The sequence below is a fragment of the Cucumis melo genome, chromosome 5 (assembly GCF_025177605.1).
Source record: "Cucumis melo cultivar AY chromosome 5, USDA_Cmelo_AY_1.0, whole genome shotgun sequence".
NCBI classification, from domain to species: domain Eukaryota; kingdom Viridiplantae; phylum Streptophyta; class Magnoliopsida; order Cucurbitales; family Cucurbitaceae; genus Cucumis; species Cucumis melo.
The window spans coordinates 3934113-4006201 of record NC_066861.1 but is presented as its reverse complement, the minus strand read 5'-3'; the positions used below and the strand labels follow the sequence as shown (position 1 = coordinate 4006201).

The 72089-nt window shown below is 33.1% G+C and overlaps 2 protein-coding genes and 5 non-coding genes across 9 annotated transcripts; 6 read left to right on the top strand and 1 right to left on the bottom strand.

The window, feature by feature from the left end:
* Positions 1-17206: 17206 nt before the first annotated feature.
* LOC103491259 (uncharacterized) lies at positions 17207-19471 on the bottom strand. 2 transcript variants are annotated; one of them, XM_051085239.1, is made up of 4 exons: positions 19307-19468; positions 18459-18860; positions 18139-18331; positions 17207-17894 (listed from the first exon to the last, which is right to left on the bottom strand). In XM_051085239.1, the coding sequence occupies exons 2-4, from the start codon at positions 18858-18860 to the stop codon at positions 17401-17403; spliced, it is 1089 nt and encodes a 362-aa protein (XP_050941196.1). In that variant the 5' UTR covers positions 19307-19468; the 3' UTR covers positions 17207-17400. The 2 variants fall into 2 exon arrangements, with proteins under 2 accessions (XP_050941196.1, XP_008449355.1); XM_008451133.3 differs by having other exon boundaries at positions 18459-19471.
* Positions 19472-38389: 18918 nt separating this feature from the next.
* TRNAI-AAU (transfer RNA isoleucine (anticodon AAU)) lies at positions 38390-38463 on the top strand. Its single transcript has one exon. It is a non-coding gene; the product is annotated as a tRNA-Ile (tRNA).
* A 398-nt stretch (positions 38464-38861) lies between these two features.
* TRNAI-AAU (transfer RNA isoleucine (anticodon AAU)) lies at positions 38862-38935 on the top strand. The gene has a single exon. It is a non-coding gene; the product is annotated as a tRNA-Ile (tRNA).
* A 545-nt stretch (positions 38936-39480) lies between these two features.
* Positions 39481-39554, top strand: TRNAI-AAU (transfer RNA isoleucine (anticodon AAU)). The gene has a single exon. It is a non-coding gene; the product is annotated as a tRNA-Ile (tRNA).
* A 627-nt stretch (positions 39555-40181) lies between these two features.
* On the top strand, positions 40182-40255 carry TRNAI-AAU (transfer RNA isoleucine (anticodon AAU)). Its single transcript has one exon. It is a non-coding gene; the product is annotated as a tRNA-Ile (tRNA).
* A 1608-nt stretch (positions 40256-41863) lies between these two features.
* Positions 41864-41937, top strand: TRNAI-AAU (transfer RNA isoleucine (anticodon AAU)). Its single transcript has one exon. It is a non-coding gene; the product is annotated as a tRNA-Ile (tRNA).
* Positions 41938-48506: 6569 nt separating this feature from the next.
* On the top strand, positions 48507-50644 carry LOC103491260 (histone H2A variant 1). Of its 2 annotated transcripts, none has more exons than XM_008451134.3 (3): positions 48507-48703; positions 48898-49019; positions 50097-50644. In XM_008451134.3, the coding sequence occupies exons 2-3, from the start codon at positions 48906-48908 to the stop codon at positions 50391-50393; spliced, it is 411 nt and encodes a 136-aa protein (XP_008449356.1). In that variant the 5' UTR covers positions 48507-48703; positions 48898-48905; the 3' UTR covers positions 50394-50644. The 2 variants fall into 2 exon arrangements, with proteins under 2 accessions (XP_008449356.1, XP_008449358.1); XM_008451136.3 differs by having other exon boundaries at positions 48542-48791.
* Positions 50645-72089: the final 21445 nt, after the last annotated feature.

The following is a 72089-nucleotide window of genomic DNA, read 5'->3' as shown; positions in this document are numbered from 1 at the left end:
GACCTATTCCCCATTTCTAACTCACCACCCGACTATACACCTTGTCCTCTATACATATCTGAGCTCACTCAATCTAATCCTATCTCTACACTCCTGGATCTTACATCTGCCCCTTGTGAGGAACCTGAATCTACACCTGTCCGACGATCCACTCGAGTAAGAGAAACTCCTCCTCATCTTAAAGATTACCCATTATTTTCTACTATCATATCTTTGATTGAATCTTCCTTGTATAAGGAAGCCAATACTAACCCCTTGTAGCAACATGCAATGGATGAAGAACTTCAAGCTTTAGAAAAGACTCATACATGGGATTATGTTGATTTACCTTTAGAAAAAAACCTATCGACTGCAAGTGGATTTTTAAAATCAAAACGCACTTTGATGGCTTTATTGAATGATACAAAGCACGTCTTGTGGCCAAATGTTATTCTTAGGAATATGGAATTGATTATGAAGAAACATTTGCTCCAATAGTTCGAATGACGTCTGTTAGCAGTCTTTTAGCCATCGCAACTACAAAACAATAGCCTATCCTTCAAATGGATGTAAAAAATGTGTTACTCAATGGAACCCTATCTGAAGAAGTTTATATGAAACCACCATCTGGTACTACTCCACCACCTCTGAAAGTATGCCTTCTTCATCGTGCTCTTTATGGTCTCAAACAAGATCCTCAAACTTGGTTTGCGACTTTCAGTTACAACCCAACTTGGGTTCACCTCTTACTCTCACGATTCAGCCTTATTTACCCGTCAGACATCTAGTGGTATTGTTCTCCTTCTTTTATATGTTGATGACATGATTATTACAGATGATGACCCTCAAGCCATATCAGATTTGCAATGTTACCTGGGTAAGCACTTTGAAGGATCTAGGCACCCTCAACTATTTTCTTTGTCTTAAGATCTCATCCTCATCTAATGACTACTACTTATCCCAAACAAAAAATATCTCTAACCACCTCAATCGATCTGGTATTACTGACTCTACCACATTCTCAACACCCCTAGATCCAAAAGTGCAACTCACTTTTTTTGATGGTGTTCCTCTTGATGATCCCACTTTATATTGGCAACTTGTTGGCAGCCTGATTTACTTAACTATGACCTGCTCAGATATTCCATATGCAGTTCATATTGTTAGTCAATTCATGGCTGCACCTCGTACTATTCACTTCACTGTTGTCCTTCGTATTCTTCGCTATGTTAAAGGCACTCTGGGTCATATGGTCTATAGTTCTCCTCACAGTCCTCTCTTGTTCTCTTTGAATTCTCTGATGCTGATTGGACGGGTGACCCTACTGATAGAAGGTCCACTACTAGTTATTGCTTCTATTTAGGTGATGCTCTTATCTCATGGCGCAACAAGAAACAATCTGTTGTTTTCCGTTACAACACAGAGTCTGAATATCGTGCTCTGGATGATGCCACTTCAAAATTATTATGGCTTCGTTGGCTTCTTATTGATATGACGACCCCACAAAGGTCACCCACTATTCTTCACTGTGATAACCGTAGTGCTATTCGGATTGCATACAATGATGTTTTTCATGAACGAACAAAACACATTGAGAATGATTGTCATTTTGTTCACCATCATCTTCATAGTAACACTCTCCATCTCAAATCTATCTCCACCACTAACCAACCTGCACATATCTTCACCAAAGCTCTCCATGCTCCTCGTTTCACTCAGTTACTTCATAAACTTAAGGTGGTCTCAAACTCAAGGTGGTCTCTACTCTACCAACTTGAGTTTAAGGGAGGGTATTACTGTAATTAAAGTAAATAATATCTTTGATATTATTCTTGTATTTATGCAATATTATTCTTTCCTAAAATAGCTTTTCCTTTGTTACAATTATCTTGTACCATTGGCAATTATCAATAAGAAATACCAATATTCATTGAAACTTCAAGTTTGTGGCTAAAATCGAATACTTGGGTCACATTCTGCAAAATTGAAAACAATGGCCTCTTAGTCCGTCCCTCATACCATAAAAGAGCTAACCCAAATGACCTCAAGCTACCCGGGAAATGGTGAGAGGATGGTGATTGCTATCACCCCAGGCAACACTCATCTACCACCTAACAAACAAACACAACCTGTTCAAACACAAAATGTAACGACTATACATTTACTTAAGCATAACAGCCTTAGAGGCTAACAACAAAACATATATAATCTCCAATTTAACAATTGACATCTTTCACACATCTAGTACATAGCCAAACAACCAAAAATAGGGAGGTTCTTCCTACCTTTTCGATACATATGTACATAAACATTACAAAAGTCAAGACAGACAAGACAAAGCTATATAATGGGAATGTAAAAAGCTCAATGAGTGATGAGATTTTTAGAAAAACACTTTAATAGTAAACAAGTTTAAAATCAACAACATTGATTTTCAAATGAGATTTCGAGACACATCAAAGCACAAATAATTTCAATAAATATCCTTAGGAAAAGCATGTGTAAAGAAAGTTCATATCAAATCATTCATCATGTAGTAAACAGTCAAGTACCCAAACCAGAAGTCATAAATCACAATCGATATTGACGTAGAATCTTCTCATCGCACCTAGCTAAAAAAAGCTCATATGTGCACATAGAGTATGCCTCCACATAGGGCTCAATAATCATCGCTATTAGACTGATATGGTAACTCTATAGGGGTGAATATGGTTTAGTTAAACTTTTTGAAAAATATAGTTTATCTAACCTAATCGTATAATCTAAAAGTAAATTAACAGAAACCTTAATTAATAGTAAATAGAAAGATTGATAAATGAGCATGCAATAGTAGATTCAATCAATTTCAACAACAGAAACATGTAATTAAAATCAAATGGAATTAGATGAGAAAATGTTTAGAGAAAAAGGACATGGTGATTTTAACAGCGGTTCAATCATACTTCACCTACATCTATTTTTCTAAGCACCTCTTGGGATTTTGAATGAAAAACTTCTTCTCTTTTCACGTATCAGAGATGAACTACTATCTTGCTTTTTTCTTGAATTCAAGAGTAAACTCAATATTTTCCAAGAGTTAGGACTAAACCATCACAATGCTTGAACCTTCAAATAACATACACTAAACTCTCCAAATAGAGTGTAACTAAAAGAAAATCGATATATCCTAATGCTTCTTTAGAATGTTGAGAGAAGAAGCGTCTGACGATGGAGTCTTTACCGACGTTGTAAGACGAGCGTCAGAAGATTTACTATTTTTGAAAACGTTGGGATTGGTATGATTATTACCGACACCATTAGTTAAATATCATGAATACCCACACCAATCCTGATGTGGCGTCGGCATAAAGGAAACATTTAAATAATTATTTTTTATCCCGGCGTCATGCATGTAGACGTCAGGAATAGCCATACCACTCCTAATGTGTACATGCAAGGCGTCGACATAAACAAAATAATTAGTTAATTATTATATTTTACCCGATGCCATGCATGTACACGTCGGGAGTGGTGTGACTATTTCCAACATGTTAATAACGGCTTCAGGAATAGGTGGAAACTCCTGACATTTTGGGGCTACGTTGGGAGCTCTATAAAAAAGCCCTTCCAAATTTGTCATTTATAGATCTGGAAGAGAAAGAAGGGAGATTGAGAGAGACAAACAGACAAACAGACAAACGAAGCTTCCATCCGCCGCCCACCACTGTTCATCCTTACCGTTGCGTCACCTTCTGCTCGTCTTCCTCTATCGTCCATTGTCCTCTGCCGCCACCGCTTTATTCATATAAGAGTTTAGGTTTTTTTTTTTGTTTAAGTTAAAGAAAAAATGTAGAGTTAGGATATATTAGCTTTGGAACTTATGTATGCTTGATTTTTTTATTTAGGGTATGTGTTCGATGTAGTTTTTGTTTAGGTATGTCTGATTTTGTTTGATTCAGAAAAATGTTTTTTTTTCCTCTTTATTTAGGTTTAGGGTTTAGAAATAAGGCAATCCATGAATATTTATTTTCATTCTTTGTTTTTCTTAGTGAAGGTTGTAAGTTTGTATGACTTCCCCTAATTTGCTTCATGTGGTTGAAGAAAGGGAAAATAGTTAGAGGAAGAAGGTATGGAATCAAATGAGATTAACTATGTAAAAGTTTTCTTGGGCTTACAGCACGTATTTTCAAAATTCTTAGTTGTTTTTTTTTTATTGAAGATAGATAAATTTATTCCAAATGATTGATTTTGGCTATGCTGCAGTTACGATAGCCTTTAGTTTAATTTAGCTCCTAAATTCTAATGATTGGTTCTGACTATCTTACAGTTATGGTAGTCTTTAGCTAAACTTAGCTTTTGAACTAAGATGATTTGTTTTGGTTATCCTGCAGTTATGGTAACCTTTAGTTTAAACTTAGCTAGCTTTAGCGAAAATTGCGAGATTAGGTAGTTATAAGGTATAGTTTGCTCTTGGAGTGAGTTTTAGGGGAGAGGAGGGTTAAACGTTTATGTAGAAATAGTAAAAGTTGAGAGGTTTGGTTTTTTTGGGTAGTTAGATCATGGAGTGAGTTTGGGGACAGGGGAGGGGGGGGTTAAACATTATTTTGAAGGTTTCAATGCAGTTGTTATGTTGGATGGCACATCAAAGTGAGTTTATGAGAATTTAGGTATCAGTCTGATTATGAAGTTATTTCGAGGGGGCGTAACGTCACTTTTAAGATTTCAATATAATTGTTACGTTTGATGGCACGCCTAAGTGAGTTTATGTGTATGGAATCGAGATTTGGTGATTCTATTGTTACATTTCTACGTAGAAAGAATAAAAGTTGAGAGATTTGGTTGTTTTGGGTACTTTTATCATTGTGGGTTTAAAGGGAGTGAGCCGGGGGGGGGGGGGGGGGGGGGGAGGGATTAAATGTTACTTTGAAATTTTACATTGTAGTTGTTATGTTGGGTAGCATGCCAAAATGAGTTTATGAGAGGTTGGGAATACTTAAAAGTTGCACTTTGTTCATGGAGTGAGTTTGAGGGGCGTAGGGGGCTTAAACGACACTTTGAAGGTTTAAATGTAATTGTTACGTTCATTGGCACACCGAAGTGAGTTTATGTGTAAGTTGAATCTATTGTTGATTACATTGGAAGTTGAGAGATTGGATACTTAAGGGTTGTAGTTTTCTTATTGTTTGTTCCTAATTTTTGGTTTTTGACATATCCATGCATTTTGGTTTCTTCGGAGTTTGTATAATGTACTTTACTTTAATGTTGGTGTGGACTAGTTCGAAGATGGTGTCTAGGGTGATGAGAGATGATTTTTTCTTCTTTTCTATGTAATTCTTTCAAACAAAACAATATGTATTTGTTCGAATAGTAAAACACTTTCTTTGTTGGAATTATGTTCTAATTTAATAAATGAAAATTTGATATTTGTATTTATTAATTTTGTGTTTGTTCTGTTTGAAAACTTTATTGAATTTAAATCAAATCGGAACATGAAAAGTACTACAGAAAAAAAAATTGAACGTAATATTTGAAAAAAAAAAGTAAAAAGCCATAATCTCTTGACGCCTAATTCATGTCCCTGACGTTTAAAGCATTGCATCAGGAGACCAGTTGCCAACGCGCTCCGGGAATACCATACTCTCGACACCAGATTGAAGCACATCAGGAGCTACCTTTCTCTAACGTGCTTATTCTAGCGTCGGGAGTAAGGTATTCTTGACGCGGTGTTGTGTACACGTCGAGCATTCATCTCTCGACGCAGTTCTTCTAACTCATTGCCCGACGATCTTACATGCGTCGGGAGATCTTTTCCTTATACATTTGGATATAAATGCTCGCTTTTATGTGGGGAGACCTACTATTTTTTGTAGTATGGAGATATAAATGTGAGCTTGCCAACAATTAATCCTCACCATAAAAATTCCCTCACGAACAAGATGAGATTAAGATTAAGATTAAGAGCTTTGAAAGAGAACCACAATGGAAACCTTTTGCAACTTTGAAGATCGAAAAGAAAATAAAATTTTTTGTTGTAATATTCTCGTATGTGAATTAGGGAGAAAATGGAGAGTTTAAATAGAGGTGCATGATGACATCTAAACTTAATTCGAATTGTTAGGTTTAGGGTTTAGGGTTTTTTATGGCAACAGAGCTAGTAATATGCTCATTTCATTCCACTAAAACATCCTTTTATAGCAAAATCCATAATGAAAATTTGCGTACAAGGAAATCGTGCAATTACGTGGTTGCCCCTACAGTATTGTTTCGAACTTTGATCGCATATTACTAGCTCTATTGCCATAAAAAAACCCAGAATTTGAAAATTAAGAACCTAATTAGTGAACAATTAATATAAAATTCTAAGACCCCAATCAAATTGACAACAACCCAAAGGAATGGATTAGAGTTGGATTACCGTTTAATCGAAGATCAAGAGATAAGGAGAACTAGTTCCTCACTTTAAGTCCAACATTCCACAAGCAAGATGATCAAACTTACATGAATGTTGTTGGCTTACAACCTTGAATCAAGAATTTCAAAAGAACGGTGATGAAACTCTATCATCTACTAGAGAATTTTCATTGATAGAAAACCCAAAATCTCAAAAAGCATTAGTTAGCATTTTGTTTCCCTACTTTAAACCCTAAATCTCAAAGAACATCAGTGACTATCTCTCCTCTTCTAATGATCATTGTCCTCTTATTGAGACATTCTTTATTTATATGCCCCCATTGATTCTTAGCTTGACATCAACACTATAAATCTCTATTTGGTACACATGGGTGCCTACACCTTTCGTTTTATTTTTTACAAGGATTCTATTTTATCTTTAGATTGCTCACTTCTTAGCATGTCTTTGAATATGTGGATTTGTCACCATATTTTCCAGAAGTTGAATGGAAAAATGTTTAAAAGTGTAACTTGATTTGGTCTTCTGAAATTTCTTTTCAACTTTCTCTACAAGATGCATTAATTTCTTCATATCCCCACACTACAAGATGAAGAGGTATGCTGACGCAGAGATGCATCGGTAGAAACCGAAGATGCATCGGTAGAAATCGAAAATGCATCGAGAGAGGCTACATCGATGCAGAAATCAACATGAGCAAGGACATCGTGAGAAATGCATAATGGAAGGCAATCTTGACGTGCAAACGAAATGGCGTTGAAAAAGGGTTACTGCCGATGTACTTTTCGCCGACATGGTCAACACATTAGCAATGGTGAACTACTAATGCTTGTTAACGGCGTCGCAAATACCTAATTGCTGGCATGCCATGTACATCAGCTTCATCTAGTACGCGACGTCAGGACTGGCTTCTGATTTAATTTTTTATTAACTAACGTAAAATTAATAAAAAAATTATTAAAAATCCATATTTTATTAATTAATGTAAGATTAATAAAAGATTTATTAAAATTCTAAATTGAATTATAATCAACATAAAATTGAAAAAAAATATTAGAATACCAAATCGAATTTATTATTAATTGAAATATTAAAAAAATACTCGTTCATTGGTAAATCAAGTAATTCAAATATAAATTACATGAATAATACAAAGTAAAAATGAAAACTTAAACATAGCTCTAATCGCTAACGCCAGTTTCTGCACATTGTCTCAACATCACAGTAGCTAGTATGATCATAGAGACATGGACAGAATGTGCAAAGAGGGAAGTTTTACATTATTACGAGTTGCATCGAGAGAAACACAAGGTTGCTTCAAACAGAAATAACTCTTGCTCTGGTGGTTCTAGAAAATTGATTGGGAAGAGAAGAGCAGAAAATGACAAGATCGAGAATCGAATAAGTAAGTCATAAAAAGTTTTCCACTTGTATATTTACCTAATATGCAAGTGAGGAACTTTCAATAGCTTACCTGTTCTGCTCTCGATCTTGTCATTTTCTACTCTTTTCTTCCAAATCGATTTTCTAAACTACTAGAGTTGGGATTCTTTCTATTTCAAGCAAGCTTGTATTTCTCCGAATGTTGCTCACAATAATGTCCAACTACCCTCTTATCATACTAGCTAAAATAATGTACAGCTTCCCTTCCTCTATTTGAGTTCCTCCATTGCATATAATTATAAAATACACAACAAGTTTGATATAAAAAATACATACAATATACATTTAAAAGCATTAATATACATACAATAGAACAACCATCAGAATTTCAAAAGGGTATTGAAATGAGCATACCATATATATTTTAACTCTTTCAAAATCAAACTATAACTACTTGAACTAGTTTTCCTAAGGAAAGAAATGATACATTTCAACCAGAATTCAATTTAAATTTTCCATTGATAGTTTAAACAAGTGCAAGAAGACCACAATTGATGAACTCACAGATTAAAAAAAAAAAGAATTTTGTAATGTATCAAGGATCAATTTCAGATTTAGCAAGTGATGCTAGTTGTAATGTATAAGGTAATGTTGTAATGTACGAAGAAGACCTCTTATTAACAATTACATTCCTCTATCATATTCACAATTACATTCTTCTATCATATAGAAATCAAGTAGCAATATTAATAAGTACAACACAAGCAGAACATAATATAAGATTCAGCAGGCAATGCTAGTATAGAGATTTAGCACATCTTATGCCTTGATTACTCCATTGCGCGAGTATTTCTTTGGAAACCTCGTCCCTGAACACCATTGACTTTGATGCAACCAAATCAAAAGAAACTAAAAGAAAGTCAATGCAAATGGTTTAATATCTTTACAGTAACAACTAAGTTTCAAAAATTACACTTTATAACAAGAAATGGTTTGTAACTTACCAAAAGTGGAAGAACGGCGGCGAGGGAGACGACAACGGCGAGGGCGAGGCAACGACGTGGCAAACACCTTCTTCTTTTATCCTTCTTCTCCTCTCTTTAGTTGTCATCAAAATTTCAGTTCTGTCTTTTAAAGAACTGAAACGAAATATATAAGGGAACTCTCTATACGCTTAGCGATTCATCGGGAATAGTTAGAAACAGTCCCAACGAATCACGTCGGAAGTATGTACACCATTTTCGATACCATGCATGGAGCGTCAGAGATATTGCTCTAACTCATAATTGATGTTCGAGTTTATCTCGATGCCCGACGATGCCCGTGCAAGCCGTTGGGAACAATATTACCTATTTCTGACTCAAGTGGATGGCTTTGGGACTTTTTCTCTAGCACATAATTAATGTTCGAGTTTATCCCGACGCCCCATGCAAGTCGTCGAGAACTATATACTCATTCCCGACGCTATATGCATAGCGTCGAGATCTTGCTCTAATTCATAATTGATGTTCAAGTTTATCCTGACGTCCGTGCAAGTCAGCGAAAACCATCGGGACTGGCTTCTTTGTTCCCAACGTTCTTCATGACACGTCAAAATACATAATATTAAAATAATATTTTCACCCTATCTCGATATACGAAACACGGCATCAGAAATAGTTTTCTATCCCGACGTTCCTTCTTCCAATGTCGTTTTGTACGTCGGAAATCTCCCAATTTCTTGTAGTGCCACATTCTTGCATTTCAACACGTTTAGTCACATCAACGTGAAAGCGTCAGATATTCTCTTCATTCTAATTTCATATCCAATCTTTCCATCAACATCTTTATCTCCTTGAAATAATCATCTATACTCTTACTCCCTTGGCGTAACGCCTGAAGTCTTTATTCACAATTTCTCAAATAATATTTTGGCACAAACCGACTCTTTATAAGCTCTCTCAATTCTAGCCATTCTCCTCTTGACCCTAATGTCGCCTTCTCCTCTTAGAACACACCTCAGCCTACCATGTTTGTGTTTATCCCTTAAAATGTATTATAAGATAGTTACCTTCTTCTTTCCAAAGAGATTTTTACCACAAAATATACGTTTTGCATCATGTTCCCATTGAAAAAGGTCTTCAAGATCAAATGTACCATGAAATTTTGAAAATTTAACTTTAATGTTTCCAAAACCTTGATCGTCATGGTGGTTTTCTCTTCTTCCTTGTTGTATCCCAATGTGAAAAACTCCTTTTCCTCTCGGATTATGTCGCTCCCCTCTCCTAAGTCCATCTTTAACAAGGTCAGAATTAGATTCATTTTGCTTCGAGTCTTATTCCTCTACAACTTGTCTCCTTACTTTAGCTAGAAACAATTATTCTATTCTTTCTAACCTCACATTGATTAAATTCTCCAAGTGTTGCATGACTTTCACATTAAGTTCTTGTATCTATCTCGCTATGAAGCACCTCCATTATTGCCGCCATTGCTACAAAACAAAAACAAGCAAAAGAAATATAAACCTCATAAATCACTTCCTCATGTATTTCCCTCGATAGGTGATGTTCACTCATGTTGATACCTTTTTATTTAAGCCATCTCTCACAGAAGAAAAAAAAAAAAAAAGAAAAAAAAACAAATACTCTAAAATAAGGGGAATGAGCTAGAGTTTTCGCAATCCAAAATCGAAAAGGTAAGTAAAAAACAAAACAAGTAGGAATGACCGTAAAGTGTCAAGGTCAAGCAAAAAAACTAGTTGAATTCAACAAAAAAACCAAAGAAAACAAGAAATAAAAAACCCAATGTTCAAGATTTAACAAACTAGACAAGAAACAACAAAAATTATAATTTCTAGAATTAAAAATTTAATATTCAAAAAATTATGCAAGATGAACACTCGACAAAAATAATGATAAAAAGAATTTAAAAAAATTAAGAATAAAAACTAGCAAAAACCAATTCAATTAAGCAAGCAAACAAATGCACTTTTATAACTGTAAATTTTTCTTAGGAAGTTTCAGCAGCTTAAAACTATGAAAATTCACCGATTGACATGCTTGCTTGTGCTTCCAATTTCTTTCTTCTCAATATCACGTTCCTTCAACGAACAATTTGTCTTTTTCTTCTGTAGTTTCACGATTCCTTCCTGCCTAAAGTTTTCTTTTTTAATTCACGATTTCAACTTCAGGTACCTTAGGGAATCAACTTCTATTTTTTTCCTTCACCACTGATTTTTTTTCCAATAAAAGAAACCAAACAAACTCTGATTATAAACTAGACTCAATCAAGAAGACGATTAAACATAAACTCAATCTAGAGCCTAGACTTTGATGCCAAATGATATGAAAACTCTAGGATTTAAAAATTAAAAACCCAATATCAAATTTTTAAGACCTCAATTAAATTGACAATAACCTAAGAAAATGTTTTAGAGTTGGATTCCTCTTTGATCGAAGACCAAGAAACAAGGAGAACTAATTCCTCATTCCAAATTCGAACACTCCATAAATAAGGGTGATGAAACTTATTTGAATGTTCTTGATATACAACCCAGATTCAAAAATTGCAAAAACATAGTGATCATGAGGCTTAGTCATCTACCATAGACTTTTCAACGATAGAAAACTCTAAAAATATCTCTAGAAACATCAGAGCTAATGGGTTGTAATTGTTTCCCTACTTGATTTCACTTCGTTTTGAAGGTAAAAATTCAATCTTGTTGTGATTAATCTACAGGAAACATGGACGTCTTAGTTCATATCAAGCTAATTCATATACCATCCCGCTGTTGTTAGTCAGATTTTATAGCAGTCACGTGGACTGCCATCAAATAGCTAAAGACATACCAAAGGTTAGCTTGACAGGTTAATTGGAAGAGAATGAAGGCCCGTGGACGGAAGTTTGTGGTTGAATCTTACATTTTTCAGCAAGCTAGGTATTAAACTTTAACTCCAGTCAACTTACTTCAAGCTCTTCCAATTTTGAATCGTATTTGGGAAGATTGCTAAGATCAAGGGGATTTCACACAATTTTGTTGGTTGTAAGATCCTTTTATAACTAAAACCATAGCGAAAATTTTCGAACGAGAAATCATGCAATTACATGTTGTCCCACAATATTATAATTTTGAACCGTGATCACATATCCATTAGCATGTTTTGGGGAGAGTTAATGAGATTATGAAGAACTTAATAGTGTCGAAGCATGGCATAACATCCAAACTGATCGTCAGACAAAAGTTGCGAATCAAGGGGTTGAAATGTATCGCTTCTTTGCTTTGCTATGAGCACCCCGAAACAGTGATCTAAAAGGTTGGTGTGGGCTGAATTTAGACACGTACTTCTGTGCATACAACATCGGATATGACTCATTTTCAAGTCACTTATGACCGCCCGCCCACCCCACCCATTATTCCTTATGATAAAGGTTCCCCCATGGTACACGACATTGATTTACTGTGAAAGAATGGTCGAACAACGCATGGTTAGGTCAACTAATTCTAAGCGCCATAACGTTCACTTTGATGTCTTGGACTCAAAAATTCTCAAATTACAACCATATCGACAATCCTAACTATCACGTTTTGCTCATCTGAAGCTGAATCCTCGTTTTGTTGGCCCTTTTCAAGTGGTGGATCGCATCGACCCTGTCACATACAAGTTAGCTTTGCCAAAAAGATTTCTAATATCCATCCTGTTTTTCATGTTTCTGTGTTGCGTAGAGTTGTTGACAATAATCTGCCCCTTGTCCCACTCCCAACCAAACTTGCTTCTTGCTTGTCCATGCGTGTCACGCCTGTGGTTGTCATTGGGTTGCACAAATTATCTTCAGTCGATGAATTAGAAGTCTTAATTCAATGGGAGAATTGTGCTCCAAGCTGAAACCTGGGAGCTAATTGATGTGATTCAAGAACTCTTTTCTAACTTCTACCTCGAAGACAAGACGACTCTTTAGAGAGCAGGTAACTATAAGCCCCCAATAACGAAGGTCTATACTAGATGGCACTAGAAGGGCTGAAGTTGGTGAAATTACATGATAAAATAAGTAAGCCATAGGAATACTGTTAGTTAGGCTCTTTATGAGTTTGTTATAGTAGTTTGAGTCCTTATATACTAGGGGGAATGGCATCTTTTAGCTTATTTTGTACTCGGGTTCTCTTAAGAGAATTGGGAGAGATTGGGAATGGTCTCAAAGTCTTTCCCCCTTGCTGTTGATAAATAAAACTTAAGTTCAGGCCTATCGGCAAGCATTTCATTTACACAAAGTGTTGATCCTCTTGACCGATTTGTGTGGGCTTGTGTTGTACATAGCAATGTCCCAAGATCCATCAAGCAAACAAAATCGCTGGTCAAGAGAAACCTCTTAAGTCCTCCCAACAAGGTGAAATATAACGCCTACACACAAGATGTGTTGCACTGAAGAAATTGAACATTCATTTAATAGGTAACTTTTGTTATCTACTAAATTACTAAAATTACAACATTAAAACTATAGCACAATACCAAACCTTAGGCACACTTCACAAAGCTCTTGGGTATCTGTATATCATTCTTCAATGTTCAAATAACACATTAGGCACTAGAATAAAGTAATCTCATACTCGTCAATGGCCTTAGAATCACCCAAAATATTGTTGGAAGTCTTACAGGGCATGTGGCTTATAAGATACATGCCACATGGACTACACATGACTTTAAGATAAAATCTCATGTTAATCTGATAAAAGCTCATGAAACTCAAACGAACATGAGTAATCGATAAATAAAAATTGAAATTCAAGTCCAAAACAGTAAACTCGAAGAGACAAGGAACATGGTGAGAATCCCGCATTAAAGAAAATAAATTGAATCCAAAGACATATCGACTACTTCTCCTATTGTCAATTGGGCTTTATGTCTTGACTACTTCTCTGATTGTCAATTAGTCTTAAATGATAAAGCCCATGTCAATCTAATAAATACGTCATACTTTTTTTCGTCCAATGTTAAACTTTAGTGGCACTAACAAAAGTATCGTTTTTGAAGCGTCAAAAGGTATGGAGACCCTAAAAATTGGAAGTTCTCTCCAAATATGTTCTTGCAATCGTGGTCACCAAATCTACAAATTCAATGTAAGCATGCAAAAGGGTGGAGTTAGGTTTCATTAGGGCCACTACTGCCTGTACCATGGGGGAATTTAGAATGTGAATAGCACAAAAATTTTTACTTCCATAGCCAAAAGAAACCAATACCTTTTAGCCTTTGCCTTTGCTCCCTAAAAGGAGAAGAATCCCTATGTCTAAAAAGAATATGCAGCCTGCCTTGCCCTACTCCCAATAAAGCTATTTCTCTAACATTTCAATCACATGCATAATATTAACAAGTTGATTAGACCAACGTGAAAGAGCAAGGGAGAGATGATCAAGTTGGGTCTTTTCATGTAAATTCATCTGCTTTTCTATCTCTACATACAAAATGTATGTCGACATCTAACACTCTACTTGAGATTTTAAATATTAGTCAGTATAAACAATCTACTCAGCCAAACAGATTAACAAAAGCTAAATGGTAATGTATTTTATACTGAAAAAGAAGCAAGAAACTAATAGCTAATATAAAAGAAGAAACCATGGAACTGAAATATGTAAAGACATTTTTTAAAGAGTAGAGTAGAAGGGATAACGTACTACCTTTATAATGTTAGCAAGTAATCTACACTCTGACAAAAAAGTCTCACTTGATTTTGACCATTGTTTTTTTTTATCTTTCCTTTATTTTTTTTATTTTTTTGCCTCTTCTTCCTTTCAAGGCATTCCTGTAATAGAAGTCAAAAGTAACATGAGTACTCCAGATTTATTAAGTTATAAATTTAGTTTACAAAGTTTGAGGTCCCTAAAGTTCAGGGTGTCTTCTAAACTTTTTTTTTTTTTTTTTTTTTTTTTGTCTCAATTAGAACGTTCAACCCAATATTATTCTAAAGTTCTTCTCAGTATTGTGGATTTTTAATTTTAAAAAATCAGAAATTAAGCTTACAATCTCAAAAGCATTTTACAAACAAATATTAAAGTTTCTTGAACTGAATTTATAATAAAACCTTTACCATTCAATTTTGAATAAAAGAAAGGTTTGAGAATATCACTTTACCAAAAGAAAAAGTACTTGGGTAGATTTTGGATGCACCCATCTAAAGAAATTAAAATATTTCGCTAAAGAAGTAAAATCAATTTTTAAAAAACAATTAAAATATTTTGAAAAAAACGCATGCAGACAGGTACGACTTTGAATCAAATTTTGTCAAGGTTCTAGAGATTTTCCTAATGAACTCCTACCCCCAGTTTTGAGTAAATTTTCTATTCTGGTTTTGAATTTCAAAAAATTACGACTTGCCCTTAAAAATTTAAAGATTTGCATTATAGATTTCAAATAAAAACTAACTTTTTGAGTAAATATAAAATCTTTACTCTCTCAATCTTTGTTTGATTATGATTTCTCTCTCAATTCTAATACCACTCCTCTATTATATCGTGAAGGTAAATATGTAAATCCAAATAAAAACTAACTTTTGGAGTAAAAATGTAAATTTTTTAAATAACTTTCATTTCTAGAGGTTGTTGGTTCAATTCCTATCCTGGCCATTGTTGTGCTATTAAAAAAGAAAAAGACCAAACCATTAACCTGCTAAAATAAGTGAGGTCTAATCGGAGAAAATTAATTTTCTAATAAAGAGAAAACATAGGAGTATAATCTGGTGCGAATTTCTAGATAGAACGTGAGGTGATTTCGATTGCACAAAATAGCACAAACGACAATTTCCAAACACAAGCCGGAAATAGAGAGATTCTCAACTAAAAGCAGGAACTCTAAACAAGATTATCGATCTTCTAATTTCTAATTGGATTCTACTTTTTGGGATGGTGGTACTCTTTAATCAAGCAAGATAAATATTTGTTTAATACCTTTGAACACTTAACCCCAGTGATGGATTTTATTTTAAAAGCATAATCTATTGAAACTTGATGAAAAAGAAGGAAACTTTTAATTACATCGGTGGGGAGCCAGAAAAGACCAAACCACTCAAAGCAGGTAGAGAAGATTAAAAAGTAGTGAATGATAATAATAATAACAATAAATATAATGGGGGAGAGCCTTTTAAGAGAAAACATTGTGTTGCTAAAAACAACAAAAGAAAATGGTGGATCAGGCTAGAAGTTCATTTAAGTAAAGAGATTTATTAGGGTATTAGTTGTGGACATCATTGTCAGGACAGGGCCTAATAAATGCAAAACCACCCATTTCCTAGTACTTTTTATTTTTGCCTTTTTAGGCTATGCTACCTAAGTTTTGCAAATGAAAAAGTCTTATTTCCTATAGCCCCCACCACACCCATCTTGTTTGCTTCCAGAAATAAGGTGTAAGATTCTTAAACCATTCGGAGAGAGAAGTATGGAGTTAAAGGTCCACGCAATGTCCCAACAACCTCAGATTGATCATTAAACAGCTCCCCTGAGATAAAAACCATATCTTAACCATACCCCCAAAATCATGAACTTCAAAAACCGCAGAAAGCTAGCTAAATCGAACCAAATTGGTATGTGCCTGGATAAGTTACTGAGCAGGCATCTCTTTTAGGGCTAATAAGCTTAATAATTAATGTTAAAGAACCATAAATACCAAAATATATGAAGGACGATGTATGAAATAGCGAAATCTCATAGTGTAAGGCGCGGTTGAGGTATAAAATTAACATTTTGCTACTCAACTCATTGGGTTAAAAAAAATGGTCACAACTCATATCCCACAACTGCTACTTCCCCTCAATATATTAGCTATTAATGGGCTGCAAGAGCCTAATCTAAATTTTGCTTTAACTAGAATCGGTTAATATTTTAGGATCCAAGAAATTGCTGGAATTTCTCATACGTCCAGTCAGGTAAATAGAGTTCAAAATGAACACGTTTGGGTAAATCAAATATAATATATGTTAATGAACTACTAATAAAATATTATAGACATTGGAGAGGTTCAGGAGAAGTGAGGGGTATGGTCTCATAAAACAGGACCTGGAATCATTCATTATATCACTATCTTCCCGTAGCAGAAGGATGGATAAAGAATATGGATGGATAAAAGAATATGGATGGATATGTCAGAGAGGCCATTTTAGCTTTATCGTAAAAAGGTAAGAAGGAGAATTATTAACTCACCTCACGTTGCTCGAGGCCAACAATACTTTGGTGTAATCTTCTTCTTCAATCATAAAATCAGTTTCTGCCGTCCTCAAAGAACAAAACAAGCATTTCAGTGGTGGAATAACCAAAAGAAGAAGAAGAAAAAAAACATTATTCCCTGAAAAAGAATCATTGACGAAAAACTGCAGTGTGTTGCTTCCCTTACCTTCATTGCTTACCACTACACCTTCAATCAAAGATCTAAACAGAAACCTGATGACCTGCAAGGATTTTCTTAGGGGGAAGTGGAAAGGCTTTTACAAAATTGATAGTTGTCAACTATTTGTCTTTCAAATATTATTGATAAAGAGTAATATCCAAACCCAAACCCTTACACAAAAACCAGAAGGGGATTTGAAGGTTTTTATAACACCATGATATAGGTTGTGTATAACTATTTGTTTTTACTAGTCAAAAACCCAAAAAGGATAAAAAGAAACAAAACCAAAAATTCCATGGCTAGCTAGTCTTCAATAACCGATGCCAAACCAGTAACAATCTTAAGATTTCTAGCCCCAACCGACGAGCTTTTAGGCTTAAGCTCCGGAGGCTTCCATTCTTTTACAACTGCAACAGTCTCAAGCTCTCCCAACCCATTACGATCCACCGATTTCTCAGCACAGTTTTCAATAGCATCCTTTGACTCAGGATCTGGGCCTGAAGTCGACAAGGATGAGGCACGAATATGGGGAGAGAGCCACTTTGCTTTTACATACTCCGCTTTCCTCCATGGAGGAACAGGCATCCCCTTCTTTTTTAAGCTCTGTTTTGCAGCCTCTGATACGATCGATACGATCCTCTGAAGGCGAAAAGGGTTGCCGACAAAAATATAAGGAAGAAGTTGAAGGATCGATTTGTAGCTTTTGGTTGATCGTGCAATTTCGAACTCTGATCGTAAGTCGATGTCTATCAATAAACGTTCTCCTTCAATAATCACGTCAATGTATTCATAATCCCCTGTTGCATCACAAAAATCAATTATATTCTAATCAACTATAATCAGAAAAATTCAGTTGAAATTCAAATTTTAAGAGAACAATCGACGGTCCGGTTCAAATACCCTAGATTTTCTCTGGAATAACCAATTCGTTTAATTTTTGGGTAAACCCTCTTCTCCCGAAAAAGAAGTAACCGCTCAAATTCAAATTCAATACCCAAAATTTTCCGAATAATCAACGAGAAGAGTAGTTAAGTAATATACCGGCCGGATATGTGGGGGATTTTTCCCAGTGAGATTTGCAGATGGAAGCGTCGTAGCCAAGAGCCAACAACCCATTAGTAACAATCTCTCTTGCTAAGTTGTCTTTACGCTTGCAGACTTTGTTCTTCTCGACGATCCTTGCCGTATCCGCTAATAAATTCCTCTCATGAACAGTCGTACAAGGAAGTAAGCTCTGTTCGAATATGAAAACGTTATCAGAAAACATAGAAAACAAGAAACATATACCATTTAGGAAAATATAATGAAATGGAAACTAATCATTTCCAAAAAAAAAATGTGAATAAGGTGATCCGTTATACCTTCAGAAGTTCCCATGCTTCACCGCCGGATGAAAAATTGGAATCGCCAAAAGAACCATGTGAATCCAAATCCTCTTCGGAGCTGTCCGTATTGTTTCCATTGAAGCAGTTGCAGCGACTGCGGCCGCACCTAGACGCGCTGAATTGTTTCTCGTTGTTATCCTCGATGAAATTCTGAACCATATTCGCCAAGCATAGAGAACTAGGCTCTAACTCAGCACCATCGGAGCTGTCCTTGTTAGCGTTCAATTCTTCAAAGTTGGCCTTCTCTGCCGAATTTCTCAGTACGTTCGGGAACTGTCTCTCAAATAATCGCTTTAATTTCGACTTCACAACCGGCTTCACCAGCTCAAACCGAGCTGCTTCTTCGATGGTGTCAAAATCAATTGGCTGGATCTTCATCTGAAATGGCATATTCAGAGAAGCTCACTCGAACGAATTTCAGCACCTCCTCAGACAATCAGATATCAACAACTACAATCTTCATCATTTTATAAAATTGAAGCTCTTATTCTTCAATTCCTTCGGTTAATTCAAGATTAGGAAACGAACAAGTGTGTTCACAAAAACAAGCAAAACAGAGTTATGCTAGTAAGATAGAAAATGTGAATTCCATAACCCACGGTTCGATTACAATTATCATCAATATCTCTGAATCGTATCTCAAAAATTAAATGTACTCAGATGAATTCGAGATAGCTAAAAACCGAGAAACCTAATCCCTAATTATTATAATGTAGTTTTCCCCCTAATTTTCTAGACAGAATATGGAATAACTTCGAAACTCAGCCAAGTAAAGTCGCTTTCGTTTAAGGAAACCAGATACGGTCAGAGTGCTCAGACCGTACCTGGAACGCAACCGATCATAAGAAACTCCATAACTACCATCGAGAAACAAGGTTTCCGGCGAGGTAGGGCGGTCGCCGTGGAGACGTAAAACGTAGAAACGAACTCGGGGTTTCGAGTAACACGCTCTCGGCTTTCTTCAGTTGACGATGTAAGAGAAATGAGAAGTCTCCGAAGACATTTAAAAAGAGAAACGAGGGATGCTGACTAGGATTTATAACCACGTAGGATTTCCGACGTGGCATAAGAACAATATAATCATCTGCAATGACCACGTGTCGAGGAATAGGTGAAATTGCTTCGTGGCCTTCGCGATTTGCTTCCACGTTATGTTTAGATGACGTTAATATTTGGGGGGGAGATAGTGTTATTTGGAAAGTACCCTTAAATGAAGTTGTAAATGACGAGTTTGCCACGGACCCTCATACGCGGAGGCGTTCACAACCGCCACATGATCGTGTGGCGTGAGCGAGGGGCAGCTAAAGGAAACCAACCAACCCACTCCCGTGAAATTCTCGTGTTAATATGAAATCACGAGAATGCCCTCCTTCGTTAAGAGAGTCCATGCACAATTAGGGATCATTTTGTCATTTCGATACAGTGTTAAAGGTTTTGGGTGTCGAAAAACTTTTTTTTTTTTTAAAATAACAACCCATCTCATAATAACAATAAATAAGAGAAATAGTCTTTAATAGATAATATATATATATATATATATATATATAGTAAAAGAATTTGAATGATTAACCGTATTTTTATATTACTTTTCTTTCGATACTTTTTTTCAACTCACTTCGTATTACTTAGTTCTCATATTAAATATCTCATAAAACAAAAAGAATAAGTTGAGATTTACTACATTTTTTTATTTTGAAAAAAGGTCTAGCAAATATTTGTTGAAATAACTAAGATTATGATTTGATATAATTGAAACATTCATTAAGAATTTAACACCAACCCAAATAAATTTGTTTAAAAATGGTTCATTTGGATTCTTTTTAGCTTTTGGAAGGAAGAATTTTCAAGGGCAATTGCTAGTTCATCTTATAGGATGATTGAGTGTAAAAGATAGCACATATGAATTGTTAGTGTTCTATTAGAAGTGTTCATCGTTAAATTTATATTGAGAGTGTTCAGTTTGATCACAAGCCTTTGTTGTACCCCATTTCCAAGATCCTTATAATTGACCAATATGTAGCGAAACCATACTTATTGATAGATGAACTCTTCGAGATCTAAGTACAATTAAGAGAAATAGCACAAAAGCTTTTCTTATAGTACTTTCACAAGATGATGAGACAATTATGAAGATTGCAAACCTGTACATCTTATAATGTTTTCTTCACTTCAAACAAATATACAATGTTTAGGATTGAAAATAAGTTGAGATGATAGAAGACGATGAAACATTTGAATAGTTTTTCATAAGGTAAGTTAGTTAGCAATAGAGCTTTTTAAAAGTGATGCACAATCTAGAGATGTAAACTATAGATTACAAGGTTTTCCACAAGCCTTGTTAATTTGGGGATATAAAATTATACCTAAACTTTCAGATCAAGATATTGGGATTGTAACCAAGACTAGTGAAGACTATCCCAGGATGTTAAGATGAAAACCAACCAAAAGTTTGATTGAAATTACCTTCAAGATCGAATCTTTAAGTTTCATTCAACCAAAAAGCTAGTGATGTATGTTTATCAAATATAGTGATTATACTATTATTTAGTATCTTTTGGATTTTGATATCACAAACTCATTAAATTTTATATATTTTGTTTAGCTCTCTCTCGTCCTTTGAATTAACCATTGGATGCAATTGAGGAAAGATAAGCCTATAAAAGAACAGTAAACTTGAATGATGATGAAGATAACTTCAATGAACAAGCAATGGATAGTTCAAGGAAAGAAGATTTTAATCACATAATGAAGATTAAGCAAGTGAAGGAAGATTTGACTTCTTTGAAGAAGAAAGTATTGAGATTGCTAAACTCCATTATTGATACTATCAATGAACAGAAAGATTGCTTACAAGGAACTTGGATAACAATCTCATGTTTCAATTTATCCAAATAATATTCCAACCAAAAATCTTGAAAACGTTGATGATGAAATGAATGTTCAACACTTGAATGATCGATAAAAAGGTAATTAATTTTATCTTTTATCATATGATTGCTAACTAATTGTTATTCATGTTTTCTGAATAAGAAGAAAAAAGTTAAAAGGTAACGAAAATGAAGGAAAATAACAAGAAAACTTGGATGGATGTTCAATCGACGAAGTACTCGACATTAACATAAGGTGATTGCAGTAATTAGTTTCTGAATTTAATCTAATTGATTACCATGTGATGTACATCTTATTTCCATTTGATTACCAACTACCAAAACGTCATTACGACGCAAAGCAATTGACATTCCTCCCTTCGAGGTGAAAAGGTTTAGAGTCTCCACCAACTGTGTTGAGGAGTGTGATTAGCCACTCAATTTTTTTAAAAAGACAAACAGATAAACTCGTCTTGTTTTACCAAAAATAGGTTCGGGGTTGATGAGTGTAGAAAATTGGTAATAGCACCCTACAACACCAGTTTGATTGTTGACTGTTGTGTTCTAAAACTCATAGATAGTAAATGTTATCCATTGACCGTTATTGATAAAGTGTTATTGATTGTTTTATTAGTTTTGTCTTAATAACGCAAATCTAATAAACTAACGTCCTAAATTATCTTATGAGCCTTGAATAGTATGTAGAGACATACATTGATCAATGTTTAAGATACAACTTAAAGAGTCTATAGTATAACGATAAAGTTGGGTACCTTATCTTGGTAACTTACTTTATATTTGATATAAATGCAACGATCCAATGCATTTTTTTTATGACATATGAGTGGGGGTATCCTATGTAATGTGCTTTTTATAATAAAGGACTAAACCACAAAATAGTAACCACGAGATGTAACCGTTGGGTTTAATGCCCTAAATCTCGTGGACTTGTAGTTTGTAATTGTATATATTATACAAACATTTTATTTATCTAATAAAATAAAATGTTTTATTTTATTTGACATTTAGTTGCATTAACCCAGAAAACTAATAAACTAACATCCAAGGCTATCGTATATAACCTAAACATGTATGTGGAGACATAGAAGTGGATCATGTTTAAGTGATAACCTAAATGGTCTGTAGTAAATGGATAAGGTTGGATACCTTATTCTGGTGACATTACGAATACGACATGTTTTGTAGTTGTTGTCTAAAGTGCTACAAATGATTTGATCCTAATCATTCATGTCGAGACATTAAAACGGGGTTATTTTATACAAAGAGTTTATATAAGACTGGACCATGAAATGAATAGTCTCTCTTATTAACACTGTTACTAGTTGAAACTACATTTCACCAGGATGACTTGACCTAATTAACAATACAAGAAATTGAGGTTCTTCTGACGCATACAAAGGTGTCGAAAGAACAAACATCGGGAAATACGCATTATCCTGACGCCACTTTTCACACGTCAGGCAAATGATCTTTTTCAGACACCATGAAAGAGATGTCGAGAAAGAGGACAATATTTACGACGTCTAAGTGTAGGACGTTGAGAATAATAACTTATCTCGATGTGGCATGCACGTGTCGGGAACTATCAGTCAGAAATTTTCGAACATTAATTATGTTAGACAGATATTCTCGACGTATCCTGCATGACGTTGGGGACTTCGTTGAGAGTAAGGGAAGCTCCCGATGCTATTTTTTGTGCGTTAGGAATGGTTAGGAGTAATGCGAGATTCCAACGCCATTAGTTATTCGTCGAAAACGACGTTAGGAGTAAGGGGATCTCCTGACGTTTTCATGCTGCATCGGGAGTTCCTCTATAAGATAGATGTTTTCACAGAACCGAAGCGAAAGAGAGAAAAGGGAGGAGATGCTGGAGATCAAAGAGAAGAGAAGCATCTAGCCGTCGTTGCCATGAGCCTGCCGTCGTTCCTCTCCCGCCGTCTGCCACCGCACATTCCTAGTTGAAGTAAGTTTAAAATCCTAAATCTTAAAAAATGTTATTTTATGTTAGGTTTATTTAAATAGTTTTTGTTTTTTAAAATTAGTTTTAGGATTTTAATGATGAATTAGTTGTAGGATATTGTTTAGAAATAGATTTTGATTTTTGAAATGGAAATTTTGAATGTGGGTTGAAGGGGGAAGGGGTATTTGAGAAATTGATTTGGAGAATTGAAATTTTGAATGTGTGGATTGAATTGAAGTTTTGAGAGGGGGTTGAATTGCAATTTTGAAGGGGGTGGGTGTTTGAATTGAAAATTTGAAGGATTAAGGTTGAAAATTTGAAGGGGGAGGGGGGGCAATGGCTATTATTGTGTTAAAAATTCTATATTATGTGATAAGATTCGTTTTGGCTATCATGTAGTTAGGTAGCCTTTAGTTCAATTCTAATAGTTTATTTTTTAGTAGTTTTGAATAACTTTATTGTTGATTTTGCATGGCTATCCTGCAGTTATGGTAGCCTTTTTTGTTTTGAATTTGTTTGTATTTCTGAGGGTTTGAAGGGGTGGTAGTAGGATAGCTTGTAAGGTAGCGTCGTTAGAAGGGGTGGGTAGAATGCGAAAATTGAAGTTGTTTTGAATGTTTGTTTTCTATGTCCACAGGCACTATGCCGTCATTCCCACACACTAATTTCCTCGAGACGGACGCTATGTTCCTTAAGTTTTCAAACGATTTAGATAACCTGGCGGGAGGATCGTCGTCGGTGGATGATATTTGGGTGAGTCTAATAATGGTATACATTTTAACTTAGGATTATTTCAAGTTTTTTTTAACATTATATGTTCTTATAATGTATTGAGCAAGGTCGTCTTCTCAGCCATTTGTGACTCTGACTCCTAAAAAACGTGCGCAGTCTCGACTTTTAGAGTTGGAGCGCTACATTGTAACCAATGAGTGGATTCCGATGACGATCACCTCTAGCACGGAGAAGTCTGTTTCCCCACACGTCGTTTGCTTCAGCCAGACGATAGACGTGTGTGTGCAAAAGACATTTCCCGTTTGCTGCCTTAACTGGGCGAACGTAGACAGAGAATACATTGAGGTCGTCAAAGGCGACCTCCAGGTAAGTTCACTACAAATTGATGGTTTCATTTGAAACATATTTAAGTTAACCAATCTATTGTGTTGGTTTTGTAATGTGTAGCGGTTTTTTATGTTTGATTTCAATGATCAAACAATGAATAGGTTCGTTGAGCATCAGATGCTCAGTACCTTTGAAGAGTTTCAAAGCGTCTGTCACAGACACTTCAAAAAGTACAACGACCCCAAGGAGGCTCGTGCCAACCCACTACACCTATTGGTGGGACGTGATGAGGATTGACATTGCCTATGTGACCACTACATGAGTCGTGCATTCCAGGTGAGCAACTGAACCCTTTGTCATGATTAATTATGATTTCAGCTTTTAATATGTATAAAAAATAAACAATATAATTGTTCTTATGCAGGAGCAATCACAGATGAACAAGGCTGCTAGATAGAAGCAGCCTTACAATTATAGCAGCGAATGAAAGTCATTTCTACAACGACAACACGAGCTTGCTGAGGAAAGAGGGGAGTCTATCAATCGTGTGAAGTTGTTTCGGCAAACACACGTTCAAGATGAAACGTTCATCTCCCAAGCTGCGAAAGATGTGCATATAAGTTATCTAACTAACACTCCTGCTTTTATTTGTCCTGTTTAATATATAATATATTTTTTTTACTTACTAAGATTGTTTCTAAATTTGTTACAGCATCAAATGCTAGAACTCCAGTCCCAGCCTACCCCAGAGGGTAGTCAGCCACTCTCTGGAGATGAGATATGCGAGATGGTGTTGGGTAGACGATCGGGCTACTCAAAATGTCTCAGTTGGGGACCCAAGCCGAAGGCTCACAAGACGACAAGTGCGAGCAGTTCCACGACGTCATGTCTGTAGTCTACAATAGAGCTTCAATTATAGGCTAAGCTTGATCAAGCTATGCAAAGGATTGAAAAGTAGATTAGAAATCACGAAACGTTAGTTTCAAAAGTGGAACGAATGCGAAAGCTGATAGAAGACATCACTCGGGCACAGCAAGGACCACCACATGATCCCTAGCTTTGGAGTATGTATATATGTTTCCATTATTCTTAAGTTTTTGAAATGACAGTATACAGTAATGATATGCATATATATGTACTAAACTTAGTTACTTTTGTATCATTGTAGGAATCACGGTGTAGAATGGCGTACGAGGCTCGTTAGGAGACGTAAGGCTTTCTTTGAGTTTTTTTGTATCATAAACGCTGTTACATTTTTTGAATTTTTTTATATTATGAACATAAATATTTTTTGTTGAATTTGTGTTTGTATTTCGTAACTTACTAATTTATTTTTATTTTTCTTTAATTTAATCGAAAACGAATGTGAATATTTTTTGTAAAATAGAGACTCGATTGAAAAACATTACATGAAAATATTTCAAGAAAAAAATAAAAATTACATATTTAAAATATAAAAATTTGTATTAAAAATATTTCTCGACGCAATAAACATCGGAAATATGCTGCGAACGTCACGTCGAAAATAGTTATTCCCGACATATGGACGACGTTGGATATAAACACGTCAGGAAAAGTTATTCTTGATGCATAGATGACGCCAGAACTGTGGACGTCGGAAATTACCTATTGTCGACGCATCGAAGAGGTCAATAAAGAAGATGTCGGGAGAAGGTTATTCCCAACAACATATGAATGTATAATTGTTTTAGATTGTTTTAGATTGTTTCATAATTTATTTTCAATTATATTTGTATGTATAGTGTCCGTATGCACATGCATATATAAAATTTCCAGCTACACCATTACTTTTAAAGAATTTTTTTTAGGGAGATTAAATAGACACAAAGTTGTGAACATGTGTGGATTGGGTTGAGTATGAGGATTAGGTAATGGGTGATGGAAGGTTGGAAAAAGTAGGGTTGAGTTAGGATTAGGGTTTGGGAATGGAGAAGTGATAGTGAAGCGGTTTGAGGGTGTCGTATGCAAAACTGCAAAAGAAGGTAGTTGTGTTGTTAGCTACACACTACACATCATGTCATCAATCTCAAAACTCATCATATCATGTCATCTCAAAACCCCACCTTTCATTTACCAACGCCATCTGTCCTTTCCTTTCATTTTCATCCACCATTATTTCTTCCTTAATAATTTCTCACCACTACACTCCATCAGTTTTTATGATCAACTTCACAATCCTCATCTCCCCCCTTTTTGTTCCTTATATAAATCAAGTTTCAATTTTACCCCTTTACTTCCATTTTTTGTACGGACGATTCAAGTTTTGAAAAACAAACAAACAAATAAATACAAACTTTCTTTCTTTCTTTTTTTCTTTTGAAAAAATAATTCAAAAAACACATCATTTTTTTAATTTCTCTTCTACCTATTTGTTCGTATTACTAAACATTTTTTTAGTTTCTTTTCTAGTTCTAGCTCAATATTATCATTTATGTTTATCATTTGACCTAGAGAACAATATTTGTCCTTCATATGTTTGGTGAAATGAATGACTTTTGGAAATGTTGTTGCCAAACCTTTGTTTCCCTCCTCTTTGTTGGCATGGAAAAGGTCGCCTATGTTGTTCAAGCATATTTTATATATCCTAGGAGGTATTTATGTTTTAAAGGGTGAGGATATAGATAAATGTGGATTTGTTAATAATATTGTTTTTATTAAATATTTATTTTATTTTTAGTTAATAAAACTAATTTTCAAAAATAAGTTCTTTGAGGCACTGAGACATGAGGGGTTGAAACTTTCAATGCATTGAGAGGCGAGGCGTTGAGAGGCAAGACATTAAGATTTTTGTAACGTGTTACGTGTTTTGACCTCATACTGTGTCAACCATTTAAATGTTATGCTTTGAACTTGAATATTGAGACGTTATGTTTTGACATGACCGTTGAGGCGTTTAGATCTCAAATATCAATGACTTTCTAACCATTGAGGCGTTATGAAACTCACCATTATATATAATACACATCCTCATCTCATTTTTAATCATCTGAAATCATATTCTCTTATACAAAACTCTCTTATAAAAACTTCTTCTATTTTAGTTTCCGAGCAAAGTCATTCAAGAGTGTCGATTTTTCGATTGGCTCTGATGCAACTCCGATCGAGTATTTTTGTTGTTTTATTTTAAGAAGAAGTGGCAAATCAAGAACTGTTTACACTTTAAGTAGAGTCGTGAAATGTCTTAAAGAGAGTGCAATCCATGATTTACCCTTCATCTAACAAGTTTCTGTTTTGCAGTTAGGCGTTCAGTCCAGGCGACCATCGTCTAAGCATTTTGTCTAGGCATCCTCCAGCCAAGCATCCTTCGATCCAGTCTATGCGTTTAGTTTAGGTGACCTTAATCTAGGCTATGAACTAACCAGGAGACCAAGTTCCAGGAAATTTCCATTAATTCTAGGTGTCCGAAATTCAAACACCTAATTGCTTCTAGTACTTACACCAACATAACCTGAGGGTTTAGCTTTTCTATTTGAGACACTCAAACCCCTATCGAGACTTATGTACCTCTTTGTGATTGGATGTTGTCTCAAATAACTCAACACTCTTTTAAGTTGGTGTCACCTTTATGATCTTATCCTCGATGGGGCGGACAAAGTCTATCACAACAAGTTCATTGTATTCACTAGTATCCCTTAGTTCAATACTATCTTTTTCTATCCTCGAGCTCAAACCTTTCCACTAAAGTCAGTCATCTAGAAAATTATAATGATCAATATCCCTTTTATGTGGGCTCTAGTTTCAAGAGCTCAATTCGTAGTTAAAATCGATGAAAAAAATAATATTTAAAATTGATACACACAACTTTTCAAGTTTCCTTTCCCAAGAAAAAAAAAACAAAATTGAATGAGATACCAACAAGTTTTCTCTAACAAATTTAACCGAACACCAAAATATAGAAAATCGGTATGCATGATTTAATAAATGCATATGAAAAAAATAAAAGAATTGTTACTATTCCTACTTATGAAATATTAGAAGAAAAACAAATTCATAGTATCCTCAAGTTCTTAACCTTCCTACTATATACAAATAGAGCAAGATTCTAAATAACACTTCCATACTTAATTCAATTAATGAAGTGCCATTATTATATAGGCAAATAATGAACTCAAAGATGACACGTGGGTAGCAATTAAATAGACAAAATAAGTCTTTAACTAATTTCCTTAATAAAGATTTGTTAATTTTCTTAGAACAATAAAGAGATATTAACTTAATGTAAGAATTAAAGAGAAGTTAGAAACCATATAAGAAAATAAATTAGTAGGTTTTGTAGGCATAAGAAAAATAAAATAAGCAAAGTATTTTCATTTCTCTTTTACTTCTTTCACATGAATAAATTTTACTTTGCTTTTGCAATAATATGTTTTTGGTTTGGTTAGTCAAATATAGAATCGAAACCGAATATTAAAAAGAAAAGTTAGTGAGGTAGGATCAATATCAAATCACACGTGTCAATCTCTCCTTTCTCTATTAAAACCAAACTATAAAGAAAACAGTTGGCCCATTAATTTCTTAGAGTAAACAATTTAATTTAAGCAAATGCCTAATCCTTCTTCCATAAATAACATTTGAAGTATTTCATACTTCATCCTTTTTCTTATTTCTTGACAAAATCTAACAAAATTAAAAATAAAAGTAAAAAAAAAAAAAAAAAAAAAAAAAAAAGAAAATTCCCTCTTTTGTTTCTTTCTAAAATGGATTCAACCAATAGGAATCCATATTATTCAAGAAGGAAATAATAGAAATTTGATCGCAAGATAATTGTTTTTCTTTTTTATATGTAAAAAAAAGTTGTTTCTATTTTAATTTTTCTTTTGATAAAAAAATTGAGTTTCACAAGCTTTTTTATTATTATTATTTTTCTAACTAAATATACATTTGAGCTTTCTATGTTGAATATATTTGTATTTTTTTTTAAAAAAAAAAACAGAGTTAAAGGATTAAATGCGGAATTTTGAAATTTCATGACCATATAGTTATTGAGAGCAAACCATTTAATAACTTCAATTTATTATTTAATATTTTTTATTATTTCAAATATTAGGTCATCTATTTTCTTTTTCTTTTTTGTTACCTAAAATGTGTTTATTTTTTACTTTGTCTAAGGTATAGCAAAATTTGAATTACGTCAAATATCTTGCTTTTGGTATAATCCCAAAAGGCTTCATACAAATGGAGATAGTTGTCCTCACTTATATACCCAAGATCATCCCCTTATCTAACCAATGTGGGACTATGGTCGGATTCACAAAAATGACATAGAAATTGGTAAAGATTAATGGTGGAGAATCATAAACGTTGTACTAATTAATGAAGATAAGTCTCTATTAATTATGTATTAGAAAGGGTTAGACTTGAGAAAGTTAATCGGAAAACAAGACACCTACATCTATAATTATCATTATTTTAGTCCAAGGTAAAAAAATTAACTAACTCATTGGTGAAACTATAATCCTAAGAACATGGTTTTACTTGATTCTCACTACCATGTTAGTTTTATTGCTTTATAAAATTAGATTTTATCTTTAATCAATTTCTTATCAAAATTGGGTTCCCTAAATAAAATTGAAAGAATTTTTTAATAGTCAAAAAAGATAATAAAAAATTAATTAGATTTTATCTTCAATCAATTTCTTATCAAACTTAGACTTGTCACACTCTTACCTTATAGCCCCTGTAAAGTAAAGATTATCAACGACACTTACAAAAACTGTCGTAATACCTTCTTTGATGACATTACGTAACCGTTGACAATAAAATTATATTGACATTTTGAATATGTCATGATCACATATACATTGACAAATTGCAAAGAAAATAATTTAGTGACATTCATGTCTTGATAGATTGTTTTATCAAAAAAAACATTGTCATTACATCATGATCATTTCCATCATAACTAATTATATTTTTACCACAAAATCGTTCCACAAACATATAAATAAAAAATTTTATATATAAGAATGAAGCTCATAGTGCTTTTACAAAGAAACAAAATACAAGAAAACTATCGAATGTCCTCAAAAGGAACAAGTACAAGCGAACTAATAACCAAATTAAAAAAAAATAAGAAAGAAAATAAAATAACAAAGTATTTCCATGAGTAGCTACACACTACAACAAGTTTTGTCAATAATCAAGTGTTGATCATTCACTTGGTAGCCTCAACACTTCTGTTGTGCAAGACTTGATAAAAACACAAATAAATCTTTCAACGCATTAAATTAGTCCCTACAATAGAGAGTTCCCGAAAGATAAACTAGGCTCAACATTTAGAAAGAGATCGAAATGATCTAAGTGAAGTTTGAGCACCAAAAACTAACAAAACAACCTTAACCAAATCTTAGTTGTGTTGGTGGTCTAAACCTAGATGGATGGAGATTCTTGGTTGCTTCATATTACGTAACGTTGTTATGACTTTTTTAATTTTGTAAAAGTGAATTGAAAAAATACTAGCCCTAAAGAAGTAGATTTTAATTCGAATAATATGATTGATGATGCAATTACTAAAGCTTTAGGTGTTGATTGTAGTCATACATAAGAGGATTAGTATTTGGGATAACTAGGTTAATGTTATTATCTATATTGACTAAAAAAGAAAAGACTATTACATCTCTTGAAGACAAGTGCAGTCGACTTCAATTCGATGTAGTTGCGTTGAAGAAAGTGGTATCTTCTTTACTAAAGGAGAAGGGAATGTTATTTATTAACTTTTTGTTAGTCATTTAAAGTTATCTTTTCTAAACTCTAGTCGTTAATATGCTCTCGCTTTATCTATATATAAAATTGACACGAACAAAATTCTATTAATGTCACTAATGCTACAACTCCACCAACACGCATTTCAAATCCAATATATTGCCAATTCTTCACTCGTAAATTCATCTTCCACACACTATATTTAATATTTCTATTCATGTTGTATTCTAAGTTATTGTGAATTTGACACTTTGCTTCTTTTATATTGGAAAAGAGTGTTACAATCAATTTTTCCCACAAGTCTATGCTTCTAGATTGGTTTAGCTCTAAAACAGTAATTGTTTAATATAGACGGTCTTTTTAATATTCCTAAAACATTGGCTCATCATATCCCGGTTGGTTCAATTGCATTGTGTGAATGGATTGATACAGTAAAGAAGTTTGATTCATTCTTATGGAGGCCTACTTCTAACATGTTGTCACTAGTGATGCATTATACACCACTACTATTGTCTGGTCAGCTAAAGTCAAGATATTAAGCTTTTCTTTTTTTCAATTTGGTTGAAGTTTCTAACGTGAATAATATTTATATAATTTATTAGTTGATGCATTATTAAATTTAATGATCATGTTGTCTTTGGTTTTTTATTACGTGATTAAAATGGTGACACATGCAAGAGCGGGAGTACTTTGTATTGTGTGATTTTGAAACTATGAAAATTAGAAATTAACTTTTGATCGTATCGGTGAAAAGAGTTATAAACAAGAACAAGAAATAAAATATAAAAATCTATTGAAGGGAACTTCATACCACACTTTTCGTAACATTGAAAGAGTATGCTATGGTACGTTTTATTAATAACATAACCTATGATATATAGCGTTGAGAATAAGCTATCAATATGTTAAAATAGTGTTTTTTAATGCTATAAAAATGTTACAATATATATAGTTTTAATAGCATATGTTTTCTGCTATTGTTAACATTATAATTTGGTAATCACAATATTTCTTTTCAATGTATTGAAAATGCTATAAAAATGTTTTTATAGCAACTACTACATGCTACAAAAAACGCCATGAAAGAGAAATCATATGCGTCATGCGAACAATATGAAATGTTGCCGTAACATGTTGATTTTAGAATTAAAAATGAACTTTTTACAACATTTGTTATAGAGGCAAAAACTGAGTGCATATCTTTCAATAACATCAGTTGTAACAACGTATACGAAAACTCTATCAAATGCCTACGATAACAATTTTTGCCTGCTATCGTATGTGATATTTCTTGTATTGTGCTTGAGGTGTAGCAAGAAAGTATAGAGCTTTATCAAATCAGGTTGATTTGGGATGGAGAGTAGATTTCTTAGGTCTTAGGTTAGCTAACAGGGGAGTACATCTATTTTTCGAAGGAGGTGATTAAGGCTACAGTTAGACTGACTTTCTAACTGATTTTAAACATTTTTTTTTTTTTTGCACTTGAAATACTAATTTAAAAACTAAAAAAGTGAATCCAACCACATTAGGGTGTGACGATTGGTTGATACCAAATGCATTTCATACGAAGCTAGGAATGGAAGTATGAGAGAAAACTTGAGGTGATACTTTGTTTTAAGGGAGGAATTTTAGGTGCAAACAAAATTTCAAATTGGTTAGCTAGAGAAGGAAATTGTCACGAATATGTAAATGTGGACGATTATGTCAATTAGTACTTTTTTTTTAGATATGAAAAACAAAACTATAAAAGATTTATGTCTAAAATGAACAATATCATATTATTGACGAATATAAGTCAAAGTTCTTAAATTGAACAGTGAAAAATATAGAACTATAATAAAGTGACATCTAAGGCACAAAACTACAACGATATATATTTTAACCTTGAATTAGACATTTTGTTTCAAATTACCATTTTCCACAATGTCTACTTTTCACTTCTCTATTAGTTTTGTAATTTTTCCTTTTCTTGAAAAAAAAAGGGAAAAAAAAGCTTAAATTCCCTATTTTCCGTCGAAGGTTAGCTTTTTCCCCACTTTAGGTGTTGTATTTTGACATTGGATTAAAGCAAAGATAAGATAATAACATTGCTTTTCAATTTCAAGGTCCCATATTAATTAGTGATTCCCATTTCCACTTTCCTCTTTCCTCTTTCCTTAAACAAATGAAAAAAAAAAAAAATCTACAAATATATATGATTTAGTCGTTGAATTTCGAGTTTGAATTAGTTTAGTTATATAACAATTTTAATAATGTTTAATAGATGATTTTCTACTCGCAAGTTTTTAATTAAGTCCTATTAAACCTACATTAGTTACTTCTAACTTCAAGTTTCTTCGTTTGTTATCTATATTATTCCAATGATTTAAAAAAAAAAATCAAATCAACTTTTGAAAACTAAAAAAATACATTTTAAAAAAGTTGTTTTTACTTTTAGAATTTAGTAAGAATTCAATTTGTATTTAAAAAATATGAAAAATCATTATAAGAAATTGAGGAGAAATGTGTCTAATTTTAAAAACAAAACAAGATTAGAAAATAAAATGATTATCGTTATGCTTAAAACCAACTTATAAATGAGTTGCTATAAATTGAATTTTATGTCAATTAAGTTCATGATGTTTAAAAGATATCAATTAGGACAAGAGAGTAATACTTAAGTGCAAATCAATTGTTCGTGTCTCATCATGCATAATTTCCAATCACATAGAAGGTATAATAATCAATATTAAAAAGAAGATTTTGTGACAACGTCATGTTTTTGTATTAGACACTTTAGTGAATTATACAAATATGAATGTAATTCTAATTCAAAATCATTTATTTACTTTTTTTTCCTCTTGAAGTTTCATGTCATATTTATTATTTTGAGTTTTTCTGATGTTGATGTATTTCTTCGAATAATTATAGCAGTGAACCAAATCAACCTATTTTTCACTGAATTCAATATATCATGAAAAAACAATTTAATTTTAGTCCATAATCATAGAAGTGTACTTTATATATGAATTAATTATAATTGATTATCCATTTTAGCCATTAAATCAGGAAAAAAAATAATTAATCAAACTAATATAAATTAAATAAGATCAAAATAATAAATATGAAATTTTGAAATTTTGCCCAATTGACTTACCTAAAAAACCGTATTCTACCCCTTAATTATAATTGATTATCCTTTTTAACCATTAAAACCATTTTTATTTAAATACATTTCAAATAATATTTTGAGTGATAAATTAAACATTTGAAGATGTATTCTAAACACATTGTGTAACTCTAAATAAGTTTTTTAAAACTAAAATTGTTCTTTTTGGCTTTACACAAATGCATACGAACTCGAATCGATTCACGGTTATAGATCATGTAGGGAATATAAAAATCAAATAGAATGATAAAGTAATATAATGAGTAGATTTTTTTTTTTTTGCTCAAATTTAGAGATATAAATAAGTATGATGTTTCAAGAAAAAAGTAAGATTGGATTTAATTTCTTATCCCACATGTTTGTACAATTATGATTATACTTTAACCTTTTAAATTAATAATAGAAGTAATAATGGGGTTCTCTATTAATTAACTTTCATGATAAAGATATTGGCTATACTTGTTCATTTAAATAATCAAGTCCTCAATTTTTAGCATTTGTGCTCAATTATATCATATAAAAACAAATCTATGATTAGACTCAAATTTTCATTTACTGCCAAACATATTGTCCATTGGATTATTACATGATGACAGCTCAAATATTCATTTAATTGGGGCCATCAAAACTTGGTCCCAACGTTTACAATCATATATATTACTTTTACATGTAGAGACACTTTAAAATCTATTTTCATCCCTAAACTTTTTAATTTGATCTATTTTTGTGGTTCTTGTTCTTAGAATTCCGTTAATTCTTCAATGGAGTGATGAGGTGATGAGGTGGTACTTATACGTAAATGACTAGGCAGTCAAATAAGATGACGACTCTTGCAAATTTAGGATTTTTTAGCTTTTAATTAGAGGATAGAGGGGTAAATTGAATTTTTATCGAAGAATTCAAAAGTAATTTTGTCTACTTAAATAAATTGTACTTACTTTTTATTTTCATAATTGTTATTTTACCTAGTCGTGGATGTTAACAGAATATGCTCGATCTATTTTATTTTATTCAATGTTCTTCAAATTTGCTTCAAGATTCCAATTTATAAAATAATAATAATAAAGAGTGGGAGAATTAGGGAGGGAAGGTAAGAGGTTTGAGTTTTGAGGGAAAAAAATTAAAGAAAAAACAAAATTAGTTTTTAGGTTTATTTTTTATAAATGTGATGATTATGTTTTTATGTTGGTATAAAAGATTTATAGAATAAACTAGCAAGATTTATTGTTTACTATCAATTTAAGTAATATGATGAATCTATACCCTAATCATTCAAACATAGAGGTTACATCATCATTTCTTTAAAGAATTAACAGAATCCTAATGACAATGAATTAATAGAATCCTAAATTTTTTCTTTTAAAAAGTTTTGAAACTAAAATAAACATTTTTAAAAGTTTAAGGACCAAAATTAGAAACAAGATACAAAGTTCATCGTAGGGGTCACATAAGTCAAGTTGGGCCAAGTTGGAGAGAAAATATGGACCAACCCAAAGTAATCGGGTTAGCAAAAAATGAACCATATCAGTTCAATATGCAAGGTTAACCCAACCCAACCCAAAAAATTCGGGTTGAGTTGGCGGGATGGCCTTTTTTTCTTAATTCATATTGTTTTCGATTTTTTATATTTAAAGCCTTTGTTCCCATCATTTAGCATGGTCAACCAAGATCGTTTACCATGGTTAACACGCTCGTTTAGATTTGAAGCTCTTTTTCCATGGTTTAGAAAAAAACTACACAATTGTGTGGATATGATCTAAACGATTGTCTACCATAGCCAACATGATCGTTTAGCATTATCAACACAATCGTTTCAAATTGAAGCCTTTTTCTCATCTTAAAAAAACTACACGATCGTGTATCATGACCTAAATGATCGTATACCATTCGTTTAGACTGTGGTATACGATTATTATATATATTATATAACCAAGTCGAGTTGAGTTAACTTGGCCCTAAATTGCCCAACCTGGTAACCTTACCATTTTTTCAATTTCCTAACCCAACCCAACCTAAAACAAAATTTAATCCAACTCAACCCTTACGATTTGGATTGGGTAATCCGGGTTGGTCAGGTTACCGATTTTTTGAATACCCTACTTCAATACCAAAATAGGATTTCAACCAAAATATATAGAAATATTTTTTATATTTCTCAACATAAATCTTAATTTATAGCAATAAACCTCATAGTTGTACCAAATTAAAATCTTAAATTAATAGTTGTAACAATTTAAATTGTGAAGTTTTGTAGTTGTCTCTACTTACATCATCTATTACATTCTATTTGGATAAATATTGTGTGAAATTTATAATTATATCACTTTAAGATCTAAACTTTTGTAAGTGAATCAATAGTTTAGACTTTTAGGTAGGTTTTCATTTGAGAAGTTCATGCATCAACTTTAATCATCCATTTTGTAAAATCAAAATTTGATAAAGTAATCAACCCACGTGAGAAAATAGATGTACGAATGATTTTCAAAATTGATTAACTTATGAACCTTCTAAAGATTAATTGACACCCACACAATCTATTAAGTTTCAAACAATAGTTATAAAAACGAATTTTGAAGATGAAGTAAATTGGCACATCCATACAAATTCAGAGTTTAAATTGAAATAATTATTTGTTCAAAGATCTATCTGATACTTTCTTTTATATTTATTAGGTTATAATATTAGTGTGGTTTCAGCAAAAAAAAGTTGTCCTTCAAATAAGGATTATATAACATTAATATCTTGAACATTTTATTTCTTTACCAAAAAAAGATCCATTGAACTTTATTTTTCTACTAATGTCGTGACTATTTACAATTTAAGTCTTGACTTCACACTTTCTCCATGCACAAGTCACATCCATTAATGTTCCATTGTAAAAAAGAAAAGTTGTTGAAACAATCAACACTTCCTTCTCCCTCTATTGTCTCTTTCTGATGCATGTCTACTGTCTATTCGTTAATGGAAACCGACCACAAGCCGTTCGTTCTCGTTCTTTAATCATTTTCCATCGTCGTTAACTTTCGCATGCCGACTGCCGGTCATCGGCGTAAGCCGCTCATTGGTTCTTTTTCTTATTGGTTTTTCGCTCTCTCCATTTATGTCGCCACACCAAGATCCAGCCACCTATTCAAATCCATGGTAACCCATGGCCGAAGAGAATAAGAGATGAAGATGGAGAATTTGTTATGTGCACGTAGATTGAGGAGAACTTTTTTTTCATAACCCTAAATATATGTGTTAGAAAACCTTCAAGTAAAAAGTCTCTATTTTGTCAAGTAAAAAGTCTCTATTTTGTCAATGTACCATGGAACATATATATAGGGGTGTAAATAGGTTGGGTTGGGTTGAGAATATCCCCCAACCCATATTTTCGAGTTGATTTAGGTTGCAACTTGAATAAAACCCGAATTGCATTACCAACCCCAACATAACCCTTAAAATATGGGTTGGGTTGGGTTGGGTTAGGTTTTCATGTTATATATTTTTTTTTAAAACGATGGCTTTCAAATTTAAACAATTGATTAGATCATGTACACGATCTCAGGTCTTAGTTGCACCGAGATGTCCCTGGATGAAAGAGTTCTACCTTTAATTCATTCGATCTCGGCTGTATAATGTCCCGAAATGTCCTTAGATGAAAGAATTCTTCCTTTAGTTATTGGATCTCGAACCTTAGTGACACCGAGATGGTTCGAGATGAAAGAATTCTACCTATATTTTATTCGATCTCGAGCATATATTGTCCTAAGATGTCTTGGGATGAAGACTTTGAAAACTAATGCCCAATGTTTAATAACTAAGGTGTTTTCTCATTAATTTATCTGATGGTAATTAAGAGTATTTATAATACTCTTTTCCAGTGTAGTTTGGAAAATAGAATAATAGAAAAATATAACAAATCATAACTAATTTCAAAACAGTAATTATACATGATAATAGACTGCAACCTTTACTTATTCGATTTGAGCCTTAATTGCACCGAGATGGTTCGGGATGAAAGAATTATGCCTTTAATTCATTTGATCTCTGGTATACAATGTCCCGAGATGCTCTAGGATGAAAGAATTCTTCCTTTAGTTATTAGATCTCAAACCTTAGTGGCCTATTAGCTTTATTGGCATAAAATGGCTCATTAGCTCAGTTGGTTAGAGCGTTGTGCTAATAATGCGAAGATCGCAGGTTTGAAACCTGCATGGGCCAATTTTGTTATTTTTATAGGTTTTTCTAAACTCACAAATGAACCTAACGAAAGGGAATGGTTCGACTTGTTTTCTTTCTTTACGACGGAAACGTCCCTAACCTCCCTTCACATTAGAGGTGTAAACGGATTGGGTCGGGGGCATTCTCAACCCAACCCTTTTGGGTCGGGTTGTTGGGTTTTATTGTTCTTTTCTTAATGATGGCTTTCAAATTTAAACGATCGTGTAGATCCTGATACACAATATTGGGTCTTAGTTGCACCAAGATGCGCCGAGATGAAAACATTCAACCTTTAATTCATTCGATCTCGAGTATACAATGCCCTGAGATGAAAGAATTCTCTCCTTAGTTATTGGATTCTGGGCCTTATTGGCCTATTAGCTTGTTTTGCTCATAATGGCCTATTAGCTCAGTTGGTTAGAGCGTCGTGCTAATAACGCGAAGGTCGCAGGTTCGAGACCTGCATGGGCCAATTTTGTTATTTTAGAGTTTCTTTTAACACAACGATATGTCGTTTTGTTCACTTCTCCCTTCCCACCGACAACTTAACCTAACGAGAAAAAATGGTTCGAGACCTGCATGGGCCAATTTTGTTATTTTTAGAGGTTTTTTTTAAACTCAATGACATGTTGTGCTTCACTTCTCCCTTCCCTCCGACAAATGAACCTAATGAGAGGAAATGGTTCGGCTTGTTTTTTTTCTTTGGAACGGAAACGTCCCTAACCTCCCTTCACATTAGGGGTGTAAAGGATTGAGTCGGGGGCATTCTCATGGGTTGGGTTGTTGGGTTTTATTGTTTTTTTTAATGATGGCTTTCAAATTTAAACGATCATGTAGATCATGATACACAATATTAGGCCTTAGTTGCACCAAGATGCCCCGGGATGAAAAAATTCTACCTTTAATTCATTCGATCTCGAGTATACAATGCCCCAAGATGCCATGAGATGAAAGAACTCTCTCCTTAGTTATTGGATTTTAGGTCTTAGTGGCCTATTAGCTTAATTTGCTCATAATGGCCTATTAGCTCAGTTGGTTAGAGCATTGTGCTAATAACGCGAAGGTCGTAGGTCCGAAACCTGCATGGGCCAATTTTGTTATTTTAGAGTTTCTTTTAACACAACGATATGTCGTTTTGTTCACTTCTCCCTTCCCACCGACAACTTAACCTAACGAGAAGAAATGGTTCGAGACCTGCATAGGCCAATTTTATTATTTTTAGAGGTTTTTTTAAACTCAATGACATGTTGTGCTATTCACTTCTCCCTTCCCTCCAACAAATGAACCTAACGAGAGGAAATGGTTTGGCTTGTTTTCTTTCTTTTGGACGGAAATGTCCCTGACCTCCTTTTAAGGGTGCAAATGGATTGGGTTGGGGGACATTCTCAACCCAACCTATATTTTTGGGTTGGTTGAGTTGGCAACCCGAATAACCCAAATTATATTACCAACCCAACTCAACCCTTAAAATATAGATTGACTTAGGTTGTAGGGTTGTATTGTGTTTATTTTTTAAACGATGGCTTTCAAATCTAAACGATCTTGAAGATCTTGATACACGATATTGGGCCTTAGTTGAATCAAGATGCCCCGGGATGAAAGAATTTTGCCTTTAATTCATTCAATCTCGAGTATACAATGTCCTGAGATGAAAGAATTCTCTCCTTAGTTATTGGATTTTGGGCCTTAGTGGCCTATTAGCTCAATTTGCTTATAATGGCCTATTAGCTCAGTTGGTTAGAGCGTCGTGCTAATAACGCGAAGGTCGCAGGTTCGAGACCTGCATGGGCCAATTTTGTTTTGTTCACTTATCCCTTCCCACCAACAACTTAACCCAACGAGAAGAAATAGTTTGGCTTGTTTTCTTTCTTTTGGATGTCCCTAACTCCCTTCTCAATACATATATGCATTCTTTATTTGATGCATGTGAACTATATATTAGTGTGGTATATACCTTTGTTTATTTGAAAATTATGAAATATGTAATAATACTATGATATATAAATGAAGTCCTATGATATATTGGGATTTATGTATATATTGCGGGATAAAGGATAACTAATAAAGAAAATTGATTAAACAAAATATACTCTTCATTTTGTATATTTGTAATATCTAGCCTTAATTTTGTATATACTCCAAGGTATATTGGCAATATTTCAAGATATATTGAGTCACATATCAAGGGAAAATATCAAGGGAAAATATATTGTTGCCACAATTGTCACCTAAGTTTACAAAATTAGAATATTGAGTATAAATGTCAAATAAACAATGAAATATATCAAGTGTATATATCACATATCTTCGAGTTGGTTGGCTTGGCAACTTGAATAACCCAAATTGTATTACCAACCCAACCCAATCGAGTTGAGTTGGGTTGTCGGGTTGTATTATTTTTTTTAAACGATGGCTTTCAAATTTAAATGATCGAGTAGACCATGATAAACGATCCCGGGCCTTAGTTGCACTGAGATGTCCCAGGATAAAAGGATTCTGCCTTTAGTTTATTTGATCTCGGGTATACAATGTCCTGAGATGTCCCAAGATGAAAGAGCTCTTCCTTTAGTTATTGGATCTCGTGCCTTAGTGGGACCGAGATGGTCCAGGATGAAAAAATTCTACCTATATTTTATTTGATCTTAGGCATACATTGTCTCGAGATGTCCCGGGATGAAACACTTCAATCTTTAGTTATTCGTTCTCAAATCTTAATTGCACCGAAATGGAACGAGATGAAAGAATTATGCCTCTAATTCATTCGATCTCGGGTATACAATGCCCCAAGATGAAAGAATTATTCCTTTAGTTATTGGATTTCGGGCAATAGTGGTCTATTAGCTCAATTGGCTCAAAATGGCCTATTAGCTTAGTTGGTTAGAGCGTCGTGCTAATAATGCGAAGGTTGCAGGTTCGACATGTCATTCTGTTCACTTCTCCCTTCCTATCAACAAATGAACCTAACGAGAAGAAATGGTTTGGCTTGTTTTCTTTCTTTTGGACGAGAACGTCCCTCACCTCCTTTTAAGGGTGTAAACGGGTTGGGTTGGGGGACATTCTCAACCCAACCTATATTTTCGGGTTGGTTGAGTTGGCAACCTGAATAACCTGAATTATATTACCAACTCAACCCAACCCTTAAAATATAGATTGGGTTGGGTTGTAGGGTTGTATTGTGTTTTTTTTTAAACGATGGCTTTCAAATTTAAACGATCCTGTAAATCCTAAATCACGATCTTGGACCTTAGTTGCACCCAGATGCCCCAAGATAAAAGAATTCTGCCTTTAATTCATTCGATCTTGGGTATACAATGCCTTGAGATGTCCTGGGATGAAAGGATTCTTCCTTTAGTTATTGGATCTCTGGCCTTAGTGGCCTATTAGCTCATTAGCTCAAAACGGCCTATTAGCTCAGTTGGTTAGAGCGTCGTGCTAATAACGCGAAGGTCGCAGGTTCGAAACCTGCATGGGCCAATTTTGTTATTTTAAAGTTTTTTCTAAAGTTTTTTTTTTTAAATTGAACAAAATGTCGTTCACTTCTCTATTCCCACCCACACCTTAACCTAAGAGGAAATGGTTTGGCTTGTTTTCTTTCTTTGGATGGAAACGACCCTATATGTTTTCTTTATTTGATGTATGTGAATTACATATTATTGTGGTATATACCTTTGTTTAATTGAAAATTATGAAATGTATAATAATACTATGATATATAAATGGAACTTATGATATATTGAGATTTATGTATATTTTGTAGGATAAAGATAACTAATATCAAGAACATCGAAAAATATATTACTACCACAATTGATATTTAAGTTTAAAAAATCAAAATATCGAATATAAATGCCAGATAAACAATGAAATATATCAAATGCATATATCACATAATATTAAAAATCAAATATGGATAACAAAGAGACGCTTAAAAATCGTGAAATGTAAAATAAAATAATGTTTTCTCTCTTCAAATTAAAAAATAAAATACAACAAATACATTTTCTCGTTCCAAATTGGAAAAAAAAAATACATTAATACATTTTCTCTCTCCAATTTAAAATAAAAAAACTTATATTAAATACATTTTCTCCCTCCATAATAAATACACATTAAGTACATAAATGTGAAAAAGAATATTAAGAAAAACAAGTATAAAAAATTTTTAGAAAAAAAGTCGTCCAAAGTTAACACTAAAATCTTTCTTTGAAAAACATTCAAACTCAAACACATTTATGAATATGTGGTTCAAAGATAACTTTTTTATGTAAAAATCTCAAAAAAAAAAAAAAGTAAATATATTTTGAAATTTTAGGAAGAGGGGAGGGGGGATGTTAATAAAATAAAAAAAAAAAAATTTTTTTGCAAAAAATTAACAAATTTAAATTCAATATTTTCTAGAAGTATTCCAACTAAAATTGAAAAAAAAAATTGTAACTTTAATCTATTAATTATTATATTTTTAAGGAATTATATAAAACAAAAAAATTATATAAAACAACGTTTAAAGGCAAATAAAAATAATTAAACTTGATTTCTAACTCTAAATATATTGTTTATTTTATTATTTTTGACAATTTTAATACTTTTTTAATTTCCATAAAACTATATATTTAGATTGGTTAGGAATTTAGGATGTATACTATACATAGACCTAGAAAACAAATGTAATAATGAATTATTTGTTAACAAAATAAATTTGGACCCACAACCAAAAGTGCACTTCATAGTTGATAGTGAGCCTAAAGAAAACTTATGGCTTTATCTTTTGGTTTTGGTAATCTCATTGGCCATTTGCCCCCACCACCATACATAACACTTCAGTTCATAGTACCTAATAATAAAGATTTTATTTTAGATTCTTTTCTTATATGCCCCTATACCATCTTTCTTTTATTGTCAATTTTACCCCTTACTTTTACACCATATTTACTCTTTGTCTCCTCACAAATCTAAAATGAAAACCATTGTAAATACCATCCTAATGTTCAAATATTAGAAAAATTTACCTTGGTCCATCTTAATTTGGTTGTGGTTTTCAAATCATCAAACACTTTACCTATTACCAAATTAATTTAAGATCAAAATTTTATAGTATTAGGGGCAATCTATCGTATTTTTGTTTCTAAACAACAAACACATGTTTTCTAGTGATTTGGAAATCACAACCTGATTTTATTTATGGTCAATATTATTTGGAAAAGTTACAAATATAACAAGTAGATATAAAGTATTAGTAAATATTTTATAATAGTGCAGAAGAAGTTTGTAGATATAACGAACTTAAGATTTAACTCTTGTAGTTTATAGACTACATATATTGTTAATAAGAGTTTATTTTACCTTTTTAGCCTCGAATTTACATGGTTTATGATATAAATGTTTAAAATTATTTTATTATATCTATCTTATCGGCGGGTTCAATTTTTATTTATTTATTTATTTTTGTTCAACTCAAAATCAGTTGAAAACTCTTTCGATTTTATATAATTTTAACTCGAAACCGCCTAATAGGTCAATTTCAATCCAAATTGACGAAGCAATCCAAGCCGACAAAGGGTTTTTCAATCAGTTTGATCGATTTTTTCTCGCATTTATGAAAAAATCGGTCACTTATAGATTTTGCTATATTTGTGATTCATTAAAAATGTTGTTATATGTATACTTAAAGCATTTACCCTACCTATTATCCATTTAAATATTGTATTTCACTAATATACTTAATTACCTATTTAAATATGTCTTCCTCTAATAAAGAAAAAGACGCTATTAAGACATGAAAATGATAAAATGAATTAATGGATTAAGTTGTTATATTGTATTGTCAAATATGCGTATTGTTTATAATGTACGTTAGGTATCGTAATTTTTTCTCTTTTCTCTATTGTCCTTTGTATTATTCTCGAGACAACAATACAATTCTCTCCCTTTCCTTCTCAATCTTGATAAAAGCCAAAATAAAAGTTTAGTAAATAAGATAGTTCAAAACAAAATTTATAAAAAAGAAAATCGATTGAGTGCTTTTGCTTCAAAGATTAAAGTAGATCTTAATTCTTTGTTACAAAGTATTGAGGTTTAGTATTAGGGAGAAGATTGTCTTCATTGATTATGAAATTAAAACCTTCATCATTATGTATTTCAAACTTCAAAAAGGCAAGACTTTAAAAAGAAAAGAAAATAGAAAAGGTTAACCAACCTTGCAAGTCACAAAAGCATTTCAATTTTATTGACTCTTTAAATATATATATATATATATATATATATATATATATTTATATATATATATATATATCTTAAACACATATGATATACTCAAATCAAGATATTGATTGATTTTGACTTAATAAAGAATATGGTATCAAATATGGAACCTACCTAATCAAAATATGAAGATAAAATAAGGAAATATCATTTTTTTTCTCCCTATATTTTCCCAAAAGTAAAATTTGCAACCAATTAAAAAAAAGGATAATAAATTCATAAATTTTATAAAATATATATAATTCATCGGTTAATATATCTATCTTCTTTTAAAGTCAAAAAACTCAACCGTTTTACGTTTTTATTATACTTTGAAGAAAAAATATAGTTGTTCAATTACATTCTTCTAGATTTCTATAGAACTCTCAAGAACCTATGTTTGATCTATAAGGTTGTCTTTACTTCTTTTTTTTTTTTTCTTTCTTTTCTTTTGCTTTTCTCTTCATCTTAGTCTCAAGTAATTGCTTTGTTCCCAAGTCTATTTGCTTCTAGTCCATATAGGTATGAGTGAAAAGAGAAATCTCCTTTCTATAATCTCCATTCTCTTTTCCTTTTTTCTTTATGCTTTTTTTTTTTTATGTTTCTACCACTTCTTTTTTACTGCCTATAGCTAATAGTTGGAAGAAAGCACTAAGCATTTGCACCCAATTATACCAACAAACATCCCCATTTTTCTTTACTCCTCACTACTCTTCATTATGAAGAAACATCTTTGAAATTTCATTTTTTCCCCCTTCAAATTAATTAAATTAAATAAAAAGAAAAGAAAAAGGAAACCCTCCACGGGTCAAATAGTTCGATGTTGAAAAAAAAAAACAACTTATATATCTAAACTTTGAAGTAGTATCAATGTAAAATATGACAACGTACCCCTACCCAACATGTAAACAATAATCCTATGAACATTCACTCAAATGAAAACTTTGAAGGAAAAATTAGACTAATATACTTTCAAACTTCGTCTTGCGAGAAAAATATTCAAAAACAAAGGAAAGTTCGAGGACCTTCATTGACATAATTTCAAAAGGTATTTTGTTCATTCATAGGCTAAATTATATACATAAAAAAAATGTCCATCAATTTTGTGGTTTGTGTAAAAAATGTCCATAAACTTTCAAAAGTTTAAAACATGTTATTAGGCTTTTGAAAAGGGTTAAGAAATATGTGTTGGTTTTGGATGAAAGCTCTTAAAATTTTGTTTAAAAAACAACCCTAAATTGTTGAAAATTTTTATAAATAACCTTAAACTTAGAAAACGTTAAGAAATACTTTCATTAATCCAATTTTTACATCAAATTTCTTAACACCCAAAATACAAACCAAAATTTTAAGTTAAAATCAAATTTACATCGATATCTTGATATTTTTAACGATATTTTTATATTTCTATGCGTTTGATAATGATAGAAGGGGTGAATCGATATTTTCACTACACTGTATAAAAATCCACAAATTACAAGAAATAAACATCAAAATGACATTGATATGAATATAATACAAATAATAGAGACATGTTTACTTATTTGAAAATAATAAAATATTTATTTACTAACTTAAATTTAATTTTTATTTTATTTTTATAATTTTCCATAAATACCTATTGAAATTGATTTTTTTGTAAAATTAAAACTTCCATATATTCATTAACATCGATATTTTAAACCTCGGTTAAAACATAAAATTCAACAAAATCTCACAAAATTTCAAAATAAAAGTTTCTCATTAAAACATACTAAAACAATAATTAGTAAAAAAAAATCTCACATCGATAGATCTATTAGATTATCATTGTGTGTTAATAATTAAATACATTGCCAATTAACTGTATGTTAATCAGAACAAAAACTATTAAGATTATATTGGTTTTGTACGTGATTTATCACTTTGTGTTGATAGTCAAATAAATTTAAAACTATGGTTTTAACTTAAAATTTTGGTTGGTGAGAAAATTAGAGTAAATTTTGGATCAATGATACTATTTTTGAACTTTTTTTAAGCTTAATGGTATTTATGAAACTTTTCAATAGTTCATGAGAATTTTTTAAATAAAATTTTAACGATTTTCATCCAAAATTAACCATAAGGATATTTTTAAACTCTTTTTTTGAAAAATTAAGAACATTTTTTAAAATTTTAAAAATTTAGAAATATTTTTCACACAACCTATAAAGTTCAAAGACATTTTTATAATTTAACCTTATTCATATAAATATAAGTGTAATAGGCAACACTCTTAGGGCGAATAATTGTTGGGAATGGCCCACTAAAAGCATAAGAGAAAACACATTTTCTTTCATTTTCTTTGTCCCCTAAGTGTGTATATATATATAGAACCAATCTCAGGGACTTTATATCGCAATTGTGTATCAAGAACTAAACGATTTTTGTTCAAAATTGTATACCAAGACCTTTTATATTTGGTACGATCGTTTAGATCTGGAAAAGGAAATATACGAAAGATGACGGAGATCGTTTATCAAGTGGGAATTTGAGGAAGTGAAAAAAATAATAGAGATAAAAGAAATAATAATAATATTAATCGTAGAACAATGATTATGATTTTAGAAAAAAAAATATAAAAGAAAAATTGCAGAAAAAATGAAAAAGAAGAAGGAAGAAATCGAAATTGGGCAAAATTCAAAAGCGACAAAGACAAACCTATTTAAAAAAATAGCCGACTTCATAGGTTTTTCGATTTTGTTACTTAGGTTGTAAATATTTTAGTATTTTGTTATATTTATGAAAATTAATATTTGTAAAAACTACTTTAAAATATCGATAAAAAAAGTAGATGGAAAAGCATGGGATTTAGAGATGAAAGAAGGATTTATAAGCCTTGGAAAGCATTAGGTGATTTTAGTTCCTAATGGGCCGAAGCCCAACTCATCAAACTTCCGCCCACAAAGGGGTGAAAGTCATTCCCAATGCTTTTCTATATTTTAGATTTGGTTATATACTCAACTTTGCATTTCATTTTAAAAATACTCTTTTTCTTTTTTCTTGTTTTCTTTTTCAAAAGCTTTGAAATATTATTCTGCACACTTTTATATATTGTTTTGAAACTACAAGGAGAGAAAGTTTTTTGAAATATCAGTCATGAAATAGTGTCACATTGATCTTAAACAAAATTTTTATTGTCACATATTTTAGATTACTATCAATCCTTTAAAAAATTCTATTTTATAATTCAGAGAGGTCATGGCTAATACTGTAACATTTTCTTAAAATATAATTTGACACAATTACTTTGACACTATCACTCACGTTCTTATGTTGTATTTGCTCATTGAATTGAGTTAATAAAACTAGAGTTAGTAAGTTTGTGCATTGGAACGTCGAGTTATAAGATAAATTTTTTTTAATAAATGTGAAAAGCAGAGGAAGAGAGAAAATCAAAGTTATTCAAAAAATGTGAAAATAAGAGATAAATGAGAGGATGAAGTTACTCGATAAATGCACAAACTTCAATAATGTTTTACTAAAGAAGTTAGTTATCAAGATAGCATGGGGATATCTTTCTCGATAGAACTATCTAGACAAAAATTGTTGAGGTGGTGTAGGTATTTACCTCGACCATTTTATCATCGAGAAAATGTCATTTTTAGCTTATAAGTTTAAAAAATCTTATAATTTTACCTTAAAAATTTACAATGTTTTAGCTTTGATGTGGAATGTCTATTAATTAATTTAAAATAATTATAAAGTGAAAAATTAAAATAATTGTATTAAATTTTGTTGTTGAATTGAGCAATTATGGTGTGATGAGGAATCATAAAATGAAAAACAAGGAAAGGGAAGGGGTCTATACTTAATGAAAATTCAAAATTTTCGGAAAATTGAAAATTTCCCACCTAAATTAAACCGCCAAGACGAAGGGAAAGAAGAAAACCCATTTCAAAAAGCGAAAGCTATTCTTCAATCCCAAATTCTCTTTCTTCCCAAACCTCAATTTCACTCTTCTCTTCGCTTCTACCATCTTCAGGTTTTCCTTTTTTTCTTTTTCTTTCCCTCTCTAATTTCTAATTTTCTTTTCATCTCCACATTTCCTGCTTCTTCCCCGATCCAGATCTGTATACAAATCGTCTTTTTTTCCTTCACTTCTCTGTTGATTCTGTTTTAATCAGCGAATTCACTCTCTTCTACATGTTCATTTGAATGTTTCAACATTTTTTGCAGCTTGAAAAATGGCCGGGAAAGGTGGGAAAGGGCTTTTGGCTGCAAAGACTCCTGCAGCGAACAAAGATAAGGATAAGGACAAGAAGAAGCCCATCTCTCGATCCTCCCGCGCTGGTATACAGGTATTCTTACCCGACGAGTTGAACTAATTAAGAAACGTTAGTGTCTTTGCCTGAGGATCTTTGATTTGTTTACTTCTATTTTTTATAATTTCGAACCATTTTGTTTGTCGATTATGTTGATGTATCTGCATATTGTGATGTTCATTCCTAGATTTTTATTGTGAAGACAGCTATGAATTATTACACATGGGAGTCTGAAATCTTATACAATTTATTGTTTAATGGAAAAGTGTGAACTAGATTTTTTGTGGGTTGGACTGGAAATTTGCTACTCAGATGAACATGTATTACATGCAGTTGAGATTTGTACAGTTATGTAGATGTGTCTACATATTGTGATCTGCGTTTTTTAACTTTTTACTATTGTACTTTTTTTTTTTTCCATTTCTCTGAAAGTTTTGAATTTTAACTTGGGACTCCAAAATCTCATTTACTTCATATTGAAAGCTTTGAATTTTCTCATGTATTGATGGTAGCTGTTTGCGGGTTGGGCTGAATATTCAGAATTCTATTGCTCATGTCCTTGAGCAACATTTAAGTAAGATTTGTACAATTATGTTGACGTATCTGCGTATTCGGGTCGTTGTTTCTTAAATTTTTACTACAATACATTGACAGTTTTGAATTTAAACTTGAGACTCTGAAAGCTCTTTCAATTCTTCGTCTATGAAAGACGGTGTAAGGTAGGTTTTTTGTAGATTGGGCTGTAACTTCGCAATTCCAGTAACCATGTACCTTTTAAGTTACATGTGGTTAAGATTTGTACAATAATGTTTACGTATTTGTGATATTTGTTTCTTATCTTTATATAGTACCATATTTCCTTTTTACCTTTGAATTCTTACATTGAAATCTAAAATGTTAACTTTTCTATTAATTTGTTCAAGAAAGAAGTGTAATTAACTAGGTTTTTTGTTGAGTTGGGCTGATATGTGAGAATTTGCAATTTAAATACCCATATAGTTTTTCTTTGAACTACAATGGGTTGAGTTCAAACAATTCCTCTTCATTTCGGCCTTGGGTTTCCCCATTATTGAGTCACTTAACTTATGTAGTCTGGGGATTGTGGGGTTTTAGTTTCCTGTAGGACGAATTCACAGGCATCTCAAAACAAGAATATCTGCAAATGGGCGAGTTGGTGCGACTGCTGCAGTGTACCTAGCATCAATTCTGGAATATCTGACCGCTGAAGTGCTTGAGTTGGCTGGAAATGCGAGCAAGGATCTGAAAGTGAAGAGAATCACTCCAAGACATCTTCAGCTTGCCATTAGAGGAGATGAAGAACTTGATACCCTGATCAAAGGAACCATTGCTGGAGGTGGTGTGATTCCTCATATTCACAAATCCCTCATTAACAAAGCCTCCAAGGATTGAGACATTCACATGTATCTTTAACTAGTGTTTAGCTTAATCTAATGACTTCTAAGACTGTAGATGAACACATTTACTTCGCATCCAAGAATTAGGTTCTCTGTTTGCGTTTGTGAAGCTTTGCTACTTCTTCTCATACCCCCATCTCTTTTGTGTATTTGGTTGGACAAGTATCTTTGTTCAGTGTAAGATTGTTATCTTTGTTGTATGTTTTTTAATTTAGATTACTTTCTACAAGTTTGTTGGATGGGTCATTCTGAATCTGGTTATTGCTCTTCCCCTTTTTCGATTAATTTTTGGTTAGTCTTAGTTTTATATATAAAGACTATTATAGATGTGGAAATTGAAATGAAAAGAAAGCAGGAGAGCTACATAATGTACACTAAAAGAGCAGAATATTTAGTGGGGAGGAAGAATGGTAGTGATCACGAAAGAACAGATACACAAAGGGATAAGGCTGAAAAGTAAAATTAAAATGTATTGCATAATATGTATGCCCATGCATCATATTATAATGTAAATGTTATATAATATGATAGCATGGAATTATTAGTTTGATATAAGAGTTATATTATTTAATGAAATAGCATGATCATACATTATTTTGAATATAAATGTTATATTATTTAATATACATGATGTGTATTATACTGCATGTTATAATATGTTTGTTATCTGACATAGTTTAGTGAAGGATTAAAACATGTATATGATATAGTTTTGTTTCCATTGATTTTAGTATAAGTGTCATGTTATGCATATTAAAGAATTTGAGTTATTCATGTTATTTTGTTTTTAGTTTTTTAATATAACTAAGAAAATAAAATCTATATGAAAGAGTTGCATGCAAATATAGATTTATAATTAATTGTTGTTTAAGTTGTTATAGACAAATATATTTTGAGTGTGTTTGGATTGACTTTTGAAGTGTTTAATTTTTAAAATAATTCATTTTAAGCTAAATTATGGTGTTGAAATAATTTTTAGAAAAATGAGATTATGAAATAAATCATTTTTAAAAAAACACAAGCAACCAAATTTTAGAATAAATGTTTATTTGGTATTTAACGAGGAATCCCTTTCAAATATCTATTTTCTTTCTCTATTTTTTCTATTCTTTTTTACTATCTATTTTTCACTTTGTCGTTTTTTTTGTTTTTTTTTCTTTTTTAAATACTTTGATAATATTTTTTCAATGTGTGTTCATACACATTTAAATATAGGAATTTGCAAATGTTCATCTATTAGCTAAATTTACTTTGCCTTAACATCTGTGAAAGAAATCATGAAAACGTCAATAAAGAACATGATTGTTCGGTTTGTGAAATAAAGATGAATACAGTAGGATCAATATATTTTCTGAAATTTTCTCTATCTTCCTAATGTGTGAAGATGTTTATTTATAATAGGGTTTCAGTTATGTAACTGTTAATAGGTTATATCAACATTACAATTAGTTATAACCATATAACTGTCTAGGCTTACATCAAATTCACCCCATTCAAAATCAACTCAACCTCGAGTTGGTCTACTAAGCTAATTGGAATCCATCTGGGGCGTGGTAGGTCTTCGGGTCTGCTACGTTAAAAACAGGGTTGATGTGTAGGCCGTCTGGTAGTTCAATTCTATAGGCATTATCACCATATTTTACTAATATTTTGTAAGGCCCAAGCTGTCTGTCTTTTAGTTTGTTGTATGTTTCTGTTGGAAATTGGTTTTTCTTCGAATGAATCATCACAAGATCTCCTTCTTTGAATTTCACCTCTCTTCTTTTCCGGTCTTTATCTTGTTTATAAGATGAAGTAGTTTTCTGTAGGTGATCATGTACCTCTTTGTGCAGATTTTGTATTCTATCAATCATATTTTCTGCTTCATTGTTGATATCTGCATTTGATGGCAGATTGGCTAAATCAAATGTAAGTCTAGGGCGTCTAGTATAGACAATCTCAAAGGGACATCTCCCGGTCGATCTATTCTTCATATTGTTGAATGCGAATTTAGCTTGAGCTAGCGCTAGATCCCATTGTTTAGGATTTGAGCCACTTAGGTAATGAATTAGATTTCCTAAAGTTTGATTAGTAACCTCGGTTCGGCCTTCTGTTTGTGGGTGTGCTGTAGTATTAAATTTAAAGGTGGTATCTAGTCTCTTCCACAGAATGCGCCAAAAGTGGCTTAAGAATTTCACGTCTCTGTCAGACACAATAGATTTAGGTATGCCATGGAGTCAGATTATCTCTATAAAGAAGAGATTAGCAATATAGACACCATCATTAGTCTTATTGTTGGGTAAAAAATGGGCCATTTTGCTGAATCTGTCTACAACCACAATTACAAAATCATGCTATCTTTGTCTTATGTAATCCCAATACGAAGTTTACTTATAAATCCTCCCATATAGTTGTAGGAATTGGTAAAGGGCTGTATAATCCAGCATTAGTGCTTGTGCCTTTGGCTGTTTGGTAGATAGGGCATCGTTTTACAAAATTATTTGTGCCTTTTGCAACTGTGGCCAATAATATTTAGGGAAAAGTATTTCAAATGTTTTGTGTTACCCAAAGTGACCAACTAATCCTCTATAGCGTTCTTTCTTTAATAAAGCTTCTCTGAGAGAAGTATAGGGTATGCGTAATTTTTCTTCTTTGAACAGAAATCCATCCACCATATGAAATTCTCCTATCTCGAGATGATGAATGCATTTATACCACATCATGTTGAAGTCAACATTATCTTCATATAAGTCTGGTAAATGCTTGAATGCTATTACCTTAGTTGATAGTATCGAAAGTAGGGAATGTTTTCTACTTAGTGCATTAGCTACTTTGTTTTTTTTTTTCAAGTTTTGTGCTTGATAAAAAAGGTGAATCTATGTAAAACGGAGATCCATCTAGCATGAATTTGGTTGATAAATTTCTAAGCTTGGAGGTATTTTAGGGAGAAATGGTCGGTTATTAGGAGAAACTCTTTAGACAGTAGGTAATGTTCCCACTATTTTAATGCACTAACGAGGACATACATCTCTTGTTCATAAGTGCTCCACATCTGTCTTGATGGGCTGCGTTTCTCACTGAAATATCGAATGAGATGGCCTGATTGAGATAAAAAAGCTCTAATGCCGATCCCATAAGCATCTACAACAACTTCAAATGGTTGGGAAAAATTGTGGAGTTTCAAAACTGGATTGCTACTCAGCTTTTTCTTCAATAGTTCAAAGTTGTCTTGTTGTTTATTTTCCCATAGGAAGGCTCCTTTTTTCAAGCAATCAGTAATTGGTGCAGCAATGGTGCTGAAGTTATGAATAAATTTTCTATACAACGATGCCAAACCAATGAATGCTTGAGCTTCCTTTATTGAAGTAGGTATCGGCTAGTTTCTAATAACTTCAACCTTCTTTTCATCCATTAGGATATGGGTCTTCCTAATAATGATTCCCAAGAATGCTATTTCTTCTACACAAAAGATGCATTTCTTGAGGTTGATATATAATTCATTTTTGGTCAAAACTTCAAACAATTGATGTAGATGCACATTATGTTCTTCTAGAGATCAACTGAAAAACAAAATATCATCAAAATAAACAATGACAAATTTATTAAGGAAAGGATGAAGTACTTGGTTCATGAGTCTCATAAAGGTACTAGGAGCATTGGAGAGTCCAAATGGCATCATAAACCATTCAAAAAGGCCTTCATTTGTTTTGAAAGCAATTTTCCATTCATCTCCGGGCTTTATTCTGATTTGGTGATATCCACTCCTCAAGTCAATTTTGGAAAAAATTCATGCTCCTCCAAGTTGGTCAAGTAAATCATTGATTCTTTAAATATGAAACCTGTACTTCACTGTAGTTTTATTAATTGCTCTGCTGTCAATGTACATCCTCCAATTTCCATCTTTCTTTGGTGTTAACAGGGTAGGGACTGTACATGGACTTAAATTAGGTTGGATGTGCCCTTTTTCAGCAACTCTTCAATTGCTTGTTGTAAAACAACATATTTTTCGGACTCATTCTATAATGTGACAGATTAGGTAGTGTAGCCCCTAGTACTAGTTCAATATTATGTTGAATGTCTCGCAAGGGAGACAATTCTGTTGGTTCTTTAATAATATTGGGGAATTTGTTGAATAATTCATGCACTTCTATAGGGATTTCAATAGATTCTTCTTCCACATTTTGATTAGTCACAACTAATCCCAAGATTTCAGTTTCACATTCTTTAATAAATTTCTTTCCACTGATGGTCATAAAGAGGCTGCTGCCTTTCTTAGTTTTGTTTATTCCCTCTTCATTCTTCTTTTTTAATTGTAGAAGGATTACTTTTTTATTCATCCATTGTAATTCATAAGTGTTTTCTCTCCCCTTATGCAAGGCTCGAGTATCATGTTGCCATGGTCTTTCCAAGAGTATATGACACACATTCATTTCGAGAACATCACATACAACATGATCTTTAGAGTTGTTACCAATGGATAACGAGACATAACATATCTCTAAAATCTGAGCTTCTCCTCATTTCTTTATCCATCCAATCTTATAGAGATTAAGTTGAGATTCACTTTTGAGATTCAAGGTTGTTACTAGTTTTTTTGAAACAAAGTTTTCGCTGCTGTCACTGTCAATGATAACATAGCAAATCTTCCCTTGAATCTTGCATCTTGTTTTAAAGAGACTATGCCTTTGTGGTTGATGTTCTTCTTTTGAAGTAATCAAGCTTTTTTGTAGAACATCCATCTCCTTCGTCAGCCTCGATTAGTTCTGCTTCTTCTTCATATTCTTCATTACTTCCTTGATTTAATTCTTCTTCACCATCTACTATTACGACTGTTTTTTGCTAGTGGCAGGAGTTTGAAGGATGACCGGCTTGTCCACACCTATAGCAAGTTTATGAGAAAGGCCTGTTATAAGAGTTTCTGGACTTTTTGTTAGCTTCACTGATGTCTTTTTTATTGTTCTAATCATCATTCTTTTCTTGTTCTTTATTTTTTTTCTACCACACTACTTTTGTTGACTGCTTAAGGTGCTAAAGTATTTTTGGATGTGAAGGCTTCCCACAATCCTTTTCTTGTAAATTTCGATCGACTTTCCACCATGTTTATGTGTAAGCTATGGCTTCTGACAGCCATTGGAAACTTTGGAGTTTTACTTTCTCCTTTAGGTCCATCCACAACCCTCTTGTAAAACTAGCAATAAAATGTTGTTCGCTCTCCATCAAATTAGTCTGAGCTCTCAGTCGGTGAAATTCCTCAATGTACTATGTTGTTTTTTGGGATACTTGACGGTAGTTCTAATACTGTGTGTACAGTGTTTGTTCGTAATTAGGAGGTAAAAACCTTCGTTTCATTAATTTCTTCATTTTTTCCCATGAATGAATCGGTTGTATCCCCTGTTTTTGTCGATTGACTACTATCTGATCCCACCAAGCATATGCTCCACCCTTTAGTTTCAAAGCCACTAAATGAACTTTCTTGTGTTCGACTGTACCCATATAGTTGAACTTTTTTTTTCAGTATTTTTGGTCCAGTCGAGGAAGGTTTCAATGTTCCTTTACCATCGTATATAGGGAGGTTGATCTTCATTTTATACTCGTATGCTTTCGCTCTTAGTTCTTCAAAAGATGCAAATTGGCGTCCTCTATTGTTAATGGTGTCATCACTTTTTACATATTCGCTCGAGGAACTCCAATCTTGATTAAGATCTTGATTTTTCGGCCACTGTTCTTCACATATATTTCTTCTTCGTAAATGGTTTATTTTTCCTTCTTGGTGACTTTCTTGATTTCTGTAGTCACCCTAAAGTTTTGCACCTTGTCTCCTTCGTGCTCCCCATTGTCGTAGGTTCAGTTGTTCTTCTTTCAGATGTTGTTGTAGCTAAATCATTGCATCCAATCTTCTAACAATAGCATCCAAGGTCTCTTGAAGTCCCTCCAAAAAAATCTCAACTGATACCAAGCATTTAGTTAAGGTTCTTAGAGAGAGGAGGGTGTTTCTCCCGCCTCTTGTTGTTCTTCAGTCGCCAGAGCTCTGCCACGACGATTAGGCATCAGTCCCAAGTCGAATGAAGCTCTGGTACCAAATTGGTGTAGGACCAATTTGTTTTTTTTGAAATTTTCTCTATCTTCCCAATGTGGTAAAGATGTTTATTTATAATAGGGTTTCAGTTATGTAACTGTTAATAGGTTGTATCAACCGCACAATTAGTTATAACCATATAGCCATTTAGGCTTACATCATGAATGGAGAATGTGATCGAATTGCACATCTTTTTATCTAGTTGATATTATATTGTCTTGAAAAAATTACTTATCTTATTTATATTTTGTTGTTGCAAATCAATTATTTTTGTTTATGGTTATGTATTTATATTTCAAGATGTTTGTGCTTCTAAAGTTGAATTGTTCAAAAAAATTTAATAAAAAAATGAAATTAATGTTTGATTTCAAGTAACTAAAAAATTAATAATTTCAAGATAACGTATGATTAATTTTATAAAATATATTTTTGAATTTTTTTTTTAAAATGTGTGTATTTTTTTATGAAATTAGTTCTTAATGTTTAATACTTTTTATGGTAATTTGACCTAAGTATAAACATTTTAGTATAGGACAAACCAAACCCAATTTTACATATAAACATTTATAAAGAGGTCAAACCAAACATGCAAGTATTTAAATTTTAAACCCATTTTACAAAAAAGATTTTTTTTAAAATGTATTCTTAAAAAAACATTTTTTCATAGGCAATCCAAACGGACCTTTTATGTTAAAAGTATTTGTAATAAGCTTAGAAATAGAATAAAGTTTTGTTTTTTTAATAGGTTTAGATTGAGAAAAAGAAAGATTAAATTTATAAAATGTTGAATAAAAGATTCTTGTCAAAGGAAGGTTCTATTTAGGATTGGCGTACTTAAGTTGACTAAAATGGAATATCCCTACCTGGGAATCGATTTGAAAAATCAATTAGTCAACATTTATATGCATGCAACAAATAATTAATATTTATTAAAATGTTTAGTTAATATTAATTATTTTTGTTAAAACAACATAAATTAAATGTTGTATAGAGCCAAATAATCATCACTTATATAAACAACATAGCCTAAGTTTAACTAAGCAATGCATCCTAATTTTTAAGATACTTAGTGGGAGCAAAAGTATATTTGATATACATTTACTTTTACGTTCTCCAAAAATTCACATCATGAAATTCATACTCGGGCTCATGATGCCTAGTGCGCATCCTCCCTTTGAAAGGTATTTGTATGAGCAGTGACGGATCGATAAAATTTATTGACAAGAGGTTTTATACTTCAGTCAAAATAATTTATAAGTGAGTGGTTCTAAAAATTAATAAATTTACCAACTTTAGTATATCACAATTGATGAAAAAACGAGACATGCGCAACGAAAGAACGGATCAAAATTACTCTAGATGCATCTAAACTAATTTAGAAGTTAACATGCTTAATAACTACCTTAATTACATTAATTAGAGTTAAGAGAAAAACATACATTTGAAGTCTTCCGATCACGAACTGGAACCACCACTAGTGTTGACCCGCTATTTTTCGAACTTAGAACAATTTGTTTTAAGTGAGAGAGGTGAGAAAAATTTGTTAAAATTTTGGAATAATTTCTAAAATTTTTAAAAAACTTTTAAAAGAATTTTATAAAAGATTTACATGCAAAATGCATGAAAATAGTTTACAAAATAACACCACCTCATTTTCCACTTAAATTTAATGAGCTATATGTTTACATCTTATGTAAACACTAGTCCCACTAAGTGTTAGTGGGATTATCCAACAAAATGTTGAATTTTTCCACTAACTCTAGTTCAAGAACAATATGATCATTTGACCAATTAAGTCAAAGACAAACTTTGACTTTTTCAAGTCAAAAGTCAGCATTTTGACTTTTTACTATTTTGTCCTTCTTGACTAATTTCAACCTCCCAACATGAATCCGCATTTATTTTTCCAAAATTTGAATTCCATTTGAATATAAAGTCGGTCAAAGTTAAAGTCAACATTTTGACTTTTTACAACTTTGACCATTTCCATTAATTTCAAGCTTTCAAAAATGAATATGTATTCATATTTTTAATATTTAAATTGCATTTAAACATAAAGCTTTATAACCGATGACTATATCACATATATTCATCGGTTTCTCCCTCTCTACCTAATTCGAACAATTCGAATTATTCTAACATATTGTTCAAAGTTAATTCCATATGAGCTAGTAGGTGAACCTAGTGGACCTACAGCTAGATTGACTGGTTAAACCCTTTTAGATCGAGCTAATCAATATTTGTTAACTAATGGATCATTCCACTAAAGTACCCTAGTTGCACTCCTCTCACTATAGATATGTTTTTGTCCATCTGGTATAACTATGATTAGTAAGTTAATCATTTACAGGTTGTTTGTAAGCTCAACTGGATCAAAATATCGTTTAATTACCCCCGAGACTACATCTTGTTCCTTAAGTCTCACTGATCCACTATTATTGAACATTTGGTTTAAGGTCCAACCTATAAACCGAATCCCTCTCGAGCCAATGAGTGGGTAGGATCCCTTGTTCAAGACTTGGATTCAGTCCTTAAGGGAACAACCTATATACTAATCCTAAAGTGGCCGGTAGGAGTGAATATCATCTTGCACCCTATGTCCTTAGCCATCCACCCGATCTTACCTCTGAAATGGGAAGCTTATTAGGTCAACGTTGTTGAGCTGCCCTTACCTATGCAAATCTAAAGATAATACCGTTTGGATAGAAATTCACAGTTAGCTCAAGATTAAGATTAAGTTACTTAGGTTATCATAATCAAAATAGTCAGTTTATATAGTTAACAGTGTTATAACTTAAAAGTGACTATTTCATAGTTCCAGTCTTTATGTAAACTCTTTATATAGGATGCTCTCACTTCCATACAGTGTTATAACTTAAAAGTGACTATGCAAATCTACATGAACGATTCAAGATCACATCGTTTGTACTAATTACAGAGCGGGACACATCCATAGTGGTATCAGAATAAGACGCCCAACCTTATTCATAAACTATAGACCGTTTGAGCTATACACTCGAACTTGATCCACATTTATGTCTTTACATAAAATTCAAGTCTACATTAGATAGCCTCGAGACTTAGTTAATTGGATTCAAAATTATAGTATTCTATTTATTAGGTTTTATGTCCTAAAACTCATAGATAGTAAATATAATCTATTAACCGTTATTAATAAAGTATTATTATTATTATTATTATTATTTCAATAAGTGTTATTGGTTATATTATTAATTTTGTCCAAATCCAATAAACTAACATCCTAAGCTGTTTGATGAGTCTTGAACAGTATGTAGAAACATATAAGGATTAATGTTCGAGATCAGCTTAAAAGGACTATAGTATAGGGTTAAGGTTGAGTACCTTATCCTGGTAATACTATGAATAGGCTCACTTTGTATTTGATACAAATGCAATGATCCAACACGTTCGTGTATGCGACATACGAGTGAGGGTATCCTATGCAACAAGTTTGCATAAAATCGGATCGCGAAATAGTAACCACTAGACGTAACTCCATTAACTAGTTTGGTTTCTATTTCATTAAGATGACCTAGGTAACTTAGTCTTAATCTTGAGTGTATTATGAACTCCTGCTCGTGAGGGATTATCCTTTGATTTGTATGGGTGAGAGTGGTCAGATTACCGACTCAATATGCTTATCATTTTGGAAACAAGACCGAGGCGGGAGCTGGAAACATAATCACACAAAATGGAATTCACTCCTTCCCAACTTTAGGGTAAGTAGATAAGTGTTCCCTTAAATGATGTCTTCAAGACTTGAACAAAGGGCACTACCCTCTTTATGGTACGAGAGAAGTTTCTGTTTAGTGGTTGGACTATAAACAAGTTGTTCATTAGAGGAGCACTAGTATTTAAGGACTAAAAGTAACTCAGGGGTAAAATGGTAATTTGACTCAGTTGGTGTTACGAACACTTGTGAATGACTAACTTACTGGTATTGGTCTATATTCATGGTCGCAAAAATATATCTACATTGAGAAGAGTTCAGCTGTGAGTCTTTAGTGGAGTGTACACACAGTTAACGAATATTGATTAATGTGATTAATGAGTTTAGCCAATTAATCTCATATCGTTGTAGCTTCTGATATGTAGATCCATTAGGTCTCTTTCCTAAATCGTAAAAGGTAATGAGATTTTAATGTATTAGTTATAATTTGAAATGTTCAAATTTACTTTAAAAATTAATATAATGTACGGTGATACATTATAATATAAAATTTATATTTTAATTAGACTTTATTATATAAGTTTAATTTTGGATATGATTTAAAATTAATTTATGAGAAAATAAAATATTTGAATGAGTTCAAATATTAATTTAATGTGAATTAGATTTATATTAAAAATATAGGTTAAAATTTAATGTGTATATGGTACATATTAAAACTATAGGTTATAAGAGATTTATATTTGAATATGATTCAAATTTGGATTGAATTAATATAATTAGAGAATTAATTAATAGTTTAGTTTAATTTTATTTAACTAAATTAATTAAATTAAAAGTATAGGTTATGTGAGAAATGTTCATATAAATATGATTTAAATAAAATATTAATTAAATATGATATAATTAATTAGTTAATTAAATATTATTATAAATTTAATAAAACTATTGGTTTTTCCATTTTTCTTGATTCTCTCTAACTTCCCTCTTCTCCCGTTTGAAGAAAGGGGGAGTTATACGCAATTCAAACAATGGTTTTGGAATGCGTGCTGGAATTCTCTCAAGAAAAAATTATCATTCTCTGAGAAATTCCTTCCTTCCAATTGGTTTCCACAAACCAAATAACCTAGAGAATAGAAAAGTTTCCAAGTGGTGGTATTTCCAAATTTGGTGGTTTGTAGATCCAGAGTTGTCCACAATTGTAAGTATTCTTCCTCTTCTATGTAATGTAATTTTTTTCTCTGTAATGTAATTTTTAGCATGCTTAACCATAATAGAAATTAGTTTCTATATTTTTTTTTTGCCAATGTATTAGTATTTTTAGGTTCCCAATTAAATTGAGTTAAGGTCTCTATTAATTTTCCGTTGCGTAGGGCTTTCATCCATTCACTATTTTCACTAATAAGTCCTCAATAACCACTTTATTGAATAGAATATAATTTTAACTACAAACTACGAGTTTTAGGACATAAATTTCAAAAATAATAACATAACATTGTAACGAGAATAAATCAAGAAGATGTTGACATATAACAATAATATCATAACTTAAACAACCCAACAAGTTTACTTAAGATCCATAAATTATTTCAAGAATTAATAAAATAGGTATAAATGAGTTAATACAAAAAATAAGAATGATTTGAAATATGAAAACCAAAACTTGAAAAGAGAAGAAAATAAATTACAAAACTTACCTCATAAATTAGGAGATAAAGTTGAAGAAGAAGCCAAGAAGAAGTTGAAGAAGAAAGTTTCAAAACGAAAACAAAAGAAAATTTTGGAAAGTAAATTACATAGATAAGATTCAAACTCGAGTTGGAAGATAGTTGACAAACAAAATAACCACTAAGCTACCTACAAATATTAAAAATTAAAAAGTTGTTTTATATATATTATATAAAAACGATAAAGTTGAAGGAAGCGAGCCCCCCGTACTATACTGAATCCTGTGTATAAGTCAATATCAAGGTGAATGGAGAAAATATTTATAGAAAATGGGTGAAGGTTATGTGTCAACATGCCCTACAATCTCCTTTATTAATTTGATTTCATACTTGGCCTCGTGGTCGGGACCCCTTAGGTGCACCCTCCTTTGGGAAGTTGGTTGTATGGAATCAAAATCAAGATAAACTCTAGAAATGGATAGGGTTGGCTTAGTTTATTGCACTAATATTGTTCTTCCCTTCAGCAGGATTATTAGGGGCGGAACTTTGGGTTCTAAAATAAAAGGGTTACACTTACAAGAATTCATTCAGTAAGTTAATGTTTTTATGGACCAAAATGATGGTAACCAAACACTATAGGAATAAGAGTTATTCTAGCATATTGTTTAGTTGAGGAATGTCCTTATATGCTTGTCCTAAATGCATCATGATATGCTCATGCACATGAAAGATGGATGAAGACAAATGAAAACAAGATCTTTGCTCGAGAGATCATGAATTCCTTGTCTCAACCGTTGTAGTAGGGAGCATAAAGTTATTTTTCAAGATTTTTTTTTGTTATTGAACAATGAAAATGTAGTTCTAAATATAAAGAGGAACTTAATTTTGGTTACATGTCTTTTAAAAGTATGTATTCAATTTCGTTTAAAGTTAATAAATTGTTCATCTTAAAGAATGGAGTTGAAATATGTTAACTTTTATAAAACAACTTATATATGTTAAGGTCGTTACATATAAAATGCTTTTTAACATTGATTTGTTCAAATTTGCAACGACACAAAATAAAAGACAAAAAGTTTCTCCTAAGGAAAATGTTCATCTATAATATCTAAGATTACGACACATAAATCTCAATAGGATTGAGAGACTAGTAAAAAATAGACTTTTAAGTGAGTTAGAAGAAAGTTCTTTACTAGTATGTGAATCATGCCTTCAAAGCAAGATGAAAAAAGTCTTTTACAGGAAAAGTTATAGAGTAAAAAAACCCTTAGAACTTGTAGATTTAGACCTTTATGGTTCTATGAATGTTAAGGCAAAATGAGGGTTTGAATATGTCATCTCTTTCATAGATGATTATTCGAGATTTAGGTATCTTTAACTAATTCAACATATGCCTAAAGCTTTTGAAAAGTTCAGAGTATAAATTTAAAGTTGAAAACTTGTCAGGAAAAACTATTAAAACACTTTGATCTGATTGTGGTGGAGATTATATGGACTTGAGATTCCAGAACTATATGATAGGACATGAAGTTACATTTCAACTCTCAGCACTTTGTATATGTCAAAAAAACTGTATAAAAAATGAGAAATAGAATATTGTTGAACATGATTCGGTCTATGAAGAGCTATGCTCATTTACCTGACTCTTTTTGAGGTTATGCAATATAGACTACAATATACATCTTGAACAATGTTCCATAAAAGAATGTTTCTGAAGCACCTTTTGAGTTGTGAAAAGGTTGTAAAGGTAGTTTACGACATTTCATGATTTGAGAATGTCCAACACATGTGCTATCAACAAACCCAAAGAAATCGAAACCTCATTCAAGGGTATGCCTATTTGTAAGCTATCCTAAAGAGACCGGAGGTGATCTCTTCTATGATTCTAAGGATAACAAGGTATTTGTATTGACAAATGTCACATTCTTAGAGAAAGATCATACAAGAGATCAGAAACCACGTAGTAAATTAATATTAAGTGAATGTCAATGAAAATGTGGCTATACATCAACATGGATCGTTGATAATGCTAGCACATCAAGAATTATTGTTGATGTTCCAAGCACATCTAGTCAAATGTCTTCTTAAAAGTTGAGGGAACCTTGTCGCAGTGGGAGGCTTATATCTCATCCCACACGATATATGGGTTTAACTGAAGCGACGTAAATGACCATATTTGATGATGAGTTAGAGGTTATATTGTCAATTAAACAAGCAGTGAACGACATTGACAAAGATGAATGGGTCAAGGCTATGGATCTTGAAATGGAGTTAATGTACTCTACTTCAGTCTGGGATCTTGTAGATTGATTGGATAGGGTAAAACCTACAGGTTGCAAATGGATCTATAAGAGAAAAATTGATGTAGATGGAAAGGTTCGACTTTTAAGGCTAGGATAGTAGCAAAAGATTATACTCAAGTAGTGGGGGTGATTAAGAATATACATTATTTTCAGTGCTATGTTAAAGCCTATCAAAATTCTATAGTCTATAGCCACTTACTATGATTATGAGATATGACTAATGGATGTTAAGACTACCACTTTCTATGATTATGAGATATGACTAATAAATGTTAAGACTATTTTTCTAAATGGCAATCTTGATTCGAACATCTATATGAATTAACTAGAGAGATTCATAAAACAAGGTCAAGAGCAAATAGTTTGCAAGATGAAACAATCCATCTATAGATTGAAACAGACATTTAGATCTTGGAATATAAGGTTTGACACTGTCGTCAAATCTTATGTATTTGATCAAAACGCTGATGAGCCTTGTTAAGAAAATCATCAAAGGTACTGTTGCTTTTCTTGTGTGGTATGCAGATGATATCTTACTCATTGGAAATGATGTAGGATTTGTGACTGACATTCAATACTGGCTTTCTGTGCAATTTCAAATGAAAATTTTGGGAGAAGCTCAGTATTTTCATGAAATTCAAATTGTTCAAAATTGCAAGAGCAAAACATTGGCCTATCTCAAAGCATCTTATATTGACAAAATGCATGTCAGGTATTCGATGCAGAATTTCAAGAAAGATAACTTACCTTTTAGGCATGGATTCACCATTTAGGCATGGATTCACCTTATCTAAGGAAAAATATCTTAAGATACCTCAAAAGGTTGTGGAGATGAAACAAATTCCCCATACATCTACTGTGGCAATCTTATGTATGTCATGTTGTGTATACAAGGCCTAACATATGTTATGCAATTTGGATTGTCAGTAGGTATCGATCTAATCTAGGATTAGATCACTGGACAATAGTAAAGACAATCCTCAAGTATCTTAGGAGAACGAGGGACTATATGCTTGTGTATGACATTAAGAATTTGATCCATACAGAATACACTGACTCTGATTTTCAAACTGGTAAGGATTCTAAAAGATCCACATCTATAGTTTGGTGAAGCATCAAATATGGATTCATTGTTGACTCAACCATGAAGGTAGAGTATGTAGCTGCTTGTCCAGCTGCTAAGTGTCAGGGGCATAATTGTCCAACGTATTATTTACCGTTGGTCATACGCCCGAATACCCCCAAATCACTTTATCTTTATGTCTTGAAAGTAGTTTAGGTTAATTCTTTCGTTTAGGTGTCGCCGAGTCACAGTGTGACATTTCGGCTTTTTCATATGCAAGCCTGCCAAGCCCAAAATTCTCAATATGTACTATAGGGGGTACATGAACAGTCCGACCCCCGCCCAAACCTTGTCGCACTCTTTGCATGCTGAGTTATTTTCCTTGCAATTGACAGTCTTCAATGCTTTCTTTATGACGTTTTCAACTATTTACTTTCTCTCTCCCATTTTATAAAAACATTTTCCCAAGAACGGGGAGGGAGGCTACGTCATACCGCGAGTTTGTCCGCGGATTCCGATTATCGAACGGCTGACTTGCTGATTGAGCTAAGCAAGTGCCGCACAATCGTGTTGAGAAGTTACGATTGTGACAAGTGGTATCAGAGCCAAATTGGCTAATTGACGATTACACCGAAGCATGTCGTCGTCGAATCCATCGGGCAAGGCCCAGAGAGACCGACTAGTAGAGATAGAAGAGCAGATGCTCTACCTAGTCGAAGTTCCCGACCCCATCCGCTACTTGGAGTCTCGTGTCGATGAAATTTCTGAGAAAGCTAACATGATCGATGCGGTAGCTGGCCGGGTCAAAGGGTTGCCAATACAAGAGTTGTTGGCAAGGGTTGACGCCCTAGAAGAAAACACCAACGCCAGAAGAACTACTAACTACGAGCGTGGGGAGAGTTCCTCAGGCTTTGGTGCCCACATGGAAGAACGTGTCGGCGAGCTTGATAACGCTCAGAAGACACTATTAGAGATGATAAACGGCATGTTGGAGGATTTTAGAGTCACCCTCGATGTCGTTAGGAATGAAATCGCAGACGTGAACGCAAGACTGAGTCTCACGATGCGAGCAATGGCAAGCCAAGCTCCAGCTGGAGGAGCAATTTCGGTTAGCAAAGTAAAAGTCCCAGAACCAAAGCCCTTCTGTGGGGTAAGGGATGCAAAGGCCCTGGAGAACTACATTTTCGACCTTGAACAGTACTTCAAGGCTACAAACACCGTCACCGAAGAAGCCAAAGTGACATTGGCAACGATGCATCTGTCTGAAGATGCAAAGTTGTGGTGGAGGTCCCGATACGTAGACATACAGGAAGGACGTTGCACTGTAGATACTTGGGACGCCCTGAAGAGAGAACTCCGCTCGCAATTCTTTCCCGAGAATGTGGAAATCCTGGCTCGACGAAAGTTGCGCGACCTAAGACACACTGGCGAGATTCGGGAGTACGTGAAGCAGTTCGCAGGGTTAATGCTAGACATCCGGGATATGTCAGAGAAAGACAAAGTTTTCTACTTTGTCGAAGGGCTGAAATCGTGGGCGAGGGCCAAGTTGTATGAACAAAGGGTCCAAGACCTCACGTCAGCATACGCAGCAGCCGAACGGTTGTTCGATCTGACAAGTGACTCTCAAGATGCGAGGCGTAATCAAAGTTCCTCACCAAGAAGGAACAGGGATAGTCGCCCGAGCTCTCCCAAAGCTGTCGGGGGAGACAAACGTTCTGGTAAGGATCACAAACCTTACCAGTCAACCACCGAAAATACATGGCGGAGGCCGAATGATCGAAGCCCAACCAAGCGTCCCCTCAAGTGTTTCATATGTCAGGGGCCCCATTTGGCAAGGGAATGCCCGAACAAAGTCGACTTCCATGCGTTTCAGGCCTCCTTAATTGCGGATTCAGACGATAAGTCAAATCAAGTCGGGGATGAAGCGGGCCCGATAGATGGGGGCGAGAAGACTCGAATAGGGGCCATAAAATACATGTCCTCTCTCCAGAAAAAGTCAGGGGAGAGCCACGTGCCATCGAAAGGGGGCTTATTGTATGTTGACACCTGGATCAACCAAAAGCAGACTAAGAGCACTATGATTGATTCTGGTGCAACCCACAACTTCATAACTGAGGCGGAAGCCAGGCGTCTAGGGCTCCGTTGGGAGAGGGACTCAGGAAAGATGAAAGCCGTGAATTCCATTGCCCTACCTATCGTCGGATTGGTGAAGCGAACGACGATAAAGTTGGGAGGATGGAGAGGCCCCGTAGACTTTGTGGTTGTAAAGATGGACGACTTTGATGTATTGCTGGGAATGGAGTTCCTACTTGAACATCAAGTCATTCCAATGCCGTCAGCCAAATGTCTAGCGATTACCGGATCCTTCCCCACGGTAGTGCAAGCAGATATTCGGCAGCCTAACGGGTTCAGAATGATATCGGCCATGCAACTAGACGAGAGTCGCGCCCAAGAGGAACCACCATCTGCGGAGATCCTGCTTGGGGCGTTAGAAAAGCTGGGGGAGACAGTCCTCAAGGACACTCTGTGTGTCCAAGAGAAGTGCCATGGTGTGGCGCCAAATAGTTGGCCCACGTCCTCGTCGAGGCGAAGGAGGACCAACCATGGGAAAGAGCCGCCATCAGAGGCAAAAGCGCATGCGAAGAATGCTTATCGCATGGCGCCGCCGGAGTTAACAAAGCTTCGGAAACCATCAGAGATGTTATCGAGTACAGGGTGCAGTATACCTGTACAAGCTCCGTATGGAGCCTGCGTCCTTTCCTTGAAGAAGAAGGACAGAAGCCCACAACAGTGTGTTGACCGTCGTACCCAGAGTAAGCTCACGGTCCGGCGTAAAGGTCCACTCCCCATGCTCACGAGGCGGGTGGACTGCCGACGTGGAGTGAAGCATCTCCCAAAGTCAGACGACCGACCGAGGCAATGTCGAGTAAGAACAACGAAGGCAAAGGGACTCGAGAAAAATTGTGTCACTAGGCATGAAGCATACGAGTTCCCCGTGGTGCCGTTGGGTCTTACTGACGCCAAGGGAGGAAAGTGTTATTCTGTGCAGGGCCAGGTGAGCGCGTTGAGTCATGTGGGAGAGTGCCACCAGGGTGGGTCGTCGAGAGGAGAAGACACTCAGTGGAGCGAGAACCTCGAGTGTCAGGTCGCCTTCAATGGTTCAAAGCAAGCCATGATCGAGGGGCCAAGTCTTGGGGTCGTCGAGGCGACCAAGACTCCTGAAGTCGAAGCCGAGCAACTCAGTTGTGTGCTCGCAGAACAGCTGCATCATTGTGTTGATGGCAGACAAGAGAATTGGGTTCAACTGCTGAAGGTAACCCAACTCGGGTATAGTGCTCAGACCGACTCGCCGAACAAGAGAAGTCCGTTTGAGATTAAAGGTAAGAGGCATCCTGTATTGCCGCCTCTTGCTGATGGTCCTTACGTAGGGGATCGCCCTCAAGTTTACAGAGTTGAAGAGGAATGGGAGCAGATGGCCGACATCGCTCGAGTGTGCCTAGAAGAAGCTTCAAGGCCGGTGGAGGAAGAGGTAGATCGAGAGCGATGCCCTCTTGAGTCCGAGTGGAAGACCAAGTTCCCATTTAACGGTGCAGCAATGTCGTACGATCATCTGTCAACCTGGACCTGGAGGAAGACAGAGAAGTCGAGCGAGCCCTTGCTGACAGAGTAAGGGTGGGTAGAAGGCCCACGAGGGAGGTACATAAATTCCTGGTGCAGCGGAAGAAGCCCCTCGTGGAGGTAACCAGTGGAAGACCTGTCGAAGATTTTGAAGCGTGGACGCAGAAGACCGAAGAGCTCCAGCTTCGCCAGTTGACGAGGACGTCAACCGTTTGAGTGGGGGAGAATGTCAGGGGCATAATTGTCCAACGTATTATTTACCGTTGGTCATATGCCCGAATACCCCCAAATCACTTTATCTTTATGTCTTGAAAGTAGTTTAGGTTAATTCTTTCGTTTAGGTGTCGCCGAGTCACAGTGTGACATTTCGGCTTTTTCATATGCAAGCCTGCCAAGGCCAAAATTCTCAATATGTACTATAGGGGGTACATGAACAGTCCGACCCCCGCCCAAGCCTTGTCGCACTCTTTGCATGCTGAGTTATTTTCCTTGCAATTGACAGTCTTCAATGCTTTCTTTATGACGTTTTCAACTATTTACTTTCTCTCTCCCGTTTTATAAAAACATTTTCCCAAGAACGGGGAGGGAGGCTACGTCATACCGCGAGTTTGTCCGCGAATTCCGATTATCGAACGGCTGACTTGCTGATTGAGCTAAGCAAGTGCCGCACAATCGTGTTGAGAAGTTACGATTGTGACACTAAGGAGGCTATATGACATAAAAATTTATTGGTTGATTTGGAAACGGTTCTGAATATTAATTTTCCATCACCCTTTATTTTGATAATACTGGTGTTATGGCAAATTCTGAATAACCTCAAAGTCATAAGTGAGGCAAGCTCATTGAAAGAAAGTATCATCTGATACGAGAACTTGTCCAACGAGGAGACGTGATCGTCATGAAGATAGGTTTGGAGCACAACATTGTTGATCTTGTTTAAAAATGCTCTCACGATTAAAGTGTTCAAGAGTCATCTAAAGGATTTACATATATATATATATATATATATATATATATATATATATATATATATATATATATATAATATAATATAATATAATTATTTAATTATTTATTGTATATTCCACTATCGCTTTAGGACAAGTGGGAGATTGTTAGGATTTATGTCATTGTAAACATGTAGTATGTTAATTTGTAAATAAATTATTAAATAAATAAAATGTTATTTATTTAATTTGCATAACTCAAATCCAACAAACTTAAATCCAAAGCTATATGATGTAACATAAACAGTCTGCATTAAACATACAAGTGGATCATATTTAAGTAATTATCTAAAAGATCTACAGCACATAGATAAGGTTGGATGTTTGATCCTGATAACACTATGAATACAAATCCCTTTATAAATGTTACATACGATTTGATCCAAATCATTTATATATAGACAAAAAAGTGGGGTATCTTACAATGTGATCGTACACGACTGAACTCTCAAATATATAAAGTTATGTTAATTCATCCACCTGATAAAAAAATTAATAAAAGAAAGATATTCAATCTTACTCATTAGGTTTTTTTAAAAATACCCTTCTTGTCATTTTTTCCTTAGTTTGAAAAACTGAATTTTTGGACGTAGCCCTCAGCATATCTCCATCCAATTAGAAAAACAAAAGAGGATTTTACATAGAAAATGACAATTGATTCCTTTCCCTTCCAATGAAAAATTGAAAACAACATTTTTAAAATTTACAATAAAAGTATTCAAAATTTTAAATTATATTTATTTAAAAATAACTTCTTATGAAAAACAAAATGGAATCTACAAAGAGACTTAGAAGAATCTTTATTTTGGATAAATCCGAGAAATTAATTTTTTTTTTGAGGAATTGTTTATTCCCTAGCATCCATCGAACAAGAGTCGGAAAATATCACTTCACATGACGTAGGTTGATATCAATTTAAACTTTGATTTTTTATAAGTGTATTGATTTATATTCTATATCATGATGAGTGTTATGGTTTTATCAATTAAACACTTAAAATACTATTTATTTTACGAGCATCTTAGATTTTTATGAAGTGTGCATCTAGATTATCGTGTTTGTTTTGTCGTATTGTAAATTGCTTTGACATCTGAAGATTCTTGAACAGCCTAGAATGTCAAGATGAAGGACATCTAGATGATTTTGAATGTCTCACTAAAATGTTAGATTTCTAGATTAACATTATAATTTTTTTATTTTACACATATATTTTGATCTTCTTTTGTATTTTATAATTAAAATAAGTAGACAACAATACACAAATATTTGACAAGATATTCAAATTTAAATTTAAATTAATATTTATTTTATAAAAAATATTAAATTATGATATATTATTTTGGTGAGAAAAATAACATATAAAAATAATATAAATTTTAAAAAAATTATGAATTGAGAAGACAAATATGTTATATAAGTTCAAACTATATCAAATAAATTATAAATTAATAAATAGTGAGATTCTTGGAACATTAAGTAAATTTAAGACTTTCCTAAATAGAAATCCTATGAAACAAACACAATGATTAAAATATTTCTGGATATCTACAAAGATATTCCTATAAAACAAACATGGTATCTAAAGATGTTGAATATCTATAATTATGCATACCTATTATTTTTTCGGTATTTAAGATTTTAATTATCTACCTTTCTCAAAAAAACGTTTAACCATTTAGCTTTCATGATAAAATTGATAGTCCAAACTAATTATTAATTCAATATTTGTAGAAGTATACTCAAGTCTAAAACTCAACTACATAGACAATTTTGATGTAATCTTGATAAAGGGTTTTAATTAATTTAGTTACAACAATCTAGAACTTTAATTGATATAATTATATGTTTGACATGCTGTTATTCAAACTAAGTTTCAAGATGAGTATAAATTAATTCACCTAGAACATTTAGGATTTAAATTTATACAATTATTAGTTCACGATTAAAATGGTTGAACTCCAAAATTTAGGATATTAAATTGAAATTTTATCAAAATAATTCTAAATATTGCTATAACTTTTAAAGGGTAATTGCAATAGGTATTACTTTTAGGGTTAATAATTAAATATATAGTGATACTTTTAAAGAACTACAAATATAGTAAAATCCATCTATTAGCAAGTCCCCTCGAATAGTTAAGGAATTCGATCTTATACATAGACAAGGAAGGTAATCAATAAAGGAATAAAGATGAGTTCTTCTTTCTTTTATCACTTAGCTTAGGAGCCGTGCGAGATAAAAGTCTCATACACGATTTTGAATGAGATAAAGAAGTGAGGAATCCTCT

What these genes read in the sequence shown, in the direction of transcription:
- LOC103491259 (XM_008451133.3), bottom strand. Translation starts at nt 18,872, where the DNA reads ATGCCATTTCAGATGAAGATCCAGCCAATTGATTTTGACACCATCGAA. An exon ending in AAGCATGGGAACTTCTGAAG is followed by an intron (nt 18,332 to 18,458) that starts GTATAACGGATC and finishes ATATTCGAACAG; the next exon opens with AGCTTACTTCCTTGTACGAC. An exon ending in ATCCCCCACATATCCGGCCG is followed by an intron (nt 17,895 to 18,138) that starts GTATATTACTTA and finishes GTGATGCAACAG; the next exon opens with GGGATTATGAATACATTGAC.
- LOC103491260 (XM_008451134.3), top strand. Translation starts at nt 48,906, where the DNA reads ATGGCCGGGAAAGGTGGGAAAGGGCTTTTGGCTGCAAAGACTCCTGCA. An exon ending in CCTCCCGCGCTGGTATACAG is followed by an intron (nt 49,020 to 50,096) that starts GTATTCTTACCC and finishes GTGGGGTTTTAG; the next exon opens with TTTCCTGTAGGACGAATTCA.